At 39.1% G+C, this 64,192-nt stretch overlaps 1 protein-coding gene across 2 annotated transcripts; it reads left to right on the top strand.

The window, feature by feature from the left end:
• The first annotated feature begins 12,926 nt into the window (after nucleotides 1–12,926).
• On the top strand, nucleotides 12,927–41,474 carry tmx1 (thioredoxin-related transmembrane protein 1). Of its 2 annotated transcripts, XM_043697632.1 has the most exons (9): nucleotides 12,927–13,170; nucleotides 13,566–13,681; nucleotides 14,519–14,564; nucleotides 16,794–16,922; nucleotides 24,472–24,517; nucleotides 25,906–26,007; nucleotides 27,048–27,117; nucleotides 28,355–28,586; nucleotides 39,767–41,474. In XM_043697632.1, exons 1-8 carry the CDS (start codon nucleotides 13,004–13,006, stop codon nucleotides 28,564–28,566), a joined length of 888 nt encoding a protein of 295 aa, XP_043553567.1. In that variant the 5' UTR covers nucleotides 12,927–13,003; the 3' UTR covers nucleotides 28,567–28,586; nucleotides 39,767–41,474. The 2 variants fall into 2 exon arrangements, with proteins under 2 accessions (XP_043553567.1, XP_043553566.1); XM_043697631.1 differs by lacking the exon at nucleotides 39,767–41,474 and having other exon boundaries at nucleotides 12,928–13,170; nucleotides 28,355–31,180.
• Nucleotides 41,475–64,192: the final 22,718 nt, after the last annotated feature.

Raw genomic sequence — 64,192 nt, forward strand, 5'->3', positions numbered from 1 at the left:
GGGGAGGGAAATATATCCTTGGTGGTGGGGTCTGTTTGGAGGTGGCGGAAATGACGAAGGATGATACGATGTATCTGGAAGTTGGTGGGGTGGTAGGTGAGGACCAGTGGGGTTCTGTCCTGGTGGTGATTGGAGGGGCAGGGTTCAAGGGCAGAGGAGTGGGAAGTGGAGGAGATGCGGTGGAGAGCATCGTCAACCATGTCTGAGGGGAAATTGCGGTCTTTGAAGAAGGAGGCCATCTGGGTTGTTCGGTATTGGAATTGGTCTTCCTGGGAGCAGATGCGGCGGAGGTGAAGGAATTGGGAATATGGGATGGCGTTTTTACAGGGGGCAGGGTAGGAGGAGGTGTAATCTAGGTAGCTGTGGGAGTCAGTTGGTATCGAGGGAATACCCTATTTGAGGCCATAGTTTGAGTTCTTCAGCAGGGGCCTTCCCCTGTGATTTCTGTACCTTACCCAGGTCTGGTATACCTATCCCATATTGTCTCTATCCAGGTTTTGCTGGGGGCCCAATGGAACCAGAAGTTTGGGGTGTAAGGCTGCCTGCTTCCATTGCTTTGGAAACTATATCAGTTACCTCAGTGTGAGCCAAACACCTTGATAACTGCCAATTCGATTGGATAAAACAGCATTACTACAACGCCGCACCATATGGATTAAAACTCCTTTATGTTCCCACAAGGCTCCAAAATCGTGGATCACAGCACAATGAAAAGTCAGTGTATATTAGCAGATTTCCTTTTGGTAGGATGCAAGCATGTTGATTGCCTACGTTAGCTCCAGAGTAACATTAAAGACACATCACTCCCCAGAGGCTACATTTCCACAGTTAAAACAGGTGCCAGCCATTTGACCCTGGAGGATTTTGCTGTCTTGTTCTCAGTCTCAAAGGTATAATACTGGGGCCTACCTGTCCCCATTTTCAGAGTCCCTTCGGGAAAAGGTTATAGCATAGCCACAGCATAATCTTAAATCATTGTAGGTGTAAATTCTCTTAAAAAATATCAAATGCCATAATCTGAAGCTTTTTTAAAATCCACTGCTCTTTAAATGTGAAAGAAGCAGGCTTAAACTCTCAATGCGGGTTAAAACAAAGCCTTTGCATTAATTGATGGGGTATTTGCATAGGTTTAATAAAATCTGGTGACCCAGCTTAATAGAGTTCTTTGTTGTCATTTCCCCACTGACTACTATTATTTAATTATGAATACTTGGCTGAGTTTCAAAAGCCACAATCATCTCAGCTGTAGAATCTCAGTTTGCAGTTTGATGGAGAGTTTAATGTGAATGTTAGATAAGTATCTGTCTTTGTGGGGTCTGAATAAACATATTTTGATTAATCACTTCAGATTTAAAAGCTTTGCATGGATTTATTAATTGAGAATTTCCTTTCAGTGCAAAGTGTGAAGGAGTGAGGGTTGTATTAGACTGAGAGGATTTCTTTTCCATCCACCATGGTTCCTGTGATGTAGTCATATTGGGTAGTGAATGAATGACTATGGAGATGTCATGAGAGTGTGAAGGGGCATTTTGAGTGAGTGAGACTCATGAGCTGCCAATGAGGTGGTTTGACATGAGACTTGAAGTGTGAAGGCTGAGGGCGAAGTGCCTATCAGCTTCTAAAACAATAGGGATGAAGTCCAGAAAACTGAAATATGCGCTCTTATCATCCCGACTTGGCACTCAACTATCCCAATGACGATCTAGAACTGTTGTTTGCACTGAAGCTGGTCTTCAACGCATCCCTTCCCCTACACAGCACAAATTGAATTGGCACATCTGCAAGCAAGTCAAACTGAGTATATCCATCTCATTAGTGAATAATAATTGGCTTTTGTTTGGCCTCAAGATATATCTATTATGGTTAAGTTTTTCTACAGCAAGAGTGATGCTTAAGCACAATCCAGGTTTAGCAAAGCTCTACATCAGTAGCTAAAAATCACAATTCTGCTCTAGTCAATGTTAATAAATATATTACATATTGTTAATTGATTAAATTGTTCGTAAATTGTCTCCAAATTGTTTTGAATCTTAATTATGTTCCAAATGTAGAGCACACCTGATTAACAGCCATGATTATCTGGACAATAGGTTAAAGTTATTGTCTGGTACAATACAAAATCAAGTGTACCAGTCTTGAAGTACAATTATAAAGTGCTCAAAACATGCAGAAAATTTGGCAGAACCTATGGAGGCAACAAGAGTTAAATGTTTCTGATTAATTATTTTTCAGTAACTCAAGCATAGTTTCTAATGAACTTGTTCAGAGAAGTTATAAATGTTTCTGAAAAAGATAGGACTTGAACCGTCCCTAGCTCAAACATAGGAATTCTACCACAGCACCACATAATTTCCCAGGCATCATGTTGATACTTTGTTTACTGATATCTTGTGAGGCAATTAGGATGTTGCTACTGGTTTGCACTAAAGAGCATTAGGATGAGGAAAATGTAATCATAACTCTCATGTTCTGATTTTTATTCAAGTAATAAGTGCACATCTGGGACCAGGAAATTTTAGATATTAGCCTGATTCAGAGATGTCAGTTCCCACCTCAGCAGCGGCAGTGGCAGTGTTTTATCCTTTAGAGTTATAGAGTTGTACAACATGGAAACAGACCTTCAGTCCAACCAGTCCATGCCGAAAATAATCCCAAACTAAACTTATCCCACCTGCCTGTTCCTGGCCCATATCCCTCCAAACTTTTCCTATTCATGTTTCTATCCAAATGTCTTTTAAACATTGTAATTGTACCCACATCCACCACTTTCACAGGAAGTTCTTTCCACATGCGAACCACCCTCTTTGTAAAAACATTGCGCCTTATATCTTTTTAAAATCTTTCTCCTCTCACCTTAAAAATGTGCACCCAGTCTTGAAATACCACATTGTAGGGAAAAGACAACTACCATTAACTCTATTTATACCTCTTGTTATTTTATAAACTTCTTTCAAATCGCCTCTCAACCTCCTGTGCTCCAGTGAAAAAAGTCCCAGCCTATCCAGACTTTCTTTATAACTCAAACATTCCATACCCAACAACATCCTGGTAAATCTCTTCTGAACCCTCTCCAGCTTGACAATAACTGGGTGACCAGAACTAAACACAGTATTCCACAAGAGGCCTCATCAATGTCCTATATCACTTCAACATGACTTCCCAACTCCTATACTCAAAGGACTGAGCAATGAAGACAAGTGTACCAAAAACCTTTTTAACCACCCTACATATGTGATGTAAACTTCAAAGAATTATGTACCTGCGCCCATAGGTCCCTCTGTTCTGCAACACTACCAGTTGGTGCATTTCTGCTCTTGGAGCAGCGATTGATAATATTAAATTGCTTTTGCTACAGACTGGCTCTTCAGTCTGCTGTGGATACTCCCTTTTAGCATCAGCTATGGGTGTAGATTACCATTAATCTTTGCTAAATATTTTGATTTGATTAGCTTTTATTCCTTTTAGAGTGGCAACAATAGGCATGTGTCTCCTCCCTCATTAATACCGTTATCTGAGGGCCGTGCATGGAAGATTTGTCCTCAATTTGCATGTCATTGTTTTAGCTTTTGTTTTCAGTATCTAAGCCTTACTTCTGAATACTTGGATATCATATTGCAGTAAGTCAATGCTTCTATTATTAACAAAAATAATTTGCAATTTAAAGGTAAAATTGATCACTTCTTGCCTTGAAAAGAAAACATTGGGGGGTCCACTTGAGCTGTACTAGTTTAGAAGGAATGTATGTATTATTTCATAAACAATGATGCCACAGAACAAGATCTAACAGAGGGCTTTCTCTCTCTCTCCCAGAGTGATACTAAAAATAGTAATCAACTGAGAAGCATCAACAAGCTGCTAAGAATGATAGGAAAGAAAATTAAGAAATTTTCTTCTTGTACTTTCAGTTTTTACTTTAGTGCTACATTGAAAATTTGCTAATAATGCATGGCAACCAGTTAATAAAACAGTTTGATATATGATTAAATATTTTCTTTCTAAGAAAGAAAGGGAGATTCTTGTTGCTGACTGTAAAAAATTGTTTTTTTGTAAGATTTTTATTTTATTCCAGCAGAATCCAAATAGTTATTATCAAAGATGCATTCTTTGCTAGTTTATTCAATAATAGACCACATCTGATGTAATATGAAGTGCATAAAGCTTTCTATCTGCAATATGAAACAAATATTAACATAACATTGAGAATATAATCAAAAAGCTTACAATAACTGAAAGCTGTAAGCTGAAAATGTTTTATGTACTAAATAAATTACTCATTAAAGCCTAGAATTTCACTTTGACAGTCTGACATCTTTATTCGAAACCTGGTTGGTTTAGAAATTGGTCCTGACTAAGCCCATTACATAAGTAAAATGCAAGGGTAACAACCAGATTTGCAATGTGCTCAAAAGCTGTTTGATAAACATCCAATACAATATTGGCCCAGAATGATTCTCAGGAGGCCTGGGCAGTTGGTTAACAGTTGGCTATGGCAGGCATCAGCTGCTTGCCTGTGTGATTAAAATGAAGCCTGAGGCCCAATTTCAAGTAAGCCCCAAGCCTCTGGCATACACTTGAAGCCGTTTTATATTTTGGGCCTGAAAATGAGCCAGAACCTGTTTCTACCCGATTATGTTCAATTTGACAAAATTACCCTTAATGCTGTGGTACAGATGACTCACTGACTGGAGTAAATTAGACATGAAAGCTAATATTATCAACCAAAAAGACAACAGAATTGGTAAACCATTTGTATTTTGATTCTTTAAGGCCTACACTGAGATATTTCACAGGCCACAGGCATGATGGGCTAAATCGTCTCCTTCTGTGCTGTAAATTCTGAGTCTACGAATAAAAGTGATTCATACTGTATTATAGTAGAGTTTTCTCAAAACTTTCTTCACTAAATTCATGGATGGCACGGTGACACAGTGGTTAGCACTGCTGCCTCACAGCACTAGAGACCTGGGTTCAATTCCTGCCTCAGGTGACTGTCTGTGTGGAGTTTGCACACTGTCTGCGTGGGTTTCCTCCAGATTCTCCGGTTTCCTCCCACAATCCAAAAATGTGCAGGTTAGGTGAATTGGCCCTGCTAAATTGCCTGTAGTGTAGGGGAATGGGTCTGGGTAGGTTATGCTTCGGTAGGTCGGTGTGGACTTGTTGGGCCGAAGGGCCTGTTTCCACACTGTAAGTAATCTAATCTAAATTTTTATCCATTGTCAATTGATTGAAAAGAGATGAGTAAGGATAATGCTGGTTTGTTTTTACACCCAGTGTCATCAAAGTATCACTCGAAGGACAAATAGGTTTGATGCAGAAGCATATCTTCTTTTAGTCTTTTCTCAATAATGTGATTAAATGTTGACCTCAAAACACTCATCAGTGTTACATTTTTGGTTCTGATACTACACTACTTTCTGGGCATGCACTAAGTTAGATAAAACATGAGGGTTTTGATGTTGCCTGGCCTCTGTAATACTGTCTGGATGAAAATCCAATAAAGATGTTTCACATAGTAGGTAAAACCCAGGGGCAAATTTACTAAGCATGGAATCATATTTTTGCTGCCTCCTAATTATATCTGTCAATATATTTGAAGTTTTGTACATAATATGCACTTCATATAACACACTCTGCTCATCACTTTTTTCTGAGAGAGCTTCAGTCATTTCAATCTTCAGGGATGAATTTGTCGATGCCATTGTTTATCAAATCAGCTCAGCAACAAGAGAAAAATACTAATTGTACATTGCATATAGATATTAATACATTAAAACAAACCGATTTTAATGCAATCTGGAAATATTCAGTGACTGTTTTAAAAACATATTAAGCAGCCCAACAAAGATGACCACACCTGTAATCATGTGATTAAACTTAGCAGTAACTTTCCAGATACTGCTCAGAAGTCAAAGTAAGCTGAACAATCAACTCCTCTTGTACTTCCTGATGGGACTGGAATGCTAACTATAGTGTTATAAGCTGCCACAGATACAAACTGTCTCCAAGTCTCTTAAGCCATAAAATTAGAAGCTAGTCAAATAATTTAAAGTGTGTTAATGATTTTTCACTTAACATCGGAGATTGGTCATGGACACTTATCTATCCACAATGCAAGCCCTGTTTCAATGATAACTGCTGTGGTTGTGGGTTCGCTGAGCTGGGAAGTTGATTTGCAGACATTTCATCCCCAGTCTGGGTGACATCTTCAGTACTTCGAAGCCTCCTGTGAAGCGCTGCTGCTTCCGGTTGCTGGTTTCGGTAGTTCATTGCAGTGGTTGGTATATTAGGTCTAGGTCTATGTGTTTGTTGATGGAGTCAGTAGATGAGTGAGATGCTACTAGAAATTCTCTGGTTTAGCTTGCCTTATGATTGTTGTGTTGTCCCAGTGTCGGATTTCTGGTATTTGTCACCTGTGTGTATGGCTACTAGGGACAGCTGGTTGTGGCATTTAGTGGCTAGCTAGTGTTCATGGATGCGGATTGCTAGTTGACTGCCTGTTTGTACTCTATAGTGTTTCATGCAGTCATTGCATGGAATCTTGTAAATTAAGTCAGTGATGCACATGGTGGGTGTAGAGTCTTTTGTCATAGTGAGTTGTCTGAGTGTGGCTGTCAGTTTATGGGCTGTCATGAATTTGAGTGGTTGGAGGAGTCTGGATGTTAGTTCTGAGAGTTTTTTATATAAGGTAGTGTGGTGAGTGCGTCAAGTCGTGGCATGTCCTCATCACGTTGTTTGTCTGCTAGGCATTTGCAAATAAAGTTGCAGAGGTATCCGTTCTTGATGAAGACTCTGTAGAGATGTTCTTCTTCTTTTCACAGGTCTGGGGTGCTGCAGTGTGTTGTATCTGTTTTGAACAAGGTTCTAATGCAGCTTCTGTTGTGTGTGTTGTAGTTCAGGTTCTGGTCCATGTGTGTTACTTTTCTGTACACTTCTGTGGTGCATTCACTGTTCTGTGTTCTTTCTACCATTACATTTCAGGAATGGGAGTCGATTGTTGGTTTCCTCCTTTCTCATAAATCTGATCCCTGTGAGCATAGTGTTGATAATCCGGTGTGTGTTCTCAATTTCCATTCTCTTAATAATTACAAAAGTGTCATCCACTTATCTGATCCAGAGTTTTGGCTGGATTTGTGGGAGGGCTTTTGTTCCAGTCTTTGCATCATTGCTTCTGCTATGAGCTTGGAGATGGGTGAGCCCATAGGTGTTCCATTGATCTGTTCACATATTTGGTTGTTGAATGTGAAGTTTGTCATCAAGCACAGGTCTAGTAGCTTGAGTATGCAGTCCTTGTTGATAGGTTCCCCTTCATGTTGTCTGTTCTGTTTGTCTAGGAAGTTGGCAATTGTGTCTCTGATCAGAGTTTTGTCAATTGAAGTGAACAGTGCCATTGCATTAAATGAGACCATTGCTTCGACCTTGTCTATGTTTATGTTCTTGATGTTGTCTAGGAATTCCTGTCATGATTGTAGGGAGTGTTTGGATCTGCTGATAAGATTTTTCAGTTTTTGTTGAAGTTCTTTTGCCAGTTTATGTGATGGAGTTCCAGAGTGTGCCGCAATGGATCTAAGTCTGGTTTGTGTACCTTGGGTAATCAGTAAAATATTGGGGTGTTGTTGCTTTCTGGTTTCATCCTTTGTAGGTCAGACTTGGTTAGCAACCTTTTTTTGTAGGTTCCGCAGTGTGTTGTTTACTCCATTGGTTCGCTGTGGTGTGGGATCATACTCCCTCTGTAGGTAGGTGTCAGTATCTGCAAGTAGTTTCTCTGCTTTCTGAATATATTTGGTCTTGTCCATAATGACCATCATTTTGCCTTTATCCGCTTGTACTATGATTATGTTCCTATCCTTTTTGAGTGTGTTGAGGATTTCTCTCCTTAGTGTTGAGATTGTTCATTTGTCTTTTCTTTGTGAGTACAATGCTTGCTGTTTCTCTTAGGTTAGTCCGTTAGTCTTGAGCATACATTCTAGTGCAGCTAGGAAGTCTGTAATTTTTATGGCCTTGTGGTTGTAGTTGGTACCTTGGCTAGTCTGGTTTTTTCTGTGTCTGTGAGCTGTCTTTTGGAGAGGTTTCTTATCCAGGTGTCAGTCATGTTGTCTTCTCTGCTGTTGGCTAGTATAGTCATTTTGTCTTGTAGTGCTGTTCTCTTTTTATATGTGTTCCGTTCTGTCCTATGGTGATGACCTGTTGGATTGTTGTGGTCCCCTTATGATTGGTTGTTTTTAAAACTAACAATTTTTCACACGCAGTTTCTTGTCTGTACCTGTGTAGTTTGTTGTGTGTCCATAATCAGATGTCCCTAGTAGCCATACACACAGAGGACAAAGATCACAAATTTGACTGGGACAACATATTGATCATAGGACAAGCTAAACAGAGGACAGCCAGAGAATTTCCAGAAGTATGGCACTCATCCATGGATTCCATCAACAAACGCATAGTCCTAGACTCAATATAATGCCCACGACAACAAACTACCGGAACCAGCAAACAGAAACAGCAGGAACGGAACTAAATAAATTCCAGAAGACACAGCATGGCAGCACTTCACAGGAGGCTTCAAGGCACTGAAGATGTCACCTAGACAGGGGATGAAACATCTGCAAATCAATCTCCCAGCTCAGCAAACATACCCACAACCATGGCAACTGGCACCAAAGCTACAAGTCTTGACGTAAACCTTCAATGACAACTCTTCACCACAATGCTTGGGTAATTGACTCCCACGACGCTGAACCCAACTGCCTTTTAACCATAACATTTTGAAATTGCAATTAGTTAAAAGGTCAGTGCTGCTTCATCAACTGACAATATCAAAATCATAACTTTGAGCTAAAAAAATAAAGTCTGCAGTATGTAGAAAGCAAGCCAATAACCTTTATTTAAGCTCTCTGCAAGTAATAAACCTTCTTTGGTAAAACAGCAAAGCAATATTCCTTAGAAGATGTTCCAAGGAATTTCAAACAGAACAAACTGTCTTAAACTCCATTGACTGAATGTTGGACAACCGTGACACAGTGGTTAGCACTGCTGCCTCACAGCGCCAGAGACCCAGGTTCAATTCCCGCCTCAGGCGACTGACTGTGTGGAGTTTGCACGTTCTTCCCGTGTCTGCCTGGGTTTCCTCCAGGTGCTCCAGTTTCCTCCCACAGTCCAAGGATGTGCAGGTGAGGTGAATTGGCCAGGCTAAATTGCCCGTAGAGTTAGGTAAGGGGTACATGTAGGGGTATGGGTGGGTTGCGCTTCTTCCACACTGTAAGTAATCTAATTTAATCAATTGATCCCTGACACAATGGAATTTTGGTCACCAAGCAAGAATATTTATAAATAGATATCCTTTAGTTATTTTGTACTCAAGTTGTTGCTAATTGAATAATCTTTTTATCCACTTATATGTTTATGGGTGTGCATGTGCTGTGAAGCATATCCCCCATTGCATTGATAAGTGTTTAACACTGTTCCAGTGTTGTTGCGATCCTTATAAACTCAGAGCCCACAAACAGGGAACAGATGAAATACACCACATTGTTCATAAGCATAACTTTCTTACACACTGGTGATGACAAAAAGAGAGATTTGTTTTATAACTTGCAATCTATCCACAACACTTTAAACATTGTACCAAACTCTGATAAGAAGAGTCATTAGACCTTCTATAATGACCATTTTCACTGTGCTAGTGAAAGGAAGTAATTTAAATTTATTTAGTGCTTTTTAGATTCATAGATTGTCTCAAAAGTATTTCATGCCAATAAACACTTTTTAATGACTGGAATAGAGGTTATATAAGAACCATTTTCAAAGATGAACAAATTAAAAATAATGATGAGATAAATGACCAATTCATGTTAGCTGTCTAATGGTCACGGAGCACCAAATATTAGTTCTTTGATCATCTTGTCTTGATGTAGAGTCATAGAGTTATACAGCTTGGAAACAGACCTCTTAGTCCCACTCATCCATGCTGACCAGATATCCTGAACTGATCTAGTCCCATTTGTCAGCATTTGATTCATTTCCCTCCAGATCCTTCCTATTCATGTATTCATCCAAATGCCTGTTGTGATTGTACCCCCCCCCCACTTCATCAGCTCTTCTGGCAGCTCGTTCCACACAGACTACCTTCTGCGTGAAAACGTTGCCCCTTCTAAGTCTTTCCCCCTCTCACCTTAAACGTATGTCTTCTAGTTTTGGACTCCCCTACACTTTGACTATTCACCCTATCCATGCCCCTCATGATTTTATAAACTTCTGTAAGATCAGCCCTCAGCCTCTGATGCTTCAGGAAAAGTTGCTCCAATCTATTTAGCCTATACCCATAATGCAAACTCTCCAGTCTCAGCAACATCCTTTAAAATCCATTCTGAACCCTTTCAAGCTTAATAACATCTTTCTTATGGCAGGGAGACCAGAATTGAATGCAGCATTCTAAAAGTGGCCTCACCAATGTCTTGTACAGCCGCAACATGACGTCTCAAGTTATACTCAATACACTGACCAATCAAGGCAAGTATCGATATATCTTGCACTTTCAACTAAACAAGCAAATATTTAATTTGACACCTCATCCAAAAGACAAAATACTCTACTTCCTCCCCATTGGTAGTACTCCTTCAACAGCAACAATCATTTCAAATGTATGTGCTTTCCAAAAGGAGAATTGAGGGGGCGAATCTACAATTGGATCCAACTGCTCTACACAAATGATTGGGAATCATAAAACTTCTCAAATTTCTCTCCCTTGGCTTATTTGCGTATTGTATAGAACCTTGTTCCAAGCCCATCTGGAAGGCTGAGGGGTTGAGAGAGGTGGCTATCCTAGGTAGCAAAGGCATGCATGACAAAGCCTCTCTGTACATGGAAAAGCATTGCTGGCTTCCGCTCAGACGTGTTGGCATGCACTCATGAGAGTCTGCGAGTATGAACTGGCCTAGGAGCCAAGATCACTCAAGATGAGAGCAATTGGGCTGATTGATGCTTTGCTCCATCACCATCAGGTCAGACTGCATGAAGACACTGGCGATAGGAAGGAAGCACTAGTGCATGTACTAAAAATGGGTCTGATCCACTAACGTCCTTTAGGGTTGGAAATCTGCCATCCTTACCTAGTGCCCTATATGTGATTCCAGACTCAAAGCAATGTGGTTGACGGGAAACTATAGACCTGAGTCTGACTTTGGTTGTGCTTAAATTGTTAGAGGTCATTATAAAAGATAGGATTTATGAACATTTAAAAAGGCAAAAATGATTAAGGATAGTCAGTATGGTTTTGTGTGAGGATAATTGTGTCTCACAAATTTGTTTGAGTTTTTTTTGAGGAAGTTACCAAAAAGCTTGATGATGTTTATTTGGATTTTAGTAAAGCCTTCGATAAGGTTTTGCATGGTAGACTAATTAGTAAAGGTAGGGATGGGATTCAGGACGAGCCTGCCAATTGGATACATAATTGGCTTAACAGCAGGAGACAGAGCGTAATGGTATCTGGTTGCTTTTCACACTGGAGGCCTGTGACCAGTGGTGTTCCACAGAGATCAGTCCTGAGTCCTCTTTTGTTTGTCATTTGTATAAAATGACTTGGATGAGAATATGGAAGGCATGGTTAGTAAGTTTGTGGACAACACCAAAATTGGTGGCATTGTAGACAATGAAGAAGGTTTTCTAAGATTACAAAGAGATATTGATCAAATGGGTCAATGGGCTGAAAAATGGCAGATGGAGTTCAATTTCGATAAATGCAAGGTATTGCATTTTGGTACAACAAACAAGGGTAGGGCTTATACAATTAATGGTAGGGCCTTGAGTAGTGTAGAAGAGGGACCTAGGGTTGCAGGTACATAATTCTTTGAAGTCTGTGTCACATATATATAGGGTGGTTAAAAAAGTCATTACACACTTGTCTTCAATGCTCAGTCCTTTTGAGTATAGGAGTTGCCAAGTCATGTTGAGGTTATTCAGGACATTGGTGAGGCCTCTTCTGGAATACTGTGTCCACTTAAAGGAAGAATTTATCAAACTGGAGAGGGTTCAGAAGAGATTTACCAGAATGTAGCCGGATATGGAAGGTTTGAGTTATAAAGAAAGGCTGAATAGGCTGGGACCTTTTTCACTGAAGTGTAAGAGGTTAAAAGGTGATCGGAAAGAGGTTTTTAAAATAATAAGAGGTATAGATAGAGTTAATGGTAGTTGTCTTTTCCCTAGGATGGGGTATTTCAAGACTATGGGGTACATTTTAAGGTGAGAGGAGAGAGATGTAAAAAGACATATGAGGCAATATTTTACACAGAGGGCAGTTTGTGTGTGGAATGAACTTCCTGAGAAAGTGGTGGATGCGAGTGGATGCCGGTCTCATTCCTGAAGAAGGGCTTATGCCTGAAATGTCGATTCTCCTGCTCCTTGGTGCTGCCTGGCCTGCTGTGTTTTTCCAGCACATTTTTCAACTCAACGATGCGGGTACAATTTCAACATTTAGAAGACAATTGGATAAATCCACAAATTGAAATGGATTGAATGGATACGGGCCAGGAGCAGGCATGTGGGACTAGTTTAGTTTGGGATCATGTTCGGCATAGACTGGTTAGATCGAAGGGTCTGTTTCCATGCTGTATGACTCTATGACTCAGGACTGTCCGTTGGGCAATAAATGCTTGCTGAACGAGTGACACCTGCAACCCATGATGAAGAATGAACATACATTGTGTCCATTCTGATGGGCCTTGAATCATGCATAATTCTGAATGTCTCTGCTTTATGGCACGACTACACCTAGGCATTCTGTCCATCACCCTGCATTCTTCCCAATGCCTTCTAGATCTGCCAAATCCAATTCTGTCCTGTGATGTGTGTACCCCCTGTTACATGTCCATTGCATGGTTATATTACATTCAGGGAGTCTGCTCGACCCTTTCCCACCCCCACAACACCAACACCACCACCACCTGGAAATCACTGTGACTGCGCATGTCCCGCCTAGGTGACACGCGCAGTGCGTAGCGGATGTGTCGGGAAGATGGCGGCGGCCGGGTCCTCGGGGCGGCCTGAGCTCGGTTTGGTAACGTTGTTACTGTTGACCGTGTGGGCTTCAGTATTGGCCGTACAGGCCCAGAGGAGTCCAGTCAAAGTCATCACCGACCACAACTGGAGGGAGATCCTGGAAGGAGAATGGATGGTGGAGTTGTGAGTGACGGGAGGTGGGATGGGGATGGGGATGGGGATGGGGATGGGGATGGGGAACTGAGCCTCCGGGACTGGGCGGTTCTCCCACGTGCTGTTTGCAGCAAGTTGTGTTCCTGAGACTGAGTCAGTGAAGGTTGAAAAAAATTACCGAAATTGAACCACATCAGGGCCAGTAACCATCACCCAGGAAGGGCTGTCACTTTTAACAATCACATCCCTACCTCCTTTAAACTTTTCTGAGTTACGATGTCTAAAATAACTTACAGATGTTTTGCTACTCATAGGATTTCTAAAAGTAAGAGTAATTTAAAACAAAAAAAAGGGGGTTGGGTTGCAGTGATTCTAGTAAGTAACTATGCATTTGTGTTAATCTGTATGTCCACTTTAATCTCCAGCTATGCCCCCTGGTGTCCTGCCTGCCAGCAGCTACAGTCTGAATGGAATGAGTTTGCAGAGTGGAGTGATGATCTGGGTGTTAACGTAGCCAAAGTGGATGTAACTGAACAGCCAGGTAATTTTCTGCAGTAGTGTCATTGCACTCAAATAATATTTTGTTGTGGGGAACAAAACCTGACTAAAATCTCCTGTAAAGAATGAATCTTCAGAAGTGTGTGCAAACTAGAAGGACTGATTATTATTTCCACTCTTGAGAAGAACGTGATAGATTTTCACACTTGAGAGGTTTTTTTTTAATTCTGCCAGTGTTAAACCAATAATTGCAAAAGCATTTCAGCTGAATGGAATATTTTGTTATTGCCAGTTCTCTGCACAAATGTTTCAAATCTGTATAATTGTACCCTTCTGATTTTATGGCTGCATGCTTTATTCTTGATGTAATTGTAATAATCTATATGAGGAGTATTTGTGCTTTGCATATGGAGGTAGTTGCTACATAAAGTGACAAGGATGTAGTTTTTATTCATTTTGTACTGGGGCAAGTGCCTAGGTTTCGTAAGCATTGTTTTTGTCAGAAGTCTGAACTATAAATCAGCATGTGGTCTTTGAAATATTGTGCCTGTTTGTCACTTCAGAAATATCAATTTTAGTATTGCTCATCTGCAGAATCCAACTTGGAGTCATAAATATGAATCCAACTTGGAGTCATAAATACCTTCCAATCTGTATAAGTCATGTTGAAATAAAATTTTCAGTTTATCTGCTGAAAAATAAGAAATATATAGTAAGCTCTGCTTGCCTGGGCAAACTGACTGGCAACAGTTAAAGACTCCTTTCTTAAGTGATATTTAGTACTTTTTTTTAATCAACCCATTGTTTTGTTCATAATTGATACAAAGGTTTCTTAATTATTTTGTTTTAACTGAGAATCCATTTTGTATTTTTAAAATAGGTTTGAGTGGCCGTTTCATTATTACTGCTCTTCCTACAATATACCAGTGAGTATATAATACTTCGCTACAAATAGCACTGGACAAAATTACAACGTACAGTATATTTACTTATATCTAAGTTCTTTTTATATCATTTTAATATCCACAAATACATAAATCTTTAAACATCATGCTGATCCTGTAGAACACATGATTGAGACTTTTGCCTTTTTCAAAACCATTTAAAATTACTTTGATAATGAGTTTACACTCCTTATGAATAAGAATGTGATTTGTCATACGCATCTTGTGGTAATGTAGCATTGCCTGAAACTGTAATTACAATTCTTTCCCTTTTCTTAGGATATCAGCTATGTGTCTTTAATATAGACTACAAATCAACTTTTTTACAAGTAAAAATTAGATATTTGCAGGAAATCAATACAGATCCAAAGAGTGTAAGCATCTTGGTAACTCTCAATGCAGAATTTGGGCTCATGCATCTGTAATGTGTTTAATCCACAATCTTTGTATTATGAAGCCTTTAAATAACCTTCTTTATTCAATGAATTATGTATAACTTGCCAAAAATGCATCTACATCTCATTGTCTGGGAAAGATGCTCTGAGGCATTCCCCTGTACCCAGAGATGATCTTTTGAGATCTGTTCCAGTCAACTGACCTAGAAAATAGAAGATTCATAAATCCCTACAGTGCCGCAAGAGGCCATTAGGCCCTTCGACTCTGTACTGACTTTCAAAGAACATCTCATCCAGATCCACCCTGTCTCCATAACTACATATTTTGCATGTCTAATCTCGCTAGCCTACTTCCCTGGACACTGTGGGCAATTTAGCTTGCTCAGTCACCTAATTTGCACATCTTTAGACTGTGGGAGGAAACCAGAGCACCCAGTGGAAACCCAGCCATACACTGGGAGGCTGTGCAAACTGCACACAGACAGTCATCCAAAGATGGAATTGAACCCAGATCCCTGGTTCCGTGAGGCAGCAGTGGAAACCACTTATGAAGGAAACATTTTGGGAATGGTGGTCAATGTTTGAAAGATGCAAATGTATTGGTGGTCTTTTGAGTAGCTGACTCTGATAGCCTTGCCACAAAGAATGGGGTAGGTATTTGAAACCTGGTGACAAACAACTGTATGCTTGTAGAGATTTAGTAGTCAGAATAGCTGAGATTATTGTTTATAGTCACCTGAGGGAAGAAAATCTGAAAGATCTTTGTTATGTCATTCCAACCATAGAATAGGACTTTGGATTAATTGCCGTCCAGATGATTAGTCTGCAGTAAACAAAATGAAAATAAAAAGATCTCCTAAATGGATGATTAGAAATACATAGCTGATATTTACTTTGACAAAACTATTCATTAAAGGATCTTCTGAAGTAAGATTTGCTTAAGTATCTCAACAGAACTGTGATCATATTCATTGCCTATTAATGTTAAATGTTTTATTCATTTCCTGTCCAGCTTGTCGCTATCCCTACAAGGAAACCTGCTTTGCCATGACTAAGTATGGGGTTTATATTGTATGTGGTCCCAGGCTCCTCACAGGTGACTGTCCACATTCTTTACTAAGCATAATAGCTGCACCCTAAATGTGTTACAAACATTACTCATCTGTGCCTTCTGAACCATTGACCTTCTGACTTGTTAACATCATCTGTGTTACCTGCCATTCCTTGTATTCATTCACTTTGATGGGATGGTATCCTGACATCACAACAGCTAGGAATGATGGGCTGCTCATTTTGTTTTCTATGACTGCTGAATAGAGATGCCTAGGTATGGCCACAAGTGTACACAACCAGTTATTTGGAGTCAAAAATACGTGTTGTGCAGCAGCAATTTCCGCTACCCACAATCTTTCTGATTGCGTTGCTTATCAGGGGGATCAAGGGTATTAGCCCTTTCAAACACTTCCGAGATGTCTCAACATGACATTATCATAAAAACCAAAAGAAAATTGCTTTTGCTACCATAATACCAAAAAAAACCTTTTAATATTACAAGTATGGTATGGCTAATTACAATGATTTAACTTTCATTGTAATTATAAACCAATGTGTGTGTTTACAAATAAAATGCAACTTCTTTCATATAAAGGTTTAAGAGCAGGGTTAAAAATAAAATTCAGATTTTTGGATTATAGCTGTTTTAAATGGCATTTAATTTGCTTAACTTTAACAGTTGTACTAGTTTTGTTCATGTACAGATTAGTGAAAAGGTCTCTTTACTTAAGTGTTTATAGTTGCTTTTTGTTTTGTTTTTCAGCTGTAAGGATGGAGAGTTTAGAAAATATCAAGGCCCTAGACTGAAGAACGACTTTATTGACTTTATAGATGGAAAGAAATGGGAATCCATCGAACCAATGTATTCTTGGTTGCGACCCTCCTCATTTTTGTAAGTTTAAGTAATCCAGATTACAATGTAGTATTAGTTTTCTAATTCTGAGTAAGTTATATTTCTTAGTTTTATTGTTATTTATTATTTCTTAATATTGTAAGTTACTTTACAAGATATTATTTAAAAGGTTTGACACCAATTAAAACTACTGAGGCCTATTTTATTGTTTCCCAGGGTCCAATCAATATTTGAACATGATCCGAAACACTGATTTTATTGTGATTGATAGCATTTATTATCATTCCTTAACTATGCTTGAGGAAGTGGTGGTGAGCTGACTTCTTGAACCCATGTAGTCCTTGGGATGTTAGGAAGTGAGGATTTGGAACCAACACAGTGAAAGAATGGATGGTGTGGATGGCTTCAAGGGAAATTAGCAGGTGGTGGTGTTCCCATATATTTGCTGCCCTAATCCTTAAGTGTTGGTGGAGAAACCTTGGTAATCTACTGCATCTTGCAGATGACACACTGTTGCTACTGACCATTGGCTGTGAAAGAAATTAACGCCAAAAGTGATGGTTGAGGTAAAGTTAAGCAGGTTCTTTATTCTGGATGTTGTCAAGTTTGTTGTGATTACCACTGCATCCATCCAGTGGAGAGCTTTGTATCATACTCCTAACTTGTACCTTGTAGATGGTGGAAAGATGTTGGGAAAGCAGCAGATGGATTACCTGCTGTAGAATATCTAGACCCTGACTTGATCTAGTACATTTAGTGTTTTTTTGACTGGTCTAAATTCAGTTTCTTTTAACTTGTACCCTCCTCCAGGATGTTGATAATGGGATTTTCAGTGGTAGTAGGTACTTACCGTTTGCCAGTCCATGTCTGGATGTTTCCTGATATTGCTGCATACAAACACTGGCTTCTTTGGTATCTGAGGTGTTTGTAATGGTGCTGTAGATTTATGCAACCATTAATGAACATCTCCAATACTGTCCCTATGATGGAATGAAGATCATTGATGACGGAGCTGAAGATGATTCGGCCTAGCACACGTCCCTGAGAAGCTCCTGCAGTGGTGATCTGGGCTTTGATGTTTGACCTTCAACAAGCACAGCCATCTTCCTTTTTGCTATGTATGATTCCACCCACCCGAGACACTTTCCCCAGATTCCTCCAGTTTTGGCAGGCACCGTGGAGTGCAACTATTTTATGCATGTTTGGACCAAGGTTATAATGAGGCCAGGAACTGAATGGGCCTTGTGGAACTTATTGTTCCTTTGCAAATGGCAATTGATGGTATTGTTGATGAGGAAGAGTAGACTGCTACGATGGTGATTGGCGAGTTGGTTTTTGCTTGCTTTTTGTTCATAGCACATTTCTGGACAATTTACTACATTGTTGGGTAGACACTGGTGTTGCAGCTTTACTGGAACAATTTATCTCAGTTGTGGCTAGTTCTGGAGCACAAGTGTTTAGTCCTATTGCTGGAATATTGTCAGGGCCCATAGTCTTTTTTTATTATATCTAGTGCCTTCAGCTGTCTCTTGTGATCATGAAACTGACCTCACCATGTGCTGCCTTTGCCTGTTCCTCACCCTTTTAAAAGTGCCAGATGGAGGATGGGAAATATTTCTGGCTGTAACAGGCTGCTCCTTTTTTGTTTGAGGTATTTTAGGTGTTGGAAGTGATTTTCTTGAATTCCAGGAGCAGCAATTACTGTTTTACAAGCTGTTGCATTGTTTTGGAACTTCGGGGGAAAAAAAAGTCAAAACAATGGCACTTTTAAAAGGGTGAGGTACAGACAAAGGCAGCACCATGGTGAGGTCAGTGCAGGAGAGAGACAGAATGAGAGAAAGAAACCCACATTGCTAACTGACACAGCAGTGAACCTGCGCAGTTACTGCCTTTGCTGTTGAATTCATGTATTGCTGGACATCGGAGTGCATCTGGGAAAATTAACAAACAGTGAAATTTACAACTGATCTTGGAGGAACCTGTTTGGGAGAGTCACAGCACAGAAACACATATGTGAATGGTTTTAAGGGTCTTGCTGTAAGTCTGCAGTAGTGAATAGAGTGGGTTCTTTCTTGATTATATGTTTTATTGAGATATGTCTCGATTAAACTTAAAAATATGAGCCATTAGTGTTAAGTTAACCTGGAACAGTGTTTTGTAGAGGAATAAGACGGTGCTATTTTCTGCTTCTGCAGATTGGAAGAAGCAAAAATGGTCCTTGGTAGAGTGATATGCTCTTTTTGTCAGATGTGGGAGTTTAGGGAGAGTTTACAGGTTACTGAAGATTATATCTGCAATAAATGCCGTTGGTTGCGAATCCTATCAGATGAAATTGAATGGTTGGAGCGACAATTAGAGGCAATGAGGAATTTACAAGACCTGGGGGGGGTGTGATGGATGGCAGTTATAGGAAGGGAGAAAAGTCGCAGACACAGTCACATAGATGAGTTAACTCCAGGAAAGGTAAGAGAGATAGACAGGTAGTGGAGGGGTCTTCTGTGGCTATCCCATTTCAAACAAGTATACTGTTTTGGAAAATTTTGGGGGTGATGGATTCTCAGGGGAATGTAGCATGAACAGCCAAGTTTCAAGTATTGAGACTGGCTCTAATGCAACGATGGGTATGTTGGGTTCCAAGAGATCGATTGTATTAGGGGACTCTCTAGTCCGAGGACTGACAGGTGTTTCTGTGGCCAGCAGCAAAAAATCAGAATAGTATGTTGCTTCCCTGGTGCCAGGATCAAGAATGTCTCGGACAGGGTCCAACAGGAGGTCATTGTACACATTGGAACCAACGACATAGGAAGGGAAAAGGTTGAGATTCTGAAGGGAGAATACAGAGTTAGGCAGGAATTTAAAAAGGAGGTCCTCGAGAGTAGTAATATCTGGATTACTCTCAGTGCTACGAGCTAGTGAGGGCAGAAATAGGAGGATAGAGCAGGTGAACGTATGGCTGAGGAGCTGCAATATGGGAGAAAGATTCACATTTTGGGATCATTTGGAATCTTCTGGGGTAGACGTGACCTGTACAAGAAGGACAGATTGCACCGAAATTGGAAAGGGACTAATATACTGGCAGGGAAATTTGCAAGAGCTGCTCGGGAGGATTTAAATTAGTAAGGTTGGTGGGGTGGGACCCAGGGAGATAGTGAGGAAAGAGATCAATCTGAGACTGGTACAGTTGAGAACAGAAGCGAGTCAGTCAGGGCAGGCAGGGACAAAGCAGAGAACAAGGTAGGACTGATAAACTAAACTGTGTTTATTTCAATGTAAGAGCCTAACAGGGAAGGCAGATGACCTCAGGGCATGGTTAGGAACATGGGACTGGGATATCATAGCAATTACAGGAACATGGCTCAGGGATGGACAGGACTGGTAGCTTAATATTCCAGGATACAAGTGCTACAGGAAGGACAGAAAGGGAGACGAGAGGAGTGGGAGTGGCGTTTTTGATAAGGCATAGCATTACAGCTGTGCTGAGAGAGGATATTCCTGGAAATAATCCAGGGAAGTTATTTGTGTGGAACTGAGAAATACGAAAGGGATGATCACCTTTATTGGGATTGTTTAATAGACCCCCTAATAGTCAGAGGGAAATTGAAAAATAAATTTGTTAGGAGATCTCAGTTATCTGTAAGAATAATAGGGTGGTTATGGTAGGGGATTTTAACTTTCCAAACATAGACTGGGACTGTTACAGTGTTAAGTGTTTAGATGGAGAGAAATTTGTCAAGCATGTACAAGAAACTTTTCTGATTCAGTATGTGGATGTACTTACTAGAGAAGGTGCAAAACTTGACCTACTCTTGGGAAGTAAAGCAGGGCAGGTGAATGAGGTGTCAGTGGGGAAACACTTTGGGGCCAGCGATCATAATTCTATTTGTTTTAAAATAGTGATGGAAAAAGTTAGACCACACCTAAAAGTTGAAGTTCTAAATTTGAGAAAGGTCAATTTTGATGGTATTGGGCAAGAACTTTCAAAAGTTGATTGGGGGCAGATGTTCGCAGGTAAAGGGACGGTTGGGAGCGCTAGCTGGGAGAACAGCATTTCATTTTCTGCTTTATTGACCCTCTAGCCTACAAAATGAGATAATGAGTCCAGAGACAGTATATTCTTGTTAGGGCGAAAGAAAAGGCTGGTAAGTATAGAGACTGTTGGAAGACTAAAGAAATTGAGGGTTTGGTTAAGAAAAAGAAGGAAGCATATGTCACGCATGGACAAGATGGATAGAATGAATCCTTAAAAGAGTATAAATGCAGTAGCAATATACTTAGGGAAATCAGGAGGGCAAAAAGGGAACATGAGATAGCTTTGGCAAATAGAGTTAAGGAGAATCCAAAGGGATTTTACAAATATATTAAGGACAAAAGAGTAACGAGGGAGAGAATAGGGCCCCTCAAAGATCAGCAAAATGGCCTTTGTGTGAAGCTGCAGAAGATTGGGGAGATTCTAAACAAGTATTTTGCATTAGTGTTTACTGTGGGGAAGGACATGAAAGATATAGAATATGGGGAAATAGATGGTGACATCTTGAAAAATGTCCATATTACAGAGGAGGAAGTCCTGGCTCTCTTGAAAGGCATAAAAGTGGATAAATCCCCAGGACAGGATCAGGTGTGTCCCAGAACACTTTAGGGAGCTAGGGAAGTGATTACTGGGCCTCTTACTGAGATATTTGTATCATTGATAGTCACCGGTAAGGTGCCGGAAGACTGGAGGTTGGCTAATGTGGTGCCACTATTTAAGAAAGGGTAGTAAGGACAAGCCAGACAACTATAGACCAGTGAGCCCGATGTCGGTGTTGGGCAAGTTATTGGAAGGAATCCTGAGGGACAGGGTGAACCTGTATTTGGAAAGGCAAGGACTGATTTGGGATAGTCAAAATTGCTTTGTGCATGGGAAATCATATCTCACAAACTTGATTGAGTTTTTTGAAGAAGTAACAAAGGATTGATGAGGGTTGAAAAATGTGGTGCTGGAAAAACACAGCAGGCCAGGCAGCATCCGAGGAGCAGGAGAATTGACGTTTTGGGCATAAGCCCTTCTTCAGGAATGAAGAATGAAGCTTATGCCCGAAACGTCGATTCTCCTGCTCCTCGGATGCTGCCTGGCCTGCTGCGTTTTCCAGCACCACATTTTTCAACTCAGGTACTCCAGCATCTGCAGTCCTCACTTTCTCCTAAAGATTGATGATGGCAGAGTGAGAGATGTGATCAATATGGACTTCAGTAAGGCGTTCAACAAGGTTCCCCATGGGAGACTGGTGAGCAAGGTTAGTTCTCATGGAATACCAGGAGAACTAGCCATTTGCATACAAAACTGGCTCAAAGGTAGAAGACAGAGGATGGTCGTGGAGGGTTGTTTTTCAAATTGGAGGCCTGTGACCAGTGGAGTGCCACTAGGATCAGTGCTGAGTCCACTATTTTTCATCACTTACATAAATGATTTGCAGATGACTCCCAAAATTGGAGGTGTAGTGGACAGCGAAGATTACTTCGGATTACAACGGGTTCTTGATCAGATGAGCCAATGGGCTGAGGAATGGCAGATGGAGTTTAATCTGGATAAATGCGAGGTACTGGATTTTGGGAAAGCAAATCTTAGCAGGACATATACACTTAAGGATAAGGTCCTATGGAGTGGTGCTGAACAAAGAAATCTTGGAGTGCAGATTTATACTTCCTTGAAAGTAGAGTCGCAGGCAGGTAAGATAGTGAAGGCGTTTGGTATGCTTTCCTTTATTGGTCAGAGTATTGAGTAAATGAGTTGGAAGGTCATGTTGCAGCTGTACAGACATTGGTTTGGCCACTTTTGGAATATTGTTTGCAATTCTGATTTTCTTCCTATCAGAAGGTTGTTGTGAAACTTGAAAGGGTTCAGAAAATATTTACAAGGATGTTGCCAGAGTTGGAGGATTTGAGCTGTAGGCAGAGGTTGAATAGGCTAGGGCTGTTTTCCCTGGAGTGTCAGAGGCTGAGGGGTGACCTTCCAGAGGTTTGTAAAATCATGAGCACGGATAGGATAAATAGACAATGCCTTTTCCCTGGGGTGAGAGAGTACAGAATTCGAGGGCATAGGTTTAGAGTGAGACGGGAAAGATATAAAAGAGACCTAAGGGACAACAGTGGTGTGTGTGGGGAATGGGCTGCCAGAGGGAGTGGTGGAGGCTAGTACAATTGCAACATTTAAAAGGCATTTGGATGGGTATATGAATAGGAAGTGTTTGGAGGGATATGGGCCGGGTGCTGGCAGGTGGGACTAGATTGGGTTGGGGTATCTGGTCAGCATGGACAGGTTGGATCGAAGGGTCTTTTTCTGTGCTGTACATCTCTGACTATGTGGAGTGAATTGAATTGGTTGGAGACTATAATCTGTAATACAAGGACCTCCAGAGGAGTGGATCCACTTGTCCATTCTGACTGAAGGTGGATCAAAATATTTAGCCTGGTCTTTTCCAGTGATGTGCTGGGTCCTCTCATTGTTGTGACATGGGATATTTATGGGCCCTTAACCTCTTAATGGTTTAACTTTCCATCAGCATTCACAACCGAATGTGGCAGGACTGCATACACTTGATCCATTGGCTGTGGTATGCTGAGCTCTGTTTAGTCCAACTCTTAATTCATTGTGTGTGATTCTTTATTACAGTAGAGAACAAAAAATGTTTGAGTGCAATCCTGAATGGTGGGTAAGCGTCCAAAAGCCAGAATGTGGCATATGCGTTGCACTCATCTGGAAAATAGTGAATGTAATGTACTTGGGGATAAGAAAGCAACTTTAAAAAGTTTCCCTTTAAATTTATTTTGTGGTATGCTGTCATTACATCCACATATCTGATTTGTAATTAGGTAAGAGCATTGATTGTTTAATAAAATTTGATGGGAGGTATATTTATTGCCAGATGCTATTCCTTGTAAACGTTGGTGTCTTCAGCTACTTTCAGATGTTGTTTTGGAGCTTGTGCATAATATTGAATGGTTTATCGTTCTCAGCATTTGCCAATTGATAGCTTTCCTCTGGTAGAATTCAAAACAAATGTTATCACGAATAGAATTTCTGTTACTATATTAATGTAGAAGGACTAAAAGAATATTTAGTTCTGAACAAGAGTCACTGGACCAGAAGTGTTGACTCTGATTTCTCTCCACAGATGTTACCAAACCTTCTGAGTTTTCTAGCAATTTCTGTTTTTGTTCCTGATGTCTAGCACCTGCAGTTCTTTCTGGTTTTTTTTTACTTAATTCTGTTCACCTAATTTATTAATCTCAGCCTTTTCCAAGGTGAGATGTGTTTGGTAATTGGCCCACATTCCTACCTGAAGAAGGGCTTATGCCCGAAATGTCGATTCTCCTGCTCCTTGGATGCTGCCTAACCTGCTGCGCTTTTCCAGCAACACATTTTTCAGCCACATTCCTTTTATCAATTTATAGCCCACAAGCCGTTAATGCTACTGGAACTTGACGTAAATCTTTCAGACTTTTGTATTTTTTCTAAATTTGTTCAAGTTGAATGACTAGCTATTTCTTTCTAAAATGTTTTAATCCTAATTGACTATTACTGATATCCTTGCTTTGATTTCCATTGCAGGATGACTGGCATGTCAGCATTATTTCAGTTGTCTATGTGGATTCGTGTAAGTTTTTTAAATTTTTGATTCTACTATTAACAGTTGTACTGTTTAATGCTGAATCATGGTTCTTACAGTTTGGATATCTTTTTTCCTGTTCATTACATTATTATGATTTGTGTGCATGGAGAGCTCAAATCTCTTCTCTCCTCCTGGTACCTTGCCATTTAAAAAATATTTCAATTTTTTGTTCAAGGATCTGAAGTCGATAATCTTGTACTTCCACATTATAAGCATACGTTATGTTGCCCAAGCCATTGTTAAAGCACATATAGTGTAATGCTAGACCCTGGTACGGATTTGAGGAATAGCATTTGTCAGAGAATATTCCCCTTTATTATACCTCAACATTCTTCTCTCAACCTTCTACCAATTTATTATCATTATTGGTGTAAAAGATTTCAGTTGAAGGCTAAAATAGTAATTGTGTATTTTAAGAAATACAGAGGAACCTCGATTATCCGAATACCAATTATCTGAAATCGGATTATCCGAAGGAGATCTCGAGGTCCTGATAGACATTACATCAAAGACTTGTTTCCAACAGATTGCATCTTTTGTTTACAGTGATTAAACAGGCACCGTCTCCAAATGACTGACTGCCCGCTCTCACTCTCTACCCTCTACCCTCTACCCAAACCTTCCCTGGAGTGTTTGGAGACTTATCCCACAAAGGCAGCTGCAGCAGTCTTTTTGTTGGTGTCCAGTCCAGCTGTCCTGGAGAGGGGGTGGGGGCGGTGCTGGACAGGGATGGGGGCGGGCGGGGGAGGTTCCAAGGGGCGGTGTTGGGCTGGGCAGGTGTGGGTGGGGTTGGGTGCAGTGGGGCGTTAGACGGGGTTGGGGAGCGGGAGTTGGCGGGCCAGACTTAGGGTGGGGCCTCGTGCGTTGTGTGCTGCTGTAGTCTCCTGAACGGGGAGCAGACTGTTTTAAAAACTCCAAGCCCCAGAAGAAAGGCATTTAATTGATTAACCGAATGATCGATTATCTGAACGAAATAGTGCCCGCCCATCTCGTTCAGATAATTGAGGTTCCCTGTATTTTGGTGAACAGCAGTTGATATTTATATACAATTGGCCTCTCCCAATTTTGTTAACTCGTTAACAGGAGCAATCAAGGCTACAACTGAAATGATTGTGTTTTTGTGTGTAAAAATGCATGGCCCCTTTTGATGATATGCTGTTCTTTAGCAATTCAAATAATTTTAAAAGTAATTCCATAGTTATGGGAAATAAATCCAGGCATCCTCCTACTTTTGTGTACTATATTGATGTATTTGGGGGCCTTATTTTCTATGTCATGTTTGGCCTCTGTCATTGCCACTAACTGATTTAGTTATATGCTTTGGATTGTGGTTGCAATTCAAAATTGCTATGGCATGTTTGTTTATTTTCTAGCATTGTCACAATTACTTCACGGAAGTTATCGGCATACCAGTTTGGGGATCATATAGCATTTTTGCTTTGATAACGCTTATTTCTGGTCTTGCACTTGGATTGGTAAGATTTACTAATTTGATTAGTAATAATTCCTAATTCCTCTAAGTCATAATTCAGATATGCAAAACATTTTCAAATTATTGCTGAAAATTATGTCAGGAAATTAAATTGTCCACAGAATTAAAGTGAAAAAGTTGATAAACATATTATGTTTCTGCTTTGTTCCTATGGTTTCACAGGTTTTCAACTTATGAATGGTAGCATCATATTTATATATCAGAAATAAGCATCTTACCATTAAAGAGTTTAATTGATCTGATGTCACAATTGAACTGATGTCAGACTTGCATTAGTTTGAATTTTGGCTGTGACTGGAATTGAGGAGGTTGATTTTCAGTATTTCCTTTATCATGCAAACTGCTTCACCTCACTGGGAAAAAAAACTGTTCATCCTGAAATAGTATTTAAATAACTTGGAATCAACTTTCAACTCCATTAGCTTCATATAGTTGTCTCTGATGACAACTATATAAAGTAGACTTAGCGATGCTTGTTTAATTAGAGGTACTTTGTCTTGATGCCAATGACCATTGGCTACTGTGTGTACAATTTATCAAAGGTTGCCAATTTCAGTACGGTCGAGCTACAAATAACTGAAATTGTGGGCTGTATGTGTATTTCCATAAAAATGGGGCAGGTCACACCCTGATTGTAAGAAACAAGTATCTCTGCATTCATGCATAGGCAGGCAATTATCATTCTAAATTGTGACATGGACAGAGGATATTAGTCAGCAAACCAGCTATATGGCAGAAGCAGGCCTGTCTTGGATAGCAATACTTCAGTAATGCAAATGAACACTTGAATATCATTTATTGCAGTTAAGTTATGGCATACCATAGATTTGTTAGCAGTTATCCTATAAGGATATAGTCAAACAAATTTGTGCAAACTCCATATCATAGAGTGCTATCTTGACTAAGAGAAACTGAACTATGTAATTTAAAAAGTGAGTAACTTTTGTTATGGTTCACCAATGTAATTATTTGATGATAATTGGTTATTAGATTAAAATTTTTTAAAAATCTGCTTTATTTTAGGTTCTGGTCTTCGTGGCAGACTGTGTGTTGCCGTCGCGACGATATAGGCAACAACCATATTGTACCCAAAGTGAGTTTATCTTTTCTGTTTAACATACTTGCAGTAATGTTTGTGACTTTGAAGCAGCTGACTGTATGGTAAAGTCTCAAGTTCATAATGTTTGTGTAAGTTCACTATAGGAGATTGGTTTTTGAAAATTGGTTATCTTTCAGATCTGGTTATCTTTTGGTTCCATTATGAATATCGTTCAAGATTCTCTAATAGTAGCATTTAGATTTACGCATCCAAGATGATTGTATTTTGCCTACCACTTCAGATCTGAGCCTATTGCGCTTGTCTCATTACCATCATACGGAAGCAGAGTCATATCGGACTCAAAACATTAATTGTGTTTCTTTATCCACAGATTCTACCAGGCCTGAGTTTCTCCAACATTTCCTGGATTTCCTATAAATTTCCAGCATCTGCAGTATTTTGCTTTTATTGGCTAGCCTCAATTTAAATCTTAAGTCACTCTCTTTGCATTTATGGAGAATACAGAAGAGAAGGAGTTAAAGAATGAGGTGGTAGTGAAGGAAAGAAGCCAGATTTGTCTTTGCTCTCCAGGATGATCCCACAGGGATGATCAGTTTTGATGAGAAAAATAAGGTCCATGTGGCACTTCATCTAGTCACATATACAGAATGAAGCACCCTTTGTACTTGAAGGAGTGAAGTTGGTGGATATAACAGGGTGGTGGAAAGTAAATATTCTGTGCAAGAACATCAAAGGTACTCATGAGTGAGTTGATCAAATGCAGTTTTGAGAAATATAAGGTAGTTCTTGTTGGTCCGAAGGGCCTGCTTCCACACTGTAGGGAGTCTAGTCTAATCTAATGAAAGTTTCAATCACAGATAAGGATATGGGATTAGGGAGCACACTTGAGATGGCAGAGAGAGGGGTGGCTGTGAAAATTAAGAAAATTAAAAATGGAAGAATGAGGAAGTGGTAGTGAAATCAAGAGAAATAAAAACCATGGTGAGTTGAAGTGAAGATCACAGTGGATGAGGAATTGCTCAGTGCAGAGGCTCAGTGAAGTAAAGGAGAAGGAAACCTCCAAACAAAACTAAGGACAGTTCAAGGAGAATGGAGTCATGTGGGATTATTGCAAGAAAGCAATAATATTTACTTATAAGAAATATTAAATAGCTTTGAACAATATATTGCATGCAATCTATGGTTGTATTATAATCAAACACAACTTTTGTTATCTCTTAGTACCATGATTTTGTTTCTGAATGAAAATTTTACAATTTTATTTTGTTAGAAGGAAAAATGCCACCAACCAAGTTATTGAAGCCAAAAGATTGGCGGTTTCAGGAGGAGGAGGATGAAACTGAAGATGATCTGTGCTCACAAGCAGATGAAAGCAGTAGTAAAACATTTGAGAAGGCTGTGGTGAATGATTGTGGAGATTACTTGAAGCAGAATGTCAGAAAACGTACTAAAGAGCACACTGAAAGAGCTGATGACTCCTGATTTTAACAACAGACTAAAATGTAAGGTGACTGAAGCTGCAATGCTTTTGTAAGGCATTGACGACATTTGTTTAAAGCAGTGGATTTATGAGCCAAGGCAACTGTACATTAAAAATTTGAGATCAGCTGAGATGGGTAATAATATTGTACTAAGATTGCTTTTACTGCTGCAGGCTTTACCACAAAATTGAGAAGCTTAAATTGTGAAAACAAGTTTTGCATGCTCTTTTGAGTCTTCCACACTTTCTTGGTTGTACAGCCAATTTGGTATTGAGTCCTTTATACATTGTTGGGGAAGGCTTGAAGTGGAGCAATTATAAAATTACTATTATGGCAGTATCCTTGATATAAATCTAAAAATGCGTATCTCCCAAGCTGCTTGCTAAATGGTTTTGTTTTCCAAAATGGCAGTTTAAAATGTGACCTATTAACTAATTATACTTGCTCATGTGGCAACTGATTTCTGCCTTATTACTGAAAGTAGTTATACTATATGTTCCAGAACAATGCTATGTTATTTCTCTGTTAATTTTGCTTTCTTTTATTTCAAACGATAAGCTGATTTTTTAAAAAACTCAAAAACAGCTATTGATAACATTTTTGGAATTTCTGCTTATTAACCAATAATTGGATTAAAAAATCCTATAATCTTGTATTTCAGTTGGGTCTAAACCCTTTATCTGTCACTGCCTCACATTTATTTAAATTTGCTATCCTAGGTTCAAAGTTTCTGTTCATCAGTCATTAACTGTATTGAAATTTCTTTCTCTTGAACCTTTTATTAATCAAATCTTTGTCATAATATAAACACTTGGTAAACAAACCAGCCTATTTATTAATGTATGTTCAAATCTAGAAGCAAATTGGGCATGAAAAGATTAGTTGGTTCATCATATCTAATTGTAAACATGTGATTTTTTTTTTTAGAAATTGTGTGAAAATAATCATTGGTGGCCTAAATTTCACTGAATTCTTGAAGTGCTGGTTATAAGGGGCAGGAGTTTTAATTTTATAAAAAAAAGAGTAATAGCCCTTATTTTTCAAAAAGCAAATAGCCAAAATTGCACTGCAATGAGCTCTTTAAATCAAGAAGGACCCTGGTCTTTGGTGAGTGACCTGACCTGTGTGGGATTTGAAATTTTGGTTTGATTAAGCACCATAATAAGCTTCAGTGTTCCTTAGTTAGGGAGGATAAAAATTAGCCCAGCTTTCTCTCATGACTGCTACCAATGATTCCAATATATCTAGACTAATGTTGACTTTTATCCTAATGGCTTATGCTATCAAGTATCCCCATGATACTCAGGGTTCAACCTCAGATGTGGAAATTGGCCACAAATAAAATTTTAGTTGAATGCTGAGGCCAGTAGAAATATATTGAGCATGTTGCTGAGAGTCATAATGAAAGAACCTTTTGATTAGGTAAAAAGTGCTGCATTTTAATCTACTATTTAATAAGAGATGGGATGCATAAAGACCAAAAGTTTCAGGTATTTGTACTCCCATTGCCTGTTTATAAATAGTATCTTCTCGTGTGGGAACTCATCAGTAATTTAAAAAAAACGTAGTTTGACGAGGGCTTGTGGTTTCAATTAGGAACTTGAGGTTCGCCATCAAAAGCACCAACTAGTTTACAGTGTTTTATTTGTGTACAGAAATATTTTCAATGGGCATAGAATTTGCTCTTAAAATGTTCTTTTTCTGTAAAATAGGTGAAAAATATGCCTTTTTGTATTTTTGGTTTAGAGTTAAAACTCTTTAATAGTGCCATTAAAATCTGGTACATTAGTGCTGTAGTTTTGAATGCCAGAAAGTAAATTCTGTTGCTAAAATTACACACTCCGTATGCAGACAATAAACATCTGTATGAATGTGATACATACAATGGATTTACTGTAAGTTTTGTTTGCTGTGGTATGACTTTCTTTAACCACGTCAGATGTATTTAGCTGTCAGAGGTGTGTGTGATACTTTTGAATTAATTATTAGACATAGTGGAATAACAGACTAATTCCAAAATTCATTTATTATTTACAACTTTGAGAGTATATCTGAACGCATGTTCCAGACTCTTGAGCAGATTTTTCTTTTTGTTGGGGAGCTTATGTTTGAAAAGGGATGGAGAATAAAATTGAAGAAAAACATTTTGTAAATAGCTTTGTTCTGACAATATTGTTGTACGTTTATAGGAAGTGCCTGACAACCATTTGGTTATGTTAGGCTGACATATCTTGTAAGGTCTTTTTTGTCTTAATTTGTATAAAGCTATTTCTTCCAATGATATTTGTTTGTTTTTCCTTTTGATTCTCAAAAGTTTATAAAAACAAAATCAAAAAGTGTTAAATGATTTTATATTTAGTAACCACAAGTGAGTTGCAGTTAATATTCAGCTGAAAACTTCTAGTTCAAAGTGGATTATTTGCAGTCTAATTGTAATTATAAAATATTAGTGATATGTGTAGTGGAAGAGTCCCTTGTGGAATCTCATTTAGGTTTGGATTGTACTCTGGATATGAGGAATGGATGACTCAATACCAAATAGTATGTTTAAACAACAATTTTATTAAATAGTTATTGAAAGTTATAAACATTTAAAATAAATGAGAAGAAAACTGTTTGTGTGTGTCTATATGTAAATAAATTAAAAGGATGGAAAAAAAGAGACAACTCTATTATGGCATAAATAATTTCAAGTTGTACATGACAGCTCCCCAAAATTGTACAATTCCTCTTGGTATATGTCCGCTTGGTCCTGTCTGCTCAGTGACATCGTTGATATTCCTTCCGCTGTTGCCTTCAATGGTTGAGGAGATTAGTCCAGCTGTAGCCCTGAATACTAGAGACTGTACACTCTTTAATTCCAATTTCTGGCTCTGTTCTAACCTTTTGATACCCTTATCCAGACCTTGTCAAAACAAAAGTCTGAAAGCTACGAGTCATTTTTAAATTCACTCCACAGGCAATGCAAACTTTCAGTCTTTGCTGAACTCAGACTGCTTTTCTATAGTTTAGTTGAAAAAGACATATTGTTGAAGTTTTTTTTAACTTATCAGGGCAATTTGCAAGAACACAAAGGAAAAATGATTTATAATGCAAGAAAGGAGGCTGCTATTTGGGTGGCAAGTGGGATCTGATTGGTAATGCTATTGCTATGAAGAATCCACATGTTAATTCTGGTTATCAAAGAACTGCCAGTCTTTATTTATATTTTTAATTGAGTAGGGTTCTTGATATTCTGTGGTGGTGTCTCTAAGTTTGAGCCAGGATGCCTAGTTCAAGTACTGCTTGCTCCAGTGGTGTGTAATAACATCTCTGAACACACAAATTAGAAAATATGTGTTTTAAATCAGGTGGGTTGACTGTGTTCAGGGCACTGCCTTGAGAAATGACCCACTGGTAGGCCATCTGGGTCATATCAGTGAGTTAATGTAGAGTAACTCATTGGGAGATCTAGCTTGTCCCGAAAGCTTTTCATTTAAAATATAGAATCTAGGAAAGAAATCAGATCCAATATTTCTTGAAATAACAATAATTGCTGGAGAAACTCAGCAGGTCTGGCAGCATCTGTGAGGGGAAAAATAGAGTAAACTTTTCGAGTTCAGCGAGTCTTCACACCTTAGGTAGCTAAGAAAAATTGGTATTAATGCTGAAACTGAAATGGGGAAAGGGAGAGGTGAGTAGATAGGTGAAGGCGGAGCTGAGAGTTATGAAAGGGGTAGGTAAACGAGATTATAGATTGCTGGCTGGAGCAGAAGAAAAGCTGAACAAGTGATAAGCAATTTGTTGAACTCGCAAGAGAAAAAATACTGTGGGATCAGTGCTTTCAATCACTGAAGTTAGAGAAAAATTTTGAAAATGTGAGGGAAAGTATGACTCCAGAAGAATACCAGAATAGTATTCTGGGAGCTCTTAAAACATATTTAGATAAGGGTAAAGTATCAAAAATCTAAACAGCAGCAGTTTTGGTAGATAGCCATGACATCCAAGACAGTCATGTACTGGTAGGGAAATAGTGATTATGGGAATGAACATTGGAGGAATAGAAAATCTGGAGATGGAAACAGCATTAGTTTTAGGTAGCAAGCAGAAGAACACCAACGCAATAAGACAGATACTAGCATCTAAAAGTGATGTGAAGAAAATGATATGCTATTATTACAATAAGACTGGACATGCTAAAGTTAATTGCTTATTTTAAACCAATAGAGATATTGCAAGATACTGGAGCAAGTCAGTCATTGATGCTGAATGACAGGACTACAAACTAAGAGCAGGAGTACACCTTCTGGCTCTTCGCGCCTGCTGCGCAGTTCTATAAAGATCATGGCTGATCTTTTCGTGGACTCCGCTCCACTTACCCACATTTTCACTGTAACCCTTCATTCCTTTATTGTTCAAAAAAATCTTATCTTAGCTTTAAAAACATTTACTGAAATAGTGTCAACTACTTCACTGGGCAGGGAATTCCATAGACTTACAACCCTCTGGGTGAAGAAGTTTCTTCTCAATTCAGTCCTAAATCTGCTCCCCCTAATTTTGAGACCATGATCTGGTTCCAGATCAGTTCAGGTAGAGACTGCCCCATCAGTACAGACACTCCTGTTCCAAAACTGATGCCAATGCCCCATGAAATGGAACCAGTCTTGCCCATACTGCTCCCTTAGCCATGTGTTTACTTTGATTTTCTTATCCCTAAGCCAATTTGCACATGGCTCGGGTAGTAATCAGAGATTATGACCCTTGATGACCTGTTCCTTAATTTTGTTACTAGTGCTTGATAATCCCAAAACATGTCCTCCTTCCTAACCTTTCCTATGTTGTTTGTCCCAATTTGGACCACAACAACTGGATCCTTCTCCCCCCCGCTCCAATATCCTTTCAAGCCGGTCAGAAATTAGATTAGATTAGATTACTTTACAGTGTGGAAACAGGCCCTTCGGCCCAACAAGTCCACACCGACCCGCCGAAGCGTAACCTACCCATACCCCTACATTTACCCCTTACCTAACACTACGGGCAATTTAGCATAGCCAATTCACCTGACCTGCACATCTTTGGACTGTGGGAGGAAACCGGAGCACCCGGAGGAAACCCACGCAGACACGGGGAGAATGTGCAAACTCCACACAGTCAGTCACCTGAGGCGGGAATTGAACCCGGGTCTCTGGCGCTGCGAGGCAGCAGTGCTAACCACTGTGCCACCGTGCCGCCCATAAATGTCCTGCATGCTGGCACCGGGCAGGCCATGTGTGACTCCTGATCCAGCTTGCAAAGGATACTATCTGTCACCCTAATTATAAATCCCCAAAAACTACAACTTGTCTTTTTGCTCCCCCCTTTTGAATGGCTTTCGACGTCATGGTGCCATAGTCAGCTGGCTCATCCTCCCCGCAACCCTTTTCCTCATCAACACAGGGAGCAAGCATCTAGTACCTGTTGGACAAAGTCAAGAGCTGAGGCTCCTTCATTCTTGACCTCGGAATTCTCCAACCTGCCTCACTTAGTGTCACACCCTGTTGTTCCTGATCGCTAACTGAATTTCAATTACTTAATTCTCCAGGTGTGTCTGCCTCCTGAAACAAAGCATCCAGGTAACTCTTTCCCCCTTCCGGATGTGCCACAGTGTTTGAAGCTTAGATTCCAGATTATCAATTCTGAGCCAAAGTTTCTCAAGCAACCAACACTAGCTGCAGATATGGTCACTGCAGTTCACAATGGGATCAGCCAGCTCCCACGTCATACAGCTACAGCACATCAGCTGTACAGCCATCTCTACTTAGTTAACTACTTTACTAATTTATATAAATTTATGAGTTAATTTCTAATGCTTCTCTGCTATACCTTTTTTCAAACTTACTGCAGATGTTACAATTTGTTTTCCAGAGGGGTTAATAATGGAGAAAAATATTAATTGGAAGCAAACACCGGGGTTTCAATCCCAAAATATATACTTGGATTAAAGGGTGATTTAGTAAATGGAGGAGTTGGAGTCAAAGTAATGCAACAAACCACTGTAGAAGAAATAGAGCAGGTGCATCCTGAATTTAGAGAGTTGTGCCATGCAATGTACTCACATACTTAAGTAGAGCCAAACTTGTTTGTTATCAGTTTTATTAGCAGTATTGTAACAGATAATCAGAATCATTTAACAGGTGAGGATGTTTTAACAAGGTTTCCTGAAGGCACATATTTGGGGGGAAATGTAACAGAAATGACAGTGGAAAAGTTAATCTCATTTTTTACAGGACATGGATTACCAAAAGAAATACAATCAGGTCAAGGTTACAAATATTTAAAGAAATTATGTATAGTCTGGGAAAAAGCAATTCACATCTTCAGCTTATCATCTACAATATCACAGAACATTGGAAAGATGACATCAAAATTTAAGATTCAGGATTAGAACTACTTGTCAAAAACATCCTAATGATTGAGATAAGGGAATTTATTTTCAACTGTTTGCCATCAGGGATGCCCCAAATGATTACATAATATTCGGTCCTTTTAAATTGACATTCTAACCTGTGTTGCGAGGAAATGTAAACATAAGAGACATTTGTAAACCAAACCTTAGAAACCTGTGTCAAGTTTCTGAAATGATTTAGAGGTGCTGGTGTTGAACTGGGGTGGACAAAGTTAAAAATCACATAACACCAGTTATAGTCCAACAGGTTTATTTGGAAGTACAAGCACCGAAAGATTGTACTTGCAAATAAACCTGTTAGATTATAACCTGGTTTGTGTGATTTTTAAATTTCTGAGAAACCAACCAAAGCATGAGTTAGCCAAAAAAGTGGAAAAATCAGTGAGTGTGTCATGTTAATGTATTAATGTTATTTCATGACAGGGATGACAGCCACTACAAAATCATATTTGGAGTAGTGAAGGAAGTAGCGAGTGAGATTTAATATGAGTGATTGGAGAGTGAATCAGAAATTGAAAATTCCGAAATCAATACTCCAGTAATCAGTTTGGATAAAACAAGATGCATTTGAAATATTCAGTTGAATATTACGCCATGTCCTAGTAAACTATTGAAATTACTTATAAAAGCTACTACATACTCATAAATTGATTTATTTAAATAGAACAGAAGCATGAGTTTTGTTATACATAATGTTATTGTAAAGGGTACTTTACCCATGAATCAATATCCTTGCAGATTCAACCCAAGGAAATTAGCTCAAGTGAACAAAGAGACTAGGTTTCTGATGGATAATGATATTATTGAACTGAGTCATAGTTGCAGAAGCTCACTTATTTTGTCAAAACAAGAGATTACAAGGATTATGTATAGTTTATCATAAATTCAATATTGTACTAAATGAGGCTTCCTTTTCGACTCCATGATTGGAGAATTGCATTGAGAAGATTCTAAAAGCATAGTTCACTACAAAGATTGACATGTTACAGGGATAGTGGCTTTTATAGCACTGGCTGGACTTTATCATGGACAATAAGCTGGCATTAAAAAATTCACCAGCAATCTTTTAATGATTAGTCAACAAGGTCATCAAAGGATTATGCAATGGTGTTGTAAGTTAGATGACTATGTTGTGCTCTGCACTTGATTGAACAGTTTCATTGATTACAAAGAGCAATTTTTTGGTCAGACATTTGGTGAAATGAATTGTCAATGCAATGGTGGCTTATTTTGGATACACTGACAGACAAGGTTAAGTAGCACCCAAAGAAGCAAAAGAAGCGATCTTGATTTTTCCTGTGCCTGAAATAGAAGAAAATTCGGTGGTAATTTAGTATGAGTGGGCTTTATAAAATGTTTCTTTGCGTTTCAGCATTGTGTTGGCTCCTTTGACAAATTTATTATAAAAAGGCAAGACATTTGAATGATCAAAAAGTTGTTTTTTTTTTTGACAATTTGATAGTTATACTGGTGACTGCCACACCAGTTTTAGTAACCTCAAATTATGCTAAGCTAATAAGAACTAGCAGTTAGTGCCAGTGACATTGCGGTTGGCACAGTAGTGGGACAAAATGGCGATCAAACAGTTACAGTAGTTTGTTATTTCTGTGGAAAATTGAATTCATGTCATGAGACATATTCAATGATTGAGAGTGAGAGATTGAGTTACAGGAATATTTAGATGGATTGGTCAGAAGGGCAGATCAGTGGTAGATGAAGTTAGCCCTGATAAATGTGAGGTGATGCATTTTGGAAGAAGTGACACGACAAGGGAAACTCAGAGGAATAGAGGGATCTTGAGTGCTTGTTCACAAATCCTTGAATGTGGCGAGACAGGTTAATACAGTGCGAAAGTGAGTACTGCAGATGCTGGAGATGAGAGTCAGAGTGTGGAGCTGGAAAAGCACAGCAGGTCAGACAGCATCCGAGGAGCAAGAGAATCAACATTGAAAGCATACGGCATGCATGCCTTCATCATTTGAGGTATAAGTTATGAGAGCAGGAAGATTATGTTGGAGTTGTACAGAACTTTGATTAGGGCACTGCAGTTTTGGTCACCTCACTATAGGAAGGATATGATTGCACTGGAGGGGGTGCAAAGGATATACATAAAGCTGTTGTTTGGGATGGAGTATTTTAGCTATGAGGAGAGGCTGGATAAGCTTATGCTGTTTTCTTTGGAGCAAAATAGGCTGAAGGGGAAACTTGATTGTGGTATATATGATTATGAGGGGTATGGACAGGGTGAATAGAAAGAAGTTGTTCTTCTTAGTTGAACCATCAAAAACAAAGAAGCATACTTCTAAAATGACAGACAGAAGGTTTTCAGGAGATTGAGACAAACATTTTGCACCCAGAGGGTGGTGAGGGTCTGGAATGCACTGCCTGAGAAGGTCCTTGAGGCAGATAACATTCTAACCATTAAAACATACTTGGATGAACACTTGAAGTGTCATAACATTCAAAGCTATGGCCTAGAGTGGGAAAGTGGGACTAGTATAGGTAGTAGTGTATTTCTGGCAGTACAGGCTTGATGGGCTGAAGGGCCTCTTCTGTACTGTATGATTCTATGAGTCTGGTGTTAGCTTTGTAACATTTTGAAACCTGCATATCCAACAACTCTGCAGAAGCATTATTTTAATAGGGAGTATAATCTTTCAGATTTCACACTGAAATTGTTTTGTGGAAGTATAATGCCACTATCATTTAATTTGAAAATTATTCATATTCCAGGAAAAGACAATTTTAAAGTAAATCCTTAATCAAAAGGATATATGAAAGCAAATGAGTATCATGATCGAAATGGACTCTAATAGAATAAGCTTGTTATGGAAGCCATGTTAATGAAAATATTATTACTGTCCAAATGAAATAGAAATAACAATAAGATAACATTTTCACTTAAAAGGAATATGCATTTTAAAGATATCTTTTCAGTTTTTTTCTGGAGGGGTGGCAAGGTGAAATGAAAGTTCATAAATTATTATTTAGGAACTTGGGTTAGAAAGTGAAAGTAGATGGGGTTTTCATTTTTTGGGTCGATGGAATGTTTTGGTTCATAAGAATCAGCAACTAATTTTTTTTTTAGCTGGGGATCAATATAGCATTTCCAAGAAATTATGTGAACTAAACTAAGTGACAAGATTAGCTACTTGGTGGGATAATTCTGAAGTGTTTATTTAGTTTTCCTTTTATGATGTATAGAAGTAGAGAGGCTAGAAGTCAGAAACCTGTTAAGTTCAGTTTACAAAGATCCATTCTAGTAGAAGAGCAAACACAAAAATTGCTGGAAAAGCTCCGCAAGTCTGGTGGCATCTGTGGAGAGAAATCAGAATTAATGTTTTGGGTTGAGTGACCCTTCCTCAAAACTATCAAAAGGGTAGTTTAATTTTGGCAATCTCCAGGTCATCAGAGTTGGAAAGAAGTCTTAAGCCATTTAACAGTCCAAATAGACAGGGCTACAAAAAAATCTGAGTTTTTTTAAGAGTTCAGGGGGAATAAGTCACTGAATTAGTCTGCATCTGTATTTCTTGGAGAGTGACAGTAACAGAGAATCACATTTAGTGAATGTACACAAAGTAATCAAAAGAAAAAGCTTGAAAATTACTTAAGTGATTAGGAAGTTTTAAAGTGAAGCTAGGGGTGATACTTCACTGAGGTCAGGTGTTTGTAAAGGATGTAAGGATTTCTTTTTACATTTATGATGAGATCTTTCCAAATTATAAATAGCTTTGTTTTGATTCCTGTTCTTTTATGTAATAAACTAATGTCCTTTTGTTACAAGTACATTGGTAGCCACTATGAATATGTTCAGTCGCCGATCACCACAGTAACAAAATTACAAAAATAAAACTTAGGGTCTATCATACCAGGTTTCACTCTGGAATCTGACTTGTCCACTGTTATAACACTTCAATAACTTAAGATTTTCTATCCCTTTTTCAATTAATATTAAGGCTGCAAAGTTCCTAATAGAACGAAACAATGTGTTTGCCCTGTTTGATTGAACTTGAGTGCGACAATGCAGGAGGCTGAGAACAGAGAAGTTAAACTGGGAAAGATTTTTTTTCTAATTACAGACAGAATGGTGGTGTTAGGAGAGCAGTTCTTGGTCTTGAAAGGTGCAAGACTCTGCACCATTTATTTCAAACGTGATATCCATAATTAGAGAAAGGACACACTAAATTACTGTCTCACTGCTTGCCAATTTTCGTGATTGCATATAATAAAATCATTAAAAATATTCTTGTCTAATGTCGATCCATTCTTTTCGAGTTTTCTTTGCCTCAAGTGTAACAGCACTTTTTACAATGTGGGTAATGATCCTCTAGAGGGCACTGGTGTGTCGCAGAGTCCAAACATTTTCTTCCTCCTGATGTAAAATTAGAATGTAAGGAATTCTCATTATAGCTATTAGAAGCTGGCCAATAACTGGGGACAGGGTCTAATTAATATCTCACATCATTACTAAATAAAAATACATGTTCTTTAACAAATGCTATTGAAATCATGGTATGCACATGTCTGTTCTGACTTTCAGTCTGAGTTATGCTGTTTTCATTGTCAACTAGATTTGTAGGGTGGAAGCAGACCTGAACGTTTTTAAATATACGGTCCAATACTGATTAAAGTAGTGAATTTTATAAACAATGTTGAGCATTTTCTGTTCTGTAAACTATTAAGGCAGGGACTGTTGTTTGAGATTGTCATCCAGATGATTGTGATGGTCATAATTTATCATAGTTAAAGGTTTTCATATTTTTAAACCTATTTACAGGTTCTTCTGAGGACTTGGTGAGTTTACCCAATAAGCAGCTGGACTATACAGATCAGGATGATCTCTGATTTCGCCCCGGGATGTGTTAAATTAGGAAATCTGAAGTAAAGTGGTCTAAGAGCGCTACAACTAGCCTATCTATCTCCAGTAAGCTGATGTTTCTGCTCTTAATTCCTATTCAGAGACCCTTGCTAGAAATGCTTATGTAAGGCCATTGGATACATACAGGGTTCAGTTCAACTAGGAATGAACAGCCCGCTAACATTTTCTGTCAACTTTTGTATCTGGGAATTTTCTGTGTCAAAGTCATTACCTTCAGGAAAGAAAGACAGAAAAATAAATTAAGCAATTTGTGGTATTTATTCCTATTGTCTTCAGCCCTTGACAGAAATTCCACTCCTTAGCCACCAATGCCATTGCTTCCTTGAGCATTGTCTCAGGATGAACATGCCTGTTTGCAAACTGGTCGTTTTGTTTCTGAATTTAAAACTCCACATTCTAGCCATCATAAAGATTCTATGTTTAACATAGTTCAATTCACCTCTGCCTCAATCTATCTCCTGCTGAAAACCTCAACTGTGCTTTTGTTACCTCCGGTCTCAACTCTAATACCCCTTGGCCAGTCTCTCATCTTCCATCCTTCATAAATTTGAGCTCATACAAAACTCTGTTCCTGCAACCCAACTCTCACCAAATCCTATTCACTTGTTACCCTGTGCTTGCTGATCTAGATTGGTTCCATCAAGGCCTTAATTTTAAAAGCTTGATCTGTCCAATGCCTTACACTCCCTATCACTGTAACCAAGAACTCTGCGTTCCTCCAACTCTAGCAAATGTCCTTCACCAAACAATTGGTGGTCATACCTTCAGCCAACTGTCCCTTTTTCTTTGAAATTCCTTCATTGATTATTTCCATCTCTCCTCCCATAAAGTTCTTCTTAAATAGGTATCCCTTTACACAAGTTATCAGTCACGTTTCCCACTGTTTGTTTTGTGGCTCATTGTTAATATTTGTCTGTACTTCTGTGAAAGACCATGAACATTTTACCATGGCAAAGGCACTATAAATTTGAGCTGTTGTAATAATGCTGATGTTGCTTTCTGTTAACCAAGTTATTTTGTAAATTGCAGCTTCAAGTATTTCTCTTCAAGATCATACTCTGTTGTGATAACTCAACTTTTGATGCTATTTGCACTTGTTGTAAAATTATTTGGCTCATTTGCATTCCAAGTCCATTTAGTTTTTATATAATGCTGAAGCCATTCACTGCCTCCTTCTGCAGCTGGAGAGCTGGAATCATCAAATTCTCAGAACAGCTTGGTTATTACTTGGTGACACATTGGCTATGCATCCCTTAATCATTCATCCCTGGAATGAACTATGTTGGCATTCATACAAAAGACTGGCAAAAAAAAGTCCCCATTGGTTGGTTTAATTACAGTTCAAGAGACTTGACAAGTGTTCTGAGTAAAATTGGAAAATTTGCAGCTGGCAATTGATCCATTGTTGTTTGTTTTCAATTCTGTTTGAGTTCAATAAGTGAAATTATTGGCATGAATGATATAATCATTGTTTCAGTTCAATAATTTTTTAATGTTTAATTACTCCCTGAACCACTTAACATTGTTGTGAAACAAATGTATTATAAAATGTATTTTATTTAAATAAATGGCAGTGTTATTGTTCTTAATAAAATGTGTAAATATATTTTAAATGGTAAAGGAACTCTATCATGCCTTCAGATCAATAGTGCACCTTCTTATCTTCAAATGCCACTAACTATTCTCACTTTAGAATAGTAATCCAAACAAAGGCACTTGTGATCAGTTCAAAGAAAAGCTAGGAAATTCCTTTCTAACCTCATGTTTGAGAAGACTGCAGTTATCATTGCCTTATTATAATCCCACTTAACCCCATTTTCACCACATCTTAGGCAGTATGCTCAACAGATGAAATAATAAATTATTTTCTAGTTGAGTACAATACTCTTCATTTTGTACTTACAAAGTTTAGCAATGTAATATAAAAATATATTTATTTTCTATAGGCACTTCACACAACATACATACTGTCAATTATTAACCTAGCTTTCTTTCAAGACCCATGTATGTCAATCTACTTATTTGTAAAGTAAAATGTGAGAGTTACTCAAATGTAAAAGCATTATTCACCTACAAATGGGAAAAAGAACAATAATACTATTGCAGAATTGTTTAAAGACTTGTCACTGCACTTCGCACATTTAGCAGAGCATAACAGCAACAACAGCTGTAAATCTTCTACTTCTTTGATCTGTGATCTGTGATGACGGATATATTTTGGCTTAAACCACGAGATATATAGCTTTGAAAGTAAGTAAAGTAATTACATTTATTCAGATCAATTGGGTTCTAACCCTAACAATGGATTTGAATTTCTGCAGGGCCATTTGCTCTGATATTGCACTGCCGAGCTGGGGATAATGCCCATCACTGCTATTTAGTGCTGATTCTGTTGTAACATGCAGGTCAGTCTATGTGCGTATTTATTTATTTATTGGCATTTTAGAAGCAGAATTCCTGTGTAACATTGGAGTAGTTTGTTGGAGAAGGGGATATGGAAATAAAGATTGTAGAGATTTAAAAGATAAGAATGGTTGAAGATTGGGTTTGTAACTCCAGTTAATGGCTTGTGAACCTTTGTGGTACTTTTGTAAAGAATGCCTTTAAATAGTGGAACAGACGTAGGCACCCAAAGAAAGGAGCGGAGAATTGATTGAGGGGAAGCCGTGGCACAATGGTAATGTACTGGGTTACGTACTGGACAAGTAATCCAGAATCCCAGACTAATATTCTGGGGACATGGGTTTGAATCCCACTGTAGCAGCTGGCAGATTTTTAATTCAATACAAGAAGTTTGGGATTTTAAAAAGCTATACTAATGACAACTATGTAATGATTTATGTATAAAACCACCTGATTCACTAATGTCCTTTAGGGAAGGAAATCTGCTGCCCTTATCTGATCTGGCCGCATGTGACACCAAACCCAAAACAGTGTGGTTGACTCTTAAATGCTCTGTTGGCAATGCTGGTCGTTACTGGGAAAGAGTCGTACTCTTACCTCATGAAAGAATAAAGAAATTCTTGGCAAAGAAGCAGCAAAGGGAGAAAGGCAGCCATGTGCCCTTTTTGGGAAAACTATTTTGGGAATACTTTTCCATACCATTTGGAGAGAGTTGACAAGGTGTCACTTCCTGTAATTCCAGAACTACACGACCAGTACTGAAAAACCTCCCACAGCCCGAAGATGACAGTTGAGGTGACAGCCTGGTACTATCTCTTCCTTCTTGGGCATGAACACACAGTTCACCTAAATTTAATAGCTTCACAAGTAGGTACACAACAGAAACCCTTCATACACCAAAAGGGAATCAATAACTCACTATCTTTAGTGTGTCATTGCATTGACTCTTAACTGGAATAATCTTACTTCCAATGTACAATTTCAAACCAGCAAATTCATTACATTGACTGTTTGATTCCACCTGGGAGACATTCATTAAATGGCAAAGTTGAGCTAAATTGTAAAATTATTGCAGGCAATATCTGCACATACTTGGATGGGTGCAGCTCCAACACCATCCAAGAAGCTTAACACCATCCAAGAAGCTTAACACCATCCAAGACAAAACAGCCAGCTTGATCCACATCCACAAGCATTCACTCTCTCCACCACTGACACTCAGTAGCAGCAGTGTGTACTGTCTACAAGATGCATGGCAGAAACTCAGCAAAGATCCTTAGACAGCACCTTCCAAACCCCCGACTACTTCCACCTAGAAGGACAATGGCAGCAGGTACATGGGAACACCACCACCCTCCAAGGCACTCATCGTTCTGACATGGAAAAACATCATCTTACCTTCATGGTTGCTGGTTCAAAATCCTATTATGTCCTCCCTAAGGGCATTGTGGGTCAACCACATGGACTGCAGCAGTTTAAGAAGGCAGCTCACTACCACTTTCTCAAGGGCAACTAGGGACAGCAATCAAAATACTGACCAGCGGTGTCAACGTCCCACAAATGAATGAGAAAAATAATATCAATGAAAGACGTCAGAAATCTCACACTTTAGATTATATAAATACGGTGTGGTCATTGTAATTTAGCTGTAGCCATTGTTTTCATTATCTGCTCCCAATTCTTTTCCTGGCTACTAACTCCATTTTTCTCCCTAGCACATGGCAACAATCTGAGGTTAAACTATCTGTTCACAACGTTAGTGTCATATTTGACCCTGAGAAATACTTTCAACAATATATTCACATTATGACTAAGATTTTCATTGCTATGACATTGCCCATCTTTGCTCCTATCTCAGATCATCTGTTACTAAACCATCATCCATCCCTTTGTTATCTCTGGACTTATTCTAACATACACCTGGTGGTCTTCAAAAGTCCACCTTGTGTAAAACTTTGTTGCTGTATGTTAACTTGCACTAAGTCTCATTTACCTATAACATTTGTGGTCAGTGACCTGCATTGACTTTCAGCCAAGAAGCAGCTTCTGGTCATTTGAACGAATTATATGGCTCAATTATATTTGTTTTATAATGCTTCTGTAAAGTGCCTTGGAACCTTCAACTATACTAAAGGTACTCCATAGATATAGATTGTTGTTGTACTTTGAAAAACTTTAATTTTTACTATCATTTGACACTCACAGAGTTGATCTCAATTCAAGTCATATTGCATTTAATTTGAAGTGACAAATGTCTCCTTTAAAGCATTTTGACATTGAATAAAAATGCCATGATGTCAAGCTTGACTCTTAGCAATGTAGCAATGCCTATATTCACTGCTCATGAAATTGTAAGGAAAATGTGGCAGCCATGATCCTCAGGTCAATTGTATTTTATATGGAAGACCCTTCCTTTTTGCTTAAACTGCTGATACGAAGTCTTTTGTTTCTTTATTGAATAAATCTGAAGTAAAATATAGCTGTACATTGGTAAAAATATTTCTTATGCCCTGACTTATGTTGACTTATGTTGAATGATATTTGAATGCATCAGTGGGCAATCTGAAAGCCCTGAGTGAGTAATCTTGGTTCTGACATAAATTGCTGTCACGGCTCAGTTTAGATTTAGGACACTAGAAATTTAGCTAAATATTGGAAAAGTCCGAGGAAGCCAGTCCAGGCAGCCCGTATTAAGACAGATCTAATGTCAGAAATTGCCTTTCCTCCTTCTAGTGCTTTCTTCTCTGGAGTAAAGAGCATATATTATAGGATGAGACTTCGCCATTGTTTAAATTGTGTGAAGATGAAAAACAAATTCCACATACCCACACCTTGTTTGCTTTATATGCGCTTATCAGCATACCAACTTTTCAAACTATTATAATTAGCTGTTATGAATTGCATTTCACTCAGTAGGCTGCAGCTTCCTAATTATCTTGTGTACATTCAAACGATTTCAACTGTAAAATTGATCCTGGTGTTCATGCAAAAAGAAAATGTTATGCATAATAATAATTTTGCAACATAAATAATGTAACAGATTTTTACTAAATACAAATGAAGGGGAAACATAACCTCTCAACCATTTAAAAAGATACTTCAGTGTTAACACAAGTGAAATGATTCACTGATAGATGCTCAATAACATATGAACATGCCAACGACACAGTCTCCCTCTTTATGGTTGATTTAAATCACTGTTATCAGCTCTTGAGGTTATCCAAGTTACAAGGCAAAGCTCAAGCATGCACTCTATCAGGAGCTACAGAAAATAGAAGCATCTCTTTCTCCAGACATCAAGGAGTTAGGATCAGACAAAATATGTGGTATACCAGAAGCTGAATGTTCTCAGCTCTGTACTTAATAAACTGACTTTCTCATTAGTGAATTTAATGGTACCTTAGCTTCATTAGAAGGACCAACAAATATCACAAAAGCCATTATGAAATAGTGGCAAGAAGAACAAAGCAATTTGGCAATTAAAGATTGTGTAATGGTTATATTACTGAACTAATGATCTGGAGAATATGAGATCTAAACCCAGATGGGAATTTTGAAATTTGAATTGCTTAAAACATGTCATGAATTATAAAACACCTTACATCAGTAAATGTGGAACGAGTCTGCCATATTAGTGTAAACACGCTGCTGGTTCATGACTGTCATTTTGGGAAGTAAATCTGTTGCCCTTTCCAGGTCAGGATTATATATGATGCCAATCCCACACTAAAGTGGGTTGGCTCAATTGCCCTGCAAGACTGGAACGGGGTCAAGTTGTAAGAGAAACAACATGACGTGGTACTCAGGTTAAAGATGCATGTAGCATGGAAGCAGACTTTTCAGTCCAACCAGTCCATGCCAATCATTTGCCCAAACTAAACTAGTCCCACCTGCCTGTGTTTGGCCCATATCCCTGCAAACCTCTCCTATTCATGAACTAATCCAAATGTCTTCCAAATGTTGTAGTCATACCTGCATCTTGTCACTTTCTTTGACAGTTAATTCCACACACGAGCCACTCTGCATAAAAAGGTTGCCACTCATGTCCTTTTAAATCTTTCTCCTCTCACCTTAAAAATATGCTACCTAGTTTTAAGCCCCCATATTGTTCAGATTGCTGAACAACACATTTACATTTACATCTTTTAATACAAAGGCCGCAAAAGAATAGGGATGTTGTATGAGGAAGGCCAAAGGTGTCAGCATCACCCATTGCTCTCATTTCTTTTGCTTCCATTGATGCAGCAGCCTCCCAGTATAGATTTCTATGCATGGTACATCGTCTGTAACCAGGAGTGATACTTCATACTGTAACAATGACATTCAGGGCTCTGCAGAGAGACTGAAAACCAAATGTAAAGTGGAATCAATGAGATTTACAGAAAAAAGTGCAAACTCATGTAGCGTGCATTGTTTTCCAAGCCACCAAACCGCCCTGAACAAATCTCCTTCCTCTCTTGGCCACCATGTCTTGGTGCACGTTCCTGGCTTTGCAGCTGCCTTAGATGGAACCTGCTCAGCAATGGAGCCCATTGGCCCTGTAACCTTCATTTAATGACTCTGAGGGTATTTGTGTTTGGACAGGCTAGATATACCAAGATGGAGTCCAATGTGCACCAAATGACAATAGACTCCAACAGAGGTGCAATGTGATAAGGTACAACATGCCCTGTGCCACAAAAGGAGGATTGAGAATTCAGTTAGGGCTGAAATACGTTACAACAATAGGGTTGATTATTTATGGTCATTTCAAAAGTTTTTTGGGGCCATCTGTAATCCCAGAACAAATATGTTGTTGCTGGGAGGAAGGGTGACTGTGTGAATGCACTAGTTGTCAACTTCCTAAAGGATGTTTGCACTCATTATATTTTATGTTTCTGATTGACTCCTGGTTCCTGAATATGGACCTTCATATCTGTTTTTGAGTGTCTCCATTTTTCTTTCTCTTTACCTCATGGTTACAAAGACATTAGCTTATTTTATCCAAAATATTGGATCAATCAGAAATGGAAAGTCATATGGAGCAGAACATGGTGCAAGTCATGAAGTTAAGCAAGAATAGAATCGGCCACATTTTAAATTACTTGGCAACAGGAAATGGGAATACTTGGAGCCCAAAATGGGAACAGGCTGAAACCAAAAATAATGGTGTTTCTCAAATGGCGGCTCAGACTGCATTCTGGGATTTTTCTTTCTTCCTTATCTTAATTAATCTTTTTGAAGCAGGTAGTATATTTTCCACCATATTGACTTCACTTTTCTGCTTTTCTTAAATTATTTTGATTGTTTTGTTTTCTGTTTTCAGCTGTTTCTTTATATCCTATACATTTTGTTTTCTGTTACCCTCTCGTTCCTTCCTCATTTATCTTTCCATTGCTGTTTGTACACTACTTTTACAATTTTACATCTGAAGTTTGTTTTCCCTAAACGTTGGGGAATGAAGGACAAACAATGTGGATTGCAGGTCAGGTAAATGCACAGGGGCCAATGCAATAGTTCTGACAGGAAAACATTTGATTTTTATTGTTGTCACGTACTGCGACGCCACAAGGAAATAATCAAAGCAGGCAGCCTATGAAACACTTAGATTTAAAGTTCACTTGTGAACTAACAGTGGCAAGAAGCAGCAAATATCTCAGCCAAGCAGCTGGCAAGACTGGAGTAGAAAGGTGATGACCAGTAAGTTACACTTTGGTGGTTGGCAAAGCCTGCAGAGGCAGTGGGCTCGTGACATTTCATTTTCCTCTGTTTGTCTCGTATGTGGAATATGTCTCATGGGGAATGGGAGCAGGTTTCTCTTTAAAGACAACTAAAGAGTCTTGCATGGCTCTGGTCAGTACTGTACTAGGTCAGTTACAGGCAAACTCAAACTTTAGGTAGAAATCACTTATAACAGAAAATTAATTCTACAAGTGAGTTTAGAATTCTACATTTTCCTTTTTCTATCAATGTTTGTCTTTGTTTGTATGCACTTATCTGACTGAGAAACCAAGATAGCAACAAAAGATTTTTGTGAAGGATTTGAACCTTGTCTCAATGATTCAGCATCTGTTTCTTGCTGCTAGTAGTAATGATTTATAGTTGCAAATTTTATTCTGGCTTCCTATGTGGTGATAGCTACATTCCATACTTGTCATAGCAGAATTCTGTCACAGCTTTACACATACAACGTTTCCAGCAGTGTGACACAGGTGTTTATATGAGCTGCACAGAGTGACAGAGGAAGTGTGACAGTTGAAAAACAAAGTAAGTGTCACTTCTGTTGGTCATGGTGAATCAGAGTGTTTGATGTTTCCTATTAATCTGAATAATGTAACATACATCCATACATTCGTCAGTTTAAAATCTAAAATGAGTTTGAGTTTTTATTCAAAATCTGAATAACTGGGACATGATAAAGCAGATAAAAACCAGAGCCCAAATGATCTGTGTAATTTCAAATACCATCACTAAACCTCAAGAAAACAAACAAGCAAATAAGCCTGGTTAGATAAGGTAGATGAGAGCACATAATGCCCCTCATCTCCTCTTGCAGGGTTTAACCTTTCCTTAAATAATTTTGGGACTTCAGACTCTCATGCACTTCCAGGATGATATTCACCTTGCGCTTGAGACATATCTTCTGCCCCAGTCTGAAATTGGAAATGGCACCTTGATCTAGTTTGCTGGAGCTGCAGGAGTTGGAGGAGGGAGAGAGAAAAAGTGTGTGTGCGCGTGTATGTATATGTATGAATGTATATATACATGTGTGGGGGGGGGGTGCATGTGTACATGTACATGTGTCTACATGTGTATATGTGGATGTGTATATGTGTGTGCTGTGTGAATATGTATGTGTGCATATGTAGGTGTTTATATGTGTGTGTACATATGCATGTTTGAGTGTGATGAGCATGTAATCTAATAAATAAATCAATCCAGAAATAAACAGAAAAATCAATCTTAAATGGGAATAAAGTTATAATGGGAAGACTGCAAATCTTATTCCCCCAAATGCTAGAGGCCATATTGTTGTACAGAAATGATTACTGGGGAAATTTTTGCTGCACCATTTGTAAGAAACTGTATCTACTAAGTGAGCTGCATTGTTCAAAGTAGAAGGATGAAGCTACAAGGATATCACTACAAAACATAAATTCTAGTTATCTTACCAGTTTAAAATTTTGGTATCACAAAAACTTGTACATTGCGAAGAAATGTCCACGGTCTATTTGTGTCCTTAGCTGTCAAGAATATATTCTTTGGGGGAAAGGTGATGGCGCTGTAGTGGTAATATCACTGGACTTGTAATTCAGAAGCTCAGCATCTGCAGTCCTCACTTTCTCCTTGTAATTCAGCACCTCAGACTAATATCCTGGGACATGAGTTTGTATTCCTCCTTGGCAAATAGCAAAATTTAAATTCAATAGTCAGTTCACCGTGTAATAGAATCAGAGTCATAGACTCATACAGCATGGAAACAGATACTTCAATCCAACTCGTCCATGCCGACCAAATTTCCCAAAATACACTAGTCCCACTTGCCTGCATTTGGCCCATATCCCTCTAAACCTTACCGCTCCAAATGTCTTTTAAGTGTTTGAACTGTATCTGCATTTACCACTTCCTCTGACAGTTCATTCCTACGAATCACCCTCTATGAAAATCACCCTCAGGTCCCTTTTAAATCTTTCTCCTCTCACCTTAAAAAATGCCCCCGGTTTTGAACTCTTCTATCCTGGGGAAAAAGACCTTTGCTATTCATCATATCTATACCTCTCATGGCTTTATAAACCTCCATAAGGTCACCCTCCTATGCTCCAATGAAAAGTGTCCCAGCCTATCCGGCCTCTCATAACCAAAAACCTCCAGTCCCGCAACATTCTGGTAAATTGTTTCTTAACCCTCTCTAATTTAAAATCTCCTTCCTACAGTAGGGTGACCAAAACTGCATAAAGTATTCCAAAAATGGCCTCACCACTGTCCTGCACAATCTCAAAATGATGTCCCAAATGACCTGAGTAATGAAGGCAAGCATGCTAAAAGTCTTCTTAACCACCCTATCTATCTTTGACACAACTTTCACAGATCTATGTACCTGAACCCATAGGTCTCTTTGTTCAACAACAGTATCCAAGGCCCTACCATTAACCGTATGAGGTGTACCCTTGTTTGTTTTACCACAATATAGCACCTTGCATTTATCCAAATTAAACTCCATCTGCTACTCCTCAGCCCATTGGTCCAATTGATCAAGGTCTCTTCATAATGTTAGATAACCTTCTTCAATGTTCACTATGCCACCAATTTTGGTGTCATCTGCAAACTTACTAATCATGCCTCCTAAATTCCCATCCAAATTGTTTATATAAATAACAGACTCTGTCAATTGTTATAAAAACCCACCCAGTTCACTTATGTCTATAGGAAAGGACATCTGCCATGCTTACCTGGTCTGGCCTACATGTGATTCCAGACTGACAGGAATTATTGACTCTGGAAAATTAGCGATGGGTAATAAATGTTGGCCCAGACCCCCACATTCTATGAAAGAATAAAAACAAAATCTTTACAAATAGCACAATTTTATATCACATTGTATGTTAGTAATTAACTTCAATCATGCTAATGCACAAAGAATTATAAACAGCAGTTATTTGTATAACTCTTACCTCACTGTACTTTCATGGATTAATAATTTTAATCACACACCAAGATAATAAAAGGTGAAATACCTCACATCACAAAATATTTAACATGTCTATAAGTGTAAATGAAACAAAACTATATAACTAAAAATGGTAGTGAGTCAACAGATACTATAGGTCAAATAACTAGATAAACTATTTTTTGCTTTATACTTCTGATTTATGATGTTACAGCCTTATAACTGTTACCTCGATGCCTTTGTACAAGCACGTTGTATCAAAAGGTCACACATCAAGAGCAGGCATTTCAACAATACTGATAAAAGTCAGATCATGTTGAAGCATCTTTCCAGCATGACATGAAACAGGTACTGAACATTTATCTGTTACAAATCAGCTTTGATTGAATCCATGACAAGTCTATCTCAGCAATTAGGACAGCTGAAACTGGACACCTACTCAGATCTTGATTTCTCTTAGCAGGCATCCTCCTGCACATGTTGAGATGAATGAGAGATCTTCCCTCAATTCATTTTATTTGTAACAGATTCATTTTGCTGTTAGTGCTGCAGACTTCCTTTCTCAATTTGTTCATTTCATTGTGTTTGAGGTGTGGTAATAAAAGTGAACATAATTGGTAAGGAATATGTCATGTCTTCTGGTTCCCTTCAGCTAGAAATAATCACACTTTGGAGTCTAAATGCTGGACTGTTGAATATATTTCTTGCTGCTTTTTGTGTGACTAATGGACTGATACATTATTATTCACCACATGACCATAGTGCAACAGTGAGTATGGCACCTGCAATGTATATTCACTTAACAAATCATTCTCACCTTATCACAAATAATATATCAATATAAAATCCCTCCATTTCTTAAAAAAAAGCTTCTTTTTTATGTATATATTTTTATTGAAAAGTTTTTTTTTAAAAAAATTGCAACAAATCCAAAATAAGACAATTCAAAACAGTACAAAGAAAAAGCACAGAACTACGTTCATGTATAAATATGTGTGTATATATACATATGTATATATATATATATATATAATAAGAAAAAAAGAAAAGAAAAGAAAAAGAAAAGAAAAGAAAACCAACAACTAACCACTAGCTAACTAATAAATAATAATAATAATAATACAGCTCAGCAAGACAAAACAATAGCTCTCGACCATCGAGAGCATTAATTTATGCATATTCATATGTTCATAATTCTTTCTCTCTGGGTATTAGATTTATTACTCACAATCAGCATGGCTATATAAAAGCCCTTTAAAAAGCTTCTTTATCAGTATTATCGTTCCAATCATTAATTTTCAACTTATAAATATCTAACATAAAAAATGATATTTACAGCATGTTTCCTTTTCTTGAAAGTGTTGTGCTCGGTTGTGTGCCTCCATCTTGTAGATTTGGCATTCATTGCTCTCAGTGATGAGTTTGAACATAGCAAGGGTGATGTGTGTGTGTGTTGCAGCAGTCATGCTTGATGTTGCTGACATTGTGTCACTTGCTGGTGATGTTGTGAATGTTGCACTGTATGGCGATGATTCTGTTGATAATGACTGGCTTGTTATAGTGATGTTGTTTGAAGGTCTTTGACACTTTTCCAACTCAGATGGTAGAATAAGAACTCTGTTCCTTCTCAATTGTTTACTGCGTTTGGTCTCAGTGACGTTTGATCTTGGGGTCTCATCTTCAGCAGCTATCTGGGTTGGGCTGGATTTCAATTTTTCGTGATTTGATCCTATACATGTATAGTTTCAACAGCTCAGGCAGAGATATAACATGCTTGGCAGCATTGTCTTACACTTTCTTCAATTCAACAGCCATGAAGGCAATTTTGTATCAGCCTGGAGAGGTGCATGTTGTAATGACAATAGGGCGCAGTTTGTACCTTCCTGTGACTCTCTGTGCATGTTGTTTTCACTGTCTGGACATGTGATGATGGGATGACGATGTTGAACCCCATATTGTTTGGTAAATCCTCTAAATTCTTTCAAAATGAACTGGTCTCCCATTGTCACATATTACTCTTCCAGGAATCCCTTGCTCTGGAAACAGAACCACTACTGCTGAGAAGATAGCTGTCAAATCTTACCTTTGGAATAAAAGGGAATTTTGAATATTAGATTTCAACTATGAAATACTATTTTTGATTGTGTGTGAATATACCAACTCAACAAGCAACAATTAAAGGTTCAGTTGTTGATGATTTGGAGCTGAGGAACAGTTCAGCTGCAGTTTTGTTCGCAGCAAGAAGTTGATCGGTGTATGGACTAGACAAGTTATCAATGATTGGTTCTTTTGTAACTGAACAGTTTTGAGCTGAGAGCATTTTAGAGAGAGGGAGAGAAAGCAGCATACAGTTCTTCTCCAGCTCAAGGTTGGTCTCTTTATTCTCTTTATTATAAGCAAACCTCACAGTAAACCTGAAGAAAATCAGTTTATCCTTTCTGCATCAATTGTTGCATGTTGTGAATTTCGAATGATAAATCAGAGTACTTTCACAAGCAAACCAGCCAACTTGTGTCTCTCACCAACTCGTGGAAGCATCTGGAGAATGATGACTGAAGCAATGTGCTGATCAGCAGAAGAATCATTAAGATCAGCTTAACAACAGAGCCTGAGAACAAAGACTACTGAACTGTCATTCCAGATTTTTCCCATTTACACAGTCTGTTTCTCCGTCTATATTTATAAAGGAACAGATATTTTAATTTATAATGTTATATGCTGATGTTTTATAACTCTTAACCTGTAGTTAAAGTCTAATTACTTGTAATAAATAGTAATCATTGTTCAACACAGAAATCTGGCCCATACTTTTTATTAATCTATGTCTGAACATCAAGTAAATTGGGGAACATTGCATCCTTTATAAATTCTTTAACTTTGAAAGAATTCCCCAGTGAGGTGCAACAACTGTAGGCACCATTGTGTTTGTATTTTTTCTGGATGATTACCCAGTACACAGCTGATGTGGCTCTGAGGTCACACTTTTCCATTCCCATGTGGCCTTTACTATTCTATTAGAGAAATCTTTGGGTGCATATTTTTGGGTCTGACTATTCTGCAAGCAACTGAACTCTGTCTTTCAGTGAGATTAGATTAGATTAGATTAGATTACAGTGTGGAAACAGGCCCTTCGGCCCAACAAGTCCACACCGACCCGCCGAAGCGAAACCCACCCATACCCCTACATTTACCCCTTACCTAACACTATGGGCAATTTAGCATGGCCAATTCACCTGACCCTGCACATCTTTGGACTGTGGGAGGAAACCGGAGCACCCGGAGGAAACCCACGCAGACACGGGGAGAATGTGCAAACTCCACACAGTCAGTCGCCTGAGGCGGGAATTGAACCCGGGTCTCTGGCGCTGTGAGGCAGCAGTGCTAACCACTGTGCCACCGTGCCGCCCATCATTTTGCACAATGACAGGTTCTTTTTGGTCACAGTATGACAGAGTTTTCTCCTTGCATTTTACTTCCTTGAGTTTGTTGAATCACTTTTTGTGTGCCTTTAACCACTGGTATGCCACACATCCTTTAGAGAAGACTAGATGTCTCCTCTACAAACCCAGTTCTGTTGTATTACTGACTGTGACTGTTGCATCCTGCCAGATCATCTCTGGATCACTTGCTGAATAAGTATCTGTAACTTTTTTTGTTGGCTTCGTCTTTAATATGACACAGGTTTGGTGGAATTACACTCACTAGGTGTTGAAACTAAGACAGGGCACCTGCTAGCACTATTTTATATTCCTGTCTTGTATTTCAGAGTGAAATCAAAACCCTGAAGCCGCAGGAGTAATCTGTGTACTCCAGCTGGTGTCTCCATTCAGATTCTGCTTGTAAATCTCCTCCAGTGGCTATGATCACTCTTCACTTTCTCCAATGAAAATATGTATGTAATTTCTTAGACCCATATAAGACTGTCAAATGTTTTCCTTTTTTGCTGCCATATCTGGCCTCAGTTGATTTTAGAGCTTTGGGTGTGAATGGTATTGACATCCCCTCTTGTATTAGAGGTATTCCTAGTCCTTTTGTAGAAGCATCATTTTGCACAATGACAGGTTCTTTTTGGTCACAGTATGACAGAGTTTTCTCCTTGCATTTTACTTCCTTGAGTTTGTTGAATCACTTTTTGTGTGCCTTTAACCACTGGTATGCCACACATCCTTTAAAAATGGTGTCATAGCTTCACTATATGTTGATTCATGTGAAGTTTGAAAGAATTCACGTACTGGATCAAGTCAAGGAAAATTCTCAACTTTTGATCCTCTGTCTCAGAGATGGCTGTGACATTTTCTGGGCTTAGCTTGACACTGGTGGATAGGTACACCATCCCCTAAGATCTGAAATTCTGGCAACTTCACAATGCATTTATATGTGTTTAGCTTGATCCCAGCTTTCCTAAATCTCTTCATGCCTTCATGTAGATGGTGGTGCCATGAAAACATGCCTTATGTCAGATAATAATTTTTCACCCTCCAGCTAGAAACATAAATTGAACTCTGAGAAAAGACTTTTTTTTAAACTGAAGTTAGAGATGGCTATCCTAATTTGTATCACTCCACATTCCTCATTTTAGTAAATGGAACTGGTGACAGTATGTCTGCAAAATCCCCAAAGAAAATGTCCTCTTGGGAATACGAGAGGCCCATATCTCCTGTCCCAATAACAAGGCATTGAGGCAAACACCAAAAGTGTTTCAACTGTTGAAGAAGATTTGTAAAGGCTAATCACTTGGACAATGGAGCCCTGGCTAAGTAAACTTCCAAGACATGATCTAATGTTGGAGCACATGCACAATTTAATTATTTAAATCTAGTAAATATTTGGAGACAGAATGTCACGCAACAACCCTATGCATTTGTTTTGTCTAAATGGCTAAGGATGAAGAGTTAAGAAACTGTGAGAGGGGACTCAAATGGGCGGTCATTCCTGTTACCCTCGCTCCCTCCAAACAACCTGGCAAGCTGCAAGCTCTGCCTGCTGCCTGTGACCATTCAGAAACACTCCCTTTGCAGGCAGAGACTTCTGAATTTAACTCAGCATAACTGGCTCCAGAAGAACATCCAAATCATCTGTCTGCAGATTTAAAAAAATTCAGGAAACCTCAAAACTATCAAAGGAAACCTGCAGGACCACCAAATTCAGCCAAAAGTCAGATGAGCCACTACTCTACAGATTGTGGTTACTTCCCTGGACTTTAAGTTGACCAACCAGTACTCTCCCACTCTGTAATCAATATTCATGTCTGTGAGTTGGTGTGCCCATGTGCAAAAGTTGGAACGTATTTTATTTGTTTAGATAAACTGGCTCAAATGTTTTAAAGTTAACTTTCTTTTTGTTAAACTGAAGAAAACCTGTATGGTTACTTTATGATCAGAGCACACGAATAGTTAAGTACCCACTATGTATATCTTATTCCGATTTCTATGGTCAAACAAAAAGAGAGGAAAGAAGCAAATCACTCAAATGCTCCTCATTTTGCTGTAAGAGTGGTCAGGGTCCTTTTCATCAACATCACAGGTGTGAATATCATCAGCTTTCCTGATTGCTCTTTCACATCCTCGGTATGTGTTGTCTGCCTTCTGCTGAACACATCGCAATTTTGGCTAAACGGTATCCACATGAATTTGTGCCAGTCAAAGGGAGTCTTGGGTATTGTCAACAGTGAAGATTGCTTGTCATGCATCATGTTGCAGTAGCCATTCCTGGTATCAAGAGTGCTGACAACCTTTGCTCCTGCCGGTGTATTTATGATCTGTTATATTATTGGAGTAGGATAGTGATTCCACTTTATTGTTTGATTAAGATCTGTAAAGAGTCTTGTAATGCAGTTGGTAACATCCTAGACTTTGGGCCAGAAGGTCTGGTTTCAAGTCCCAGTCCGGGACTTCATGGCCAAGAAAGGTGTTTTCAGAACATGACTAAGCAGAACAGGTAGTAACTTGTAAATGATTCCAACATGCATCATAGGGAGGTGATGGCCTAGTGATACCATCACTAAACTATTAATCCAGAAACCCAGGTAATGTTCTGCCAGTCTGGGTTCAAATCCCTCCATGGCAGATGGAATATAGATTCAATAAAAATCTGGAATTAAGAGTCTGATGATGACTATGAATCCATTGTCAATTGTTGTAAAAATCCATCTGGTTCACTAATATCCTTTAGGGAGGGAAACAGCCATCCTTAACTGGTCTGGCCTTCATGTGACTCCAGATCCACTGACTCTTAACTGCCATCTGGGATTGGCAATAAATGCGGCCTGGCCAGTGATACCCTCATCCCATGAATGAATTTAAAAAAACTTAAATAGGCAATAAAAGTGAGAGCAATTCCCAGTTATCTATGGAAACAAAATTGGAAAATTGGTCTGTACCATCACAGTCATAGCTCTGGACTATCATGCGCATGTTGCCATGGCAATTCAGACTCCTTGAGTGGGATATAATGGCTAGACAGTCAATGTAGATCAGCTTGATATTAATAGCATTGGATTTGATCCTTATTCCAGCTGGAATAGATTTGGAACATGCCAGCATACCCAGGGTGGAGATTCTGGTGTTTTGGGTCAGACATGCTTGCAGGCAGAGAACTACTGATGAAGAAAGATCTTCAGAATTCAATCAATTTCTTAACAGTTTATTTGGCTTATCAGTGGAATTTAACCAAAGTATAGGTTCTGTATCTCTGGTATTCACCTTCTTTTCTTCCATCTCCTGAAATTATTTTTCAAGCTTTGTTTTTTAGTTCTATGATTAATTTTCATAGGGGCAAATCATTGATCTTATTGCTGAGCCAAAATCTTCAAAGCATCCAACAGTCTTACCATAACATGTTGGGTATATTTTGAACAGATCTTCCTGGCTTCAAACCTGAAGTCATTTTTCAATGAATGTGCTATTCCCCCTCAGTGTCACCTACTTCACCTCATAGTTTAAGGAGATAGGTAATTGCAACCATTCAACTGTCGGAAAGTGGGACCATATGTTTTATGCATCTCTCTGATTTGGCTTGTTTGTAGCTTTGACCTGAATGATGTTGCATTCTTGAATGTTGTTGGAACTGAACCCATCCAGGCATGTGGGGAATATGTCATCACATTCTTGACTTGTGTCTTGTAGATGATGGACAGGCTTTGGGGTGTGAGGGGGTCAGTTGCACATCACCAAATTTTAGCTTCTGACTGGTTCTTGTAGCCACAGTATTTATATAGATGGTCCAGTTAATATTGGTGTATAAGGATGTTGATTGCAGGGAATTCAGCAATGGTAATTCTATTCAAAAGTGGATGGTTAGATTCTTTCTTGTTCAATGTGGTCTTGTGTGGCTCAGATGTTACTTGCTACATATCAGCATAAACCTGGATAATATCCAAGTCTTACTCATTTTGATGCTGGCTGTTTCAGTACCTGACAAAACATGCAATTTTGTGATATTTCTGCGTATGACAGTTCCCAGAGAAAAGGAAGACATATGACTATTTAATTCAGTAAGAAAGTGAAAAATAAGCAGACAGCCATAAATCTGAAGCTGAAACTTGATACCAAAGCACAGAGTAATATTGTCCCTCTCAAACTGTACTGGAAAATATTGAAAATGTGAAAGAAACTGGTTATCCAAGGAAAGGTGCTCTGATACCAAAAACCATCATGCTAACAGCATATGGGAGAACTGAGATTGGACAGCTCCTGCAATGCATCTTGTAGATGGTACACACAACTACCACTATGCATCAGAGATGAGGAGGTGACCGCTGAAGGCAGTATGAGGGGCTCAAATCAAACAAGCTGCTTTGTTCTGCACATATTTACCAAGTAAGGTGGCTTCCCACAAGTTCTGCAGCTTAGTATGAATATGGAATATTTCCTTCTGTCTGTGAACTTGAGGTTGTCCACAGGTTTTGGATATCTATTACTCTGTCTGGTTTGCAATCTTTTGTTGCTGTTCATTGCATTAACTGGTGATGAGGAGGTAGTGTCCCAGGATATCTCACTTGATACTATTGCAAAAATGCTGCCTCTTCCACAATTTAGGTCAGCTCTGATGAAGAAATTCCTAGACTGGAAAGGTTAGCTTGCTTTCTCTCCATAGATGCTGCCTGACCCATTGTGATCTCCACTTTTTGTTTTCAGTACAGCTTTGAGAATCCTTAGTAATTTGCTCTGACAGGGTGTCAAATAGGTTGGGTATGAGGGTGCCAGAAAAGGAGGGTGTCATCTGAGTAGGAGTAGGACACAAGGTGGATAGGATACTAAGTGGGATGCTAATGGGGTAGGGGATATGATGCTAGGTTAGAAGGATAGCAACTGAGTAGGGTGCCAGATTACCAAGTAAGTAGCATGCCAAATAGATGGGAGAGAGGGCACAAGCTGGATAGGATGCCAAGTGGGAAGAATGTAGGTGCCAAATGGGTAGTATACCTGCATGTAAGATGTCACTGATGCAGCGTGTAGAGTAAGTCAAGTTGGGTGGGAGAAATCAGGTCCATTTGCAAGTGTGAGTGTCAGGCCTGAGGGATTCAAGTCCAAGAGTGTTGGGAAAATGTGATTGGATTGGGTCTAGCAGGGGTAAGTAGATTGAGTTGGGTTGGGTCCGGTGTGAAGAGTCGGGGTTTTTGGGTTGGGTCTGACAGCGGAGGAGAGGAGTCCATCTGTTAGAAGTGGTGGGGGGGAGTGGGTTTTGGGTACCAGAAGGATGAGTGTCAGTGGGTTGTCTATTCAGGGTCTGAGAGTGGAATAGGGTGGTGTGGTTGGGATTTTGTGACGAACTGCATGACAAATGTCCTCCATTCATTCAAATTCCTGCTTCTTTATGTTTATATTATTCAGAAGCATCTTGCTACTTGTTGAACTCAACCTTTCAATTGAAATAATGAAATGCCCCAAACCTCTGCTGTTGTTGCAAATTTACATGTTGCTTTTATAATGTCTGTTGTCATTTAGCTTCAGAATTTAAATTTTTTTAAAAATTGAACATGACAGAGTAGCACACATCTTTACATATTATAAGTAGGTGTTATATTTCAAATTTGACATTGTTTTAAGGACTATCAGCAACTTATCTTTAACAGGACCCCGGCAATTGGCAAGGACAATGCGTTGTGTTCAGTACTCATATTGAAAGAGGATGAGACATAAGATTTGTAATTTCTCTAGATATTAACATGGGAAGAGCCAATTTAGTATCTCTGAGGTCTGTCCTGAGGTCTTTGTCAAGAGATGGGAAAACAAAGGTTATGTTGTCTTTACGTTAAGGAGACCCATCTCTGCTGATCTTTCTCCAGTTCCATGTATGGGCTGTCTAATGCTTGACTGGATTACCAAATATTTTTCAGTTGTTTTGTCCACATTTTATTCAGTGCTGCCTGTCCCCAGACGTTCTTATTAGGTACCCCTTCTCATAACTACTTTTACTAATTCAGTTGATGTTTTTCCTCATATAAACAAAATATGAAATAAAAGAACTCTGAGCACATGAAAAAGTAATGATAATAGTCATAAATCGGAAAGGTCAATGATTTTTTTTCTGCTTTCTCACACTCACTCAACTTCTTCTCAGCTCCCACTAAATCTCAAGGTCTATTACTTTTACTAGTGCATTCAACATCTTCCCTCCCTTGCTGTAACGCTTCCCAACCCCACCCATCACATCTAATTCTGCATGGCCTCTGTGCTGCCTACTCATTCATTCAGGATGACTCAACCCATTTCCTCTCTCTGCACCAGCACTAACATTAGTTCCAACCACTTTCATTTCACTTGATTCCACATTTTCTCTTATTCCAGAAGAAAATGGCTCTCATTAGTGCAGAAAGAGTACAAGATGGGGGTGTTAGGTGTCTAACATTTGGCTCCCCAGCCTCCATGTGGAGAGGAACTGACTGAAGGCTGCCTCCCTTGAGTTGACCAAGGATACCCCCCTCCTTAGAGTTGAGACATGCCCATTTGGTGAAGCACAAGCAGTGTGGTTGCCATGTACACTGCTGGTATGTGTTACAGATGTGAGGTTGATGTAACATTGTGACAGGCAGCAACATGTCCACGCTCTTGATTCATCACTGCTGACAAGCATGAGAAACCACCTGGCCTTGTGTCTGCACTAAAAGGCAAGTCACAACAAAGCTACTGTGAGACTTTAACTTCTAGATGAGGGGACAAAGTGTAAAAATGCAAGTCAAGGCATGGTCTGGCAAGCAAAACAGGGCAGGACAGACATGCAGTGAGCATCCAAGTAGGTGTGCACAAAGCGACCAATCAAGGAGCTCTGAAGGGGGGATCTAAGATGGCGGCGATCTGAGAAGATCACACTGCAGAGCTTCGCATCGCAGCAGGAGCAGGACGGTCCTTTAACCCACCCAACTCAGGTCATCAGGATTTCTTGAGGCGTTGGAAAGATTGTGAAGCCCCAAGAAACATTTAAAAATTGACTTATCTGTATTTAAAAGGGAGGAGGAGCATCTGAGGCCGGGCCTGCAGCTCAGCCTGCAGCAGCCTCAGAGCCGATTGCTCTCCAGGACCTGGTGAACCAGCTCTCGAAATCTTGCGAGATGTTAGGGAAACAGATTGAAGAGAAGCTGGCTCCAGTCTCTCTCATGCTGCAGAAGCATGAGCAGCAGCTGGGAGACATGGAGAAGAGGACAGATGAGGTGGAGCACAGGGTCACAGCGGTGGAAGCTGATGCCAGTTCATTCAAGGAAGAGATCCAAGCCCTGAAGACACAGGTTCATAATTTGCATGACCAAGTGGATGATCTTGAAAACAGGGGCAGGAGAAAAAACATTCGGATCATCGGTCTGCCTGAGGGTAAGGAAAGTGAGCAGCCTGCAGAATTTGTTGAAGATTGGCTTCCGAAATTCCTTGACTTGGAGGCTGGCATGAGAGGATTGAAGATAGAGAGGGCTCATTGGGTCGTAGCACGGAGATCGGGTCTGGGTCAACGCCCTCCTCCTTTCCTGGTGCGGTTCCATCATTACCGGGATAAGGAGAGAGTCATGGAGGCTTCCAGATTCCAGGTGAAGGATCCAAAGGCCCTAGTTTACGAGGGGTCTAAGATCATGTTTTTTCAGGACTTTTCAGCGGCAGTGGTCCAGAAACGAAAATCGTATGATGGTGTCAAGAGAAGACTGAAGGAGCTTGGGATTCAGTACTCCCTGTGATATCTGGCAGTGCTTCGGATCACCTTAGATGGATCCATGCATCTCTTTGACACATCAGAGAAGGCAAGAGACTTTGTGGACAAACTAACCTAATTTAACCAATTGTAGTATGTATAAATATTGTTGCTTGGGTATGCGTTTATCATTCTGTAAAAGAAATGGAGGAAATCCGGTTGGAGCTTTGTTTTTCCCCCTTTTTTTCCTCTATTGAGAATAATTTGGTTTAAACTATGTCTGGCGGTGGTTAAGATGTATATTTTAAATTTCTAGGTTAGGACATACCAAAGGATGGGTGGGGTATTTATTCCCCCTTTTTTAATAAAAGAATGTTTTTTTTATTCATATTGATATTCTATGGGGTGTTTATTCTTTTTAGCTTGAGCTTGCGATGCAGCTCTAGCTGGGAGAAGTGAAGGTGGTTGAGATGGTTAGATGCCTATTTATGGGCAGTTCGGGACGGGTAGTTGCCCCCTCTGGGCAGAGGATGAGTTCCCCTACTCAGCCCTATTGGCGATTTATATGTTGGTTTGTTTTCTGGTTTTTGTTGTTTTTTATTTTTAATAATTTTGTATCTTTGTTAAATGTAGTGGTTTTAGTTTATGTAGTTTTTATATTTGATGGACCATGCGACACTAAGGCTCAGCAATTTGTGGTTCGGGTTCCTCCTCTCTGGAATTTAAATGTAATTGCAGAAGATTATGGCTAATGATTTGATTAAATGGTGTACCTGGAATATCAAGGGAAGTCACTCACCAATTAAGAGGAAGAAGGTACTCTTGAGTCTTAGAAAGGAGAAGGTGGATATTGCTTTGTTACAGGAGACACATTTGGATGACAAGGAGCATCTGAAATTACAGCAGAATGGCTTTGACCGAGTTTATTTTTCTTCATTTAGTACCAGAAGTAGGGGAGTGGCTATATTGGTAAGGAAAAATCTCTCATTTAAATTGTTGGAGTGTGTTAAAGACTCGTACATGAGGTTTGTAATTCTTAAAGCCTTGATAAATGGGAAAGAATATGGCATTTTAAATGTTTATTGTCCCCTAGCTCATCCTCTTAAATTCTTGGTAGATGCTTTTTCTAAACTGATAAGTCTCAAGTCTCGGCACATCATTAAAGGGGGAGATTTTAACTGCCTCATGGACCCCACAGTAGACAGATTGCCTAAAGTTCCCTCGATACCCTCTGCACAAACTAAACAGTTATTGGGTTTGTGTGGGGAATTAGGATTGGTGGACGTCTGGAAGTGTCTCCACCCTACAGGTAAGGATTTCACATTTTTCTCCAATCCGCATAGATGTCACACAAGGATTGATTTTTTTCTGACCCCTGAGGTAACCCTAGATCTGGTGGCATCCTGTCCAATTGGTAATATTGCCATCTCTGATCATGCTCCAGTGTACCTCATGGTTAAAATTAAGTATGTTATAGTGGATTCAAGGTACTGGCAAATGGACCCCTTTATTCTCAATTTTGTGGAGTGTTTCTCTAGGGAATTTTGGGCATTCCCAGACATCAACATAGGCTCGGTTGATAGCTCATCTGTTCTCTGGGAAACTGCCAAAGCTTATGCCAGAGGGTTCGTTATTTCATATTCCACAAGTAGGAAGCGGCAGAAGGGTGAGCAGCAATGTCTCCTTGAAGCACGGTTGAAGGCAGCCGAGAAGGCTGGTCAAACTACAGAGGTTTATGGTACTGTGATCTACACTAAATTCCGTGATCACGCAGACGGCAAAGAAGGAGCTGGCTTTTGCAAAGCAAAGGTTATACGAGCATGGTGACAAGCCAGGCAAATACTTAGCATACCTTGCCAGAAAGGGAAGTGCCCTCAAACCATTACAGCGATTAGGGAAGGGTCTGGGAACCTAACATGTGATTCTAAAAAGATTAATGTGGCATTCCAGAGATTCTACTCTAAGTTATATCAGTCTGAGAATTGTGAGGAGGGGCAGGCCAAAATGGAATCCTTTTTTAGAGATCTGAAGCTCCCGGGTGTGACTCCCGAACAACAGTCCCTTCTCAATGCCCCATTATCAGAGCAAGAAGTGCAGGAAGCTGTGAGGCAGCTTCAGAGTAGAAAGGCGCCCGGTCCTGACGGACTTCCCAGTGAATTCTA

Source organism: Chiloscyllium plagiosum, chromosome 10 (genome assembly GCF_004010195.1).
Source record: "Chiloscyllium plagiosum isolate BGI_BamShark_2017 chromosome 10, ASM401019v2, whole genome shotgun sequence".
Taxonomy (NCBI): Eukaryota; Metazoa; Chordata; class Chondrichthyes; order Orectolobiformes; family Hemiscylliidae; genus Chiloscyllium; species Chiloscyllium plagiosum.

Bases quoted from the DNA above. Each gene is read 5' to 3' on its own strand.
- tmx1 (XM_043697632.1), top strand. From the start codon at position 13,004: ATGGCGGCGGCCGGGTCCTCGGGGCGGCCTGAGCTCGGTTTGGTAACG. The intron at 26,008-27,047 runs GTAAGATTTACT...GCTTTATTTTAG, and splicing joins CTGGTCTTGCACTTGGATTG to GTTCTGGTCTTCGTGGCAGA. The intron at 27,118-28,354 runs GTGAGTTTATCT...TTATTTTGTTAG, and splicing joins ACAACCATATTGTACCCAAA to AAGGAAAAATGCCACCAACC.